This window comes from Mesoplodon bidens (genome assembly GCF_964165515.1).
Source record: "Mesoplodon bidens genome assembly, chromosome: 5".
Lineage (NCBI taxonomy): Eukaryota > Metazoa > Chordata > Mammalia > Artiodactyla > Ziphiidae > Mesoplodon > Mesoplodon bidens.
Genome location: NC_138161.1, coordinates 11,697,235 through 11,769,323, shown reverse-complemented (window position 1 = coordinate 11,769,323; position 72,089 = coordinate 11,697,235).

Below are 72,089 nucleotides of genomic sequence, written 5' to 3'. Positions count from 1 at the left end.
CTCCTCAGCAGATCTTGTCATTGTCACTCATTGAGCCAACATTGTCTCGGTTGAGGATGGCTACCCCGGCCATCAATAATCTACCTTGATTCCACACTGGTCCCCCAAGGTGGGCTTCAGACAGCTTCCCACCTCAACCCCCCTAATTCAAACAAGCCAAGTGGGTCCCAGCTACAGAAAATTCCTGGCAACAGAGATGGTGTTGGTGGCTTTTAAACCAGTGGTGGAGTTTGAGTTAGAGAAACAGGAAGCCTGGCACAGTCGGCGAGGGATGTTAGGTAGGAATATAGGATTAAGTGTTTAGAAAATGCTTGTTTCCTTCTGTTGTCCTTGAGCTGATAAGGGGATTTCAGAGTTTTGGAGGCGGGGAGCCCTGGAAAAGAATGAGAGAGTTTAATCAACTAGAGGGACCTACCCAAGTTACATTTCTCAGTGTTTGTTACATGGTATGTTTGCCAAAGTTAAAGGTGCCAAAAATAGAAATGAAAGCCCCATCACATTAAGCTTTGACATGCTGCCATCTTCTGGCTAGGGGTCTTTGACTTTTATTTTTTCTCTTTAACCCAGGGCATGAAATGTGCTGTGCTCCCTCAGATAATACTGTGGTATCATGTCCAAGTAGTATGTATCTAACCGGACTTCATTTATACATAAACATATAGATTATTAAAGCTAGGTGAGGTCAAAATTTCTGTATCAAAGGGAGTAGGTTGTGGAGAAGCTTTCTTATGTAAAAAAATACTGACTAGCGTAGCAACAGACAGGCTTTCCTGATAAATTGTTTTCTCAGAAGTAGAGACAAGGACAGATACTTGCAGTTCTTCCACCGAGAGCTTCCAGAAAGTCAGAGAAGCTTCCCCCACTCCTTCTAGTGAGCACTGGAGCCATCCTTTCACCTCTCTGGGCCTTGTTAAGTTCAATGAGGTACTTTCTCAGTCTACCGTTCCTGGGTTTTTGGAGGAGCTAAAAATGAAAGAGAAAATTCAACACGTGTCAGGTGAACAGGCCTCAAGGATGGGCTCCGGCACAAAGGTGACCAACGTCTATTCATGATGTGCCTGCCTTCTGATCAACTTCAGGAAAGGCAAACGTTGGAGTTCAAGACCTTCCAAGTGAGAGCCCTCAGTGGTATCCATCCTACTCACATTCTGTTATTTAGCAGGACTCTCAAGGGGGCAGGACCTTTGCTTTCCTGCAAAGCTTTCTTTAAATCCACTGCTGGAGGTGGGCATGTGAGGTAGACAAGATCATCACTTTATACTGCAATACGAAGACTGCAGCGTGATCAGAGAAAACAAAGCATCACTTTGAGCTTAATGACGGCTTTTAAAAATGACTCGTCCTGGTCAAGTTTTTATTTCGTGCTTCTCAATTTTCCATTGGCTATGGTTTGAGGGATGAATGCAGTTCAATGATATGTTCTCTTTCTCATGCTTCTCTCTCCTCCTGCTAATAGCGTGTGTGTGTGTGCGCAGGTGTGTGTGTGCACACATCTGCATACTTACTTAATTTATCTGTTTCCCAATTATTGTATCCCAAACTGCAGCAGTCTCAGAAGCAACGTGGTGTAACAGAAAGAATGTGAGGCTTAGAGTCCAAGGTCAGAGTGTGAATTCTAGCTCCACTTACTTGCTGGGTGGCTTGAAGCGAGTCAGAGTAAACCTCCCTGTTTACTCATTTTATTAGTTTCCTATTGCCACTGTACTATACTACTGCAAACTTGTTGGCTTAAAATAATACTCATTTATTCTTTTAGAATTCTGGAGGTCAGAAGTCTGAAATCAACTTCATTGGGCTAAAGTCATGTGTTGGCTAGGCCACGATCCTTCTGGGGGCTCCAGCGGGGAGTCCATTTCTTTGCATTTTCCAGCTTCTAATGCCATATTCCCTGCATTTTGTGGTTCTTATCTCCCTCCTCCATCTTCAAACAGCAAAACATCTTGCTTCAGTGGTCACACTGCCTTCTTTCCTGTTGAATCTCCCTCTACATCCCTCTTTTTTTTAAAAAAAATATTTATTTATTTATCTATTTACTTTTGGCTGCGTTGGGTCTTCATTGCTGCGTGCAGGCCTTCTCTAGTTGCGGTGAGTGGAGGCTACTCTTCGCTGCGGTGCGCGGGCTTCTCATTGCGGTGGCTTCTCTTGTTGTGGAGTTCGGGCTCTAGGCACACGGGCTTCAGTAGCTGTGGCGTACGGGCTCAGTAGTTGTGGCTCGTGGGCTCTAGAGCACAGGCTCAGTAGTTGTGGCACACGGGCTTAGTTGCTCCGTGGCATGTGGGATCTTCCCAGACCAGGGCTCGAACCCATATCCCCTGCATTGGCAGGCGGATTCTTAACCACTGCGCCACCACGGAAGCCCCTACTTCCCTTTTATAAGAACATTTATGATTGCATTTAGTGCCCATCTGGATAATCCAGAATAATAGCTTCAAGACCTTTAGCTTAATCACGTCTGTAACAACTCTTTTTCCATATAAGGTAATAGTCACAGATTCCAGGGATTAGGGCACGGACATCTTTGGGGGCCATTATTCAGCCTACCACACTCATTTATTAAGTAAAGATAGTAATTGCTATCCTAAAGGACACAAAAATTAAAAGAGGCAACATTCGTGAAAATGTACATAGTGGAATTCAATAAATGTCACTGAGTCTGGAAGAGGGAGGAGTTGCCCTCCCATTGGCCAGTCTCTACCCCAGATGGACACGATAAAGAATGAGAGAGCCGGGACTGATGTGGACTGGGGAATGTTCAGGGTCTGAGTTGGCTATAGGTGCCAGTGCCCTTGGCCATAGAATGACTCCAGGAGCAAAGTTCAGAGGAAGGCAGAAGATGCTTCAAGAAAGAGACCCAGGTTCTCATGACCAGAGAAGTCCAGGCTGTGTGACCTTGCTTGAGCATGATGCCGATTCATTTCTCCCAAGTGGGAAGATGATTGTTTTTTACTGCTTGGAGACCTGGTTACCTTGTAATGCCAGGAGGTGTCAAGTTGAACACTGCCATCAAGAGTCTTAATGCATTTGGGGCCCCAGCTCTAGCCACAGCAGCTAATATCTTCTTCCTTTTTCTTGAGCTGGATAGTCACCAGGCAGTTATAATGTTACTATATAGGAAGAGAAGACACACAAACATCTTTTGTTTCCAGGAAGGCAGTGTGCTCCCTGCCTATGGAACCCTGTGGGCTATTAATCGTTACATAATCCCTCTTCCCCATGAAGCTTTATTATCCCGGGGAATGAGATTACTCCTCAGCATTCTTAGGGCAGGGGGGTTGGGGCCAGTGTGTGCAGCCACTTCCCTGGAATTGTCACCATCCTTCTGGCCTCTGGGGGAGAGCTGCCAGTGCTCAGAGATGGAAGTGTGTTGGGAATCCCATGAGGGCAGCCAGCAAGGATGGGCTCACAGGCCCATGGTCAGGAGAGAGGGCAAGGCCTGGAGAGGGGCTCTCCTAGGGAACACGTGGGTCCCCCAAGTCCAGTCACGGGATGAGGAATTACAGTTGGGCTCCTGCTCGATGCGCCTGTGAATTCTTATCACAGGAGCTTGATGCATTTGTCATTTGCTTAAGTGCCTGAGCCCGTATGATACTCTTTCAGTCCCTGTAAGGGAGGGAGATGAGGCAACCATCACCCCCTGCCCCCATGGCTCTTCTAGCCTTTCCAGGAGCTTTCCAAGAGCCCTTCCTTTGACTCTCCTGGTAACTCAGGGGATGGCTGAGATGTAACATCAGAGGTCTTAGTCTCCACTCCACAGGAACCGGGCTCAGAGAGCTTAAGTGGCTTCTCAGAGACACGCAACACACGTGGCCAAGCCCGAGTCCAGGGCTCTGTTCATGACACCAAGAACCGGGAACTTGCCTGTTTCTAACCCCTCATGGATTTATTCAGTTTGAAGACAGTATTTTATGTTCCTCAGAGCCATCTTGTTGAGGTATAGGGTGACCGGCCATCCCCGTTTGCTCAGCTGTAAGGGGTTTTCTGGTCTGTGGGGTTTTCAGCTCTAAAACTGAGCAAATTGAGATGACTTCGTCACCCTTTTTATGGCCTCCCATAAACACCCAGTCCCCTGTGCAGAGGGGACTGGGGGGAGAGTGCCTGCGTCTGGCCTGCATTCTCCAGGAGCTTCACAGCCCTTGCATCTGTCAAGGTCCGATTGGGAAAATAGGCCTTCTAAGTATTTAAACAAGGGAACATACATAATCCAGGAAATTGGTGGGAAAACTGAGAAGCCAAATAGGGAAGAGTCAAACAACTCAGAGACTAGCAACAACAGATGCCATGACCACCCCTAGGCTGCAGGAAGGAGGAAGGGCTACTGGACCTGGGGGTTAGGGTCTCCCTTGGGCGCTGGAGCCAGGATGGGCCTGACCCGTGGATGCTGGAGTCACCAGAGACCCAGCCACCAGTGCAGACGCTGCTGCCGAGCCAGAGGGGGGTACACGCTGGCTGCTCCCCACCTCTCGCCCTAACCCTCGGTCTCCCAGCAAGAGTTTCTCCTCTTTTGTGGAAGGGCCAGGGGTGGGGATGTTAAGTTAAGCCTGGCTCATTGGCCATGCAGGAGAACTTTCCTCATGCCTGGGTTTCCCGTCCGGGGGAGATGCAGGCTTCTTCACATGTCAGCTTCAGTGCTGACACACGCGTTTGGAATCAATCCCCCGTGACAATCGGCTGCTTTAATCAAAGAAACTCAGAATCATCAAACATTTAAGCTGAAAGGCATCTCCAAGATCATCAGCTCAGATGGGGAACAGAAGCCCGGGCTGCTGATGGAGGGATGGTGGTGCCAGTGTCAGGACCAGAACGGGGTCCATCCGTTGCTCAGGCTGCGGCAACTTCCACCACCGGCTGCCTCGACCCTCAGGACCACGGGGGCAGGAGGCTGTGGTCCCACTGCGCAGGCGCTGATGGAGTGCGCCGGCTCCAGCCCTTCACGGTGACAGTGGGGACATCGGCATGAGACTCCTGCCTCTAGGAGGCTAACGGCTGTAATTGCAAATGCTTACTGCAAGAGAAGGAAAACTTTTTCAGGAAAATAAGTCATGGCTAGATGTTCTGACTCCACCTTTATCCAGAACACAACAGGAGGGGGTACCGAAAAAGTTAATGCTTTGATTTCAGGGGATGATGGGATTTAGATGAGATAAAAACTTTTTTTCTTCTATTTTGTTCTCCAACAATATTATGTTGCTTCAATAAACTCTACATCTCACATATACGATATGTGTGTTTTATTCAACAAATATTTATTGTGTTCCTACCATTCAGTCATTCCACAAACGTTCATTAGATGCTTAATATTGAGTGAAGCATTGTGCCAGTGATGAGCGAAGCGGGCGTGATTGGCGTTCCCTCCAAGCTCACCATCTGTGTCCCAGGTACTGGCGAGGGCTCTCCCTCTGTCTTTGTCTTCTCCCTTCCCTCCTTTCTTTCTTTCCCAGGCCCCACCACCCTGGGGGGTAAGATGCTATGCCGTGAATAGTAACCGATGGTGTTTCTTCCACGTTTGCCTGTGCCTGCTCTTCCAGAATCTCCAACCACTCTGCAAAGCCCACCTCTAAGAGTTTATTGATACATCACAGGAAGTATAACTTTAAAAAATTCTTCCCTAGCTGAATTTTTAAAAAATTACTACTATTTTATTTATTTAATTTTTTCCTGCATTTGAGTTTTCGTTGCTGTGGGAGGACTTTCTCTAGTTGAGGGGAGCGGGGGCTATTCTTTGTTGTGGTGCGCGGACTTCTCATTGCCATGGCTTCTCTTGTTGAGGAGCGCGGGGTCTAGGCACGTGAGCTTCAGTCGTTGTGGCACATGGGCTCAGTAGTTGTGGCTCACGGGCTCTAAAGCACAGGCTCAGCAGTTGTGGCGCATGGGCTTAGTTGCTCCATGGCATGTGGGATCTTCCTGGACCAGGGCTCGAACCAGTGACCCCTGCATTGGCAGATGGATTCCTAACCACTGTGCCACCAGGGAAGTCCTTTCCCTAGCTGAATTTAACTCCTATCTTGAACCCCCACTTTGCCATGTCATGTTAGGGTTCCCATGTTTCCCCTGGGGATATATATGTTCCAGGGGGCTTTGATGTACCAAGATATGGCTGGGGGTCCCTCCGGTCCTTGCTGATGTCCGTGGAGTTGTCCATGGTCGTTACTCTACACAGGTTGCCAGGATCCCTCCCCTGCTGCAAGCTCTGTGCAGTCCATCAGCTCTGTGTTTCCCATCCACACTTGGGTGCACAGTAACCTGCCACTGCTTCTGCCCTACAGTGGGGGCCAAGGTCCTTTTACCTAGCAGTTTTTCCTCCTCTGGGGTCTAGGCCCTGCTTGTTAGGTGCTACCTGAGCAAAGAGGCCCAGGATTCTCCTGCTCTCAGAGTCCACATGGAGGTTGGTCCAGCACTTGGCCTGGGGTGGAGATGGAGGGCTCTTCTCATTGGGACCCATCAGCACCTGAGACCCATTGCTTTCATGTGGTCCTCTTTCTCCTCCCATCCAGGAGAGCTTTACTTAGACTGGAACACGTGTTCACTGGATGCTTTTCCCAACCTGTCACCTAGGGATGATCTTGGTCCTTTCCATGTCCCTTGGAAACTCAAAAACTAGAAGATATTCTATTATCACATCCCTTCGCTGAGGCACTGGGCATCAAATGACTCAGATGCTCCCTCTAAAGTTCGGAGGAAAGAAGGGAGGGCTAAGGGTACAAGGAAATTGTGGCTAAGACCATTATTTATTATTTCAATAATATTATCCTCCTGGTGATACATACACGTATATGTGGATGATATAGAATTCTATAAATTTATAATTAGGTGGTTAGATCATTTATAGATGATATCTGTTCATAGACTACAGATGCTTTTTATTTTCTTTCTAAAACTATGTGTATTTTAAAATTGTACACATTTTTGTTAGATAAATTTCATCCATATCCCAGGCTTTAAATACCATCTATAATGTGCTAATAATTCCAAGATTTATGTCTATAGCTCAAACCCCTCCTCTGGGCTCCAATTGCAGAAGTGATGGCTCCACTTGGAGGTCTCACAGGTGTTATCAAGTTAAAAGTCTACAATGGAAAATTTGAATCTGCTTTCTCCTGACTCCAGTCCCAAAATTTTAAAAAGTGCTCTTTTCTGTGTCTTTCTCCTCTTAGTCAAAGGCACCCCCAGTCTCTCAAGTTAAGTTTTTTTGAGTAATCCTTGATCCCCACCTCAGATTTCCTATCCAGTCTGTTTGTAGGTGAGCTGCATTTCCCTCCAAAATACATGTGTCCACTCCATTCCACCTACACGGCCACCACTCCGCTCCAAGCCAATGTCATCTCCAACTGGCATGATCGTACAGATTTTTACCCCTACTCTAGGTGTAGTTTTCTTCATTGATTACTAGAGAGACAGGGTGATCATTAACCAATGTTGAATAAACAGACCCCTGAGGTTTCTCACCCTGGGGCACACTGAAGAGTGTCATGAGAGAATCAGTGTTGTTGTCAACCAATACCTACCATAGCAAATGTCCTTGTGACTTTCCATTTCTCCCTCCTATTGGGAGACCTGGTTTGCTTTCTCTGAATCTTACTAGAAATGGCATGCCTCTCCTGATCAGTTGCCAGGTGGGTCCCGCTGGCTCAGCTTCAGCTGCCCTGGAGGATGGCTGCTGGCCTGATTTCTTTGAGGTCTGCCCAAGGATCCCCAAAGTCAATGACTCACATGCTATGGAGCCCAAGCTTAGGTCGTTCCAAATACACTTCTGATTTGATGAAAATCTGGTCACGTTTTCCACGTGAAGATATTCATCATTCTTTAATTCTCACTCCTTCTTTTACTTCTAACCTTCCATTTGGGGTTATTTTCCTTTTCGTTTTAGTTGCTGATCTGCTGGTGGTGAATGCTCTTGGGATTTTGCATTTTTTCTTGTCCCAAAATGTCTGTATTTAACCTTTATTCTTGAAGGATGTTTCCCATGCCTAGAGGATCTAGGTTTTTCTTTTGGCAAATTGAAGACATCATTGCATAGTGTTCTGGCTTTCATTGTGGCTTTTGAGAAGTCAGCTTATTGTTTTTCTATGGCTTCTTTAAAGGCAATCTCTTTTTTCTCAGGCTGCTTTAAGATTTTCTTTTCCTCTCCCTCTCTCTCTGTCTCTGTCTCTTTCTCTCTTTTCTGAATGTGAGTGTCGTTTTCATTGTCTTGCTTGGGATTCATTGGTCTTGATTCTGGGGATGAGTGTCAATAATCATCCATCATCAGATATTCAAATATTTTTTTCTGTGTCTTTTCCTCTTTTTACTCCATCTGATACATACATTAAATGTTTATTAGGTTTACTCATTGTATACTCTATTACCCTCTATTCTGTCTTTATAATCTTTTTATCTTCCCATACTATAATCTTGATAGTTTCTTCTGCTTTAGTTTTGGTATACAAATTCTCTCTTCAGCTGTGTATAAAAGTGTGGTTAAAATCATCCACTAGGTCCTTAATTTTAGCTAATGTATTTTTCACACCTAGAAGTTCTTTTTAACATCAATTATGACCCTTTTTATAGTTTCCAGTTCTCTGCTAAAATTTTCAAACTTGCTGATTATTTCTTTGACAGAATTGTTTGAGTCTGTGTCTAGTAATTCAAATATCTGAAATCTTGGTGTTTCTCTTGTCTCTTGGCTCTCACTCATGGTGTCGTGTTTTCTTGTATGTCTGGTTGTCTTTGAATATGACCAGCTCCAGTTTTTTCTGGGCATGCCCAGAGGGCACACATCATAGACATAACGTGTCCACGATTCCCCAGTGTTCTGCTTGGTCTTCCTCTCCTGCCCTGGTAGCCCTCAGTCACGTTCAAGGAGAAGCCTCTGCCATCTGCAGAGCTGTGTGAAGTCACCTCATATTTGCCTTCAGGGAAGTTGCCTCCCACAGGTCATTGCCTCTTCCTCGGACAACCAATGTCACTCTTGCTTATTGTGCCAAAACACTAAGTGACGCTCAGAGGGTCCGAGTGAGTCTGTATCCTCTGAGGTTCTCAGAAAACTGCAGCCACACAGCTATCTGTGCAACAGTGACACGTGCGGGTGGCAGTGGTGGTGGTGGGTCCCTAAGCTGCTTGGGCCAGTTTTTAATATTTTGAGTAAAACAACTCCTTCCATATGCACTTGTAGTTCCTCTGGCTATATCCCACGGGGACAATTCTGGTCACAGGGATCAGAGTAGACTGTAAATATAACAGCCCCTCCCATTTGCTGATAGTGGTTATTTTTTTTTCAGAGGGCAGTCAAGCTTTTCAAGCCTAACTTTCCCTTCCTTTCAGGTACTCACTTGAGCTGCTTGGTGCATGCAGATTAGCTTCTGGGGCGGGGGTGGGGGGCACCTCACATGCTGCCAGACATTCTCAGACACATGGAACCTGGGAGGGGGAGGTGGGGGTGAGGATGGGGGTGAGAGGATTTGAATGGGGAGAGCCACAGAACCTGCTTTTTAAATTACCGAACCTGCCACACACACAGACACACACACACACACACTCATTCACTCACACATACTACTCATCTATTTTTGGCCTAAGTGCCTTGAGCTCTTCTTTGGGAAAGTACATGCACTCTTTCGAGTCCCCAGGTTCCACTTGGTAAATTTCCTACAGCCACACTCTGAAAGTCCCTGCCACCCTCCTCCCAGCCTCAGAGCTGGTGTGCCCGGGCATGCCTGCCTGCCCACTTCCTGTTTCACCTAAGTGGATTGTGAGTCAGCTGTGAGCTTGGGGAGAGGGGCTCAAGCACCCACAGTCCCCCGCCCTCCTAGTCCCGGACACTCTATGTCCAGTCCCAGGGACTGCTCCCAGAACAGTGTCACCCTCTGTGCTTGTCCCTTGAGACTCACTCCTGGACTCCCTAAAAGTGCAGTTTATTCCGTTTTCATTGACAAGAGGGGACTCCACCATCCTAATATCATATGAATGCCTGAGGAGTCACATCTTACACCCTCATGAAAAACACAGCAGCTTGTCACGATGAACGATGTTACCGTGAATAATGCAGTTTTGAGCTGAAGCTCCTTCTTATTCCAAGAATCAGTAAATTTCCCTTTTCTCCTGTATTTCCTCCCCTCCCCCATTACATGTAGGTTTAACAAGTCATGAATCATTGTGGTTTTACTCCTGGGTAAAATTGTTTTTTCTACTCTTATTGCATTGCCAACTGATGGAAGCATGAAAAAGGAATCTGATTAATTAGTAATTTGAGATGAACTTAAAATCTCAACAATCTTGCAGGGAGAATGAACTACCACTAATCAAAGATGCTAGAATCTTCAAGGAGAAAAGGACTCATGGGATACCAGCTTAATCCTTTTACAGGACCAGAAAGAAAACTAAGGTCCAGAGAGGAAACTGGCTTGCCCAAGCTCACAAGGCAGGTATCTGGTGGCACCAGTGCTAGAGTTCAGATGTCCTGACCCCCGACCGGCAGCCTCCTTGTGGTTGGAGAAAATGGGAAAACAGCTTATGTTTAAAATTTTAAATCATGCCAACACAAATATTTGTATTCTACAAACATCAAGCATTGCTGTGTGCCACTTGTTATGCATTTCATAATTATTATCTCTAAGAGCTCACAGTAGTTTTTACATATAGGATTCCATTACTTACCATCTCAGCCTCTGAGGCATTTGAAGGGACCCCACTGTCCAGGGAGGAAATTGGATTTATTGATTAGTAGGTGGGTGGTTTGGGTGCCCGGGGACCCCTACCCTTGTCTTTTGATATAAGACTGCATTGTAGGGCCACATTCATTCTCTCACTAAGCCACTGTATTGAGTGAGCACCTGCTGTGTGCCAGGAGCTGGAGAGAGAGTGGTGAGCAAAGCAGAAAAAGCCCCTGCCCACACAAAGAAGAGAGAAACAATAAAGAAGCAAACAATTGCACTTGTAACGTAACGTCATGTATGGGAAATGCCACAAAGAGAAAAAAAGCGAGGGAGGATGCCATTTTGGAAAGGGTAGTTAGGGGAGGTCTCCCCGAGGGCAGGCCTGCAGTGCTGGGAGGGTAAGTCCTGAGAATGTCTGGAGGAAGAACATTCCAGGTGGAAGGAAGAATGTCAACTGGAAAGCCAGGATGGCTAGAGATGAGGAGGAAGGGGGTGGGTTGGGAAATGAAGTCAGAGGCAGAGGCTGCGCCAGATCACATAAGGGTGCAAAGAACATGGAAGGAGTTGCATTTCAAAAAAAATTGTGGTAAAACACAAATAACATAGCATTTACCATCTTAACCGTTTTAAAGTGTACATTCAGTGGTGTTAAGTGCAGTCACATTGTGCAACCAATCTCCAGAACTCTTTTCTCTTATAAAACTAAAACTCTGTACCCATTAAACAAAAATTTCCATTCCCCCTGCCCCCAGCCCTTGGTCACCACCATTCTACTTTCTGTCTCTATGAATTTGACTACGCTAGGGACCTCATACAAATGGAATCATGCAGAATTTGTCCTTTGTTTCTGGCTTCTTTCATTTAGCATAATGTCCTCAAGCTTCATCCATGTTGTAGCTTGTGTTAGAATTTCTTTCCTCTTTGAGGTTGAATAATATTCCATTGTATGTATATATACCACATTTTGCTTTTTCATTCATCTGTTGTCAGACACCTGGGTTCTTTCTCTTGACTATTGTGAATAAAGCTGTTATGTATGAACATGGGTGTACAAATATCTCTTCCAGATCCTGCTTTCAAATCTTGGGTAGGTACCCAGAATTACCAGATCATATGGTAATTCTGTGTGTGTGTGTGTGTGTTTTTTAAGTGGAACAACCATACTGTTTTCTGTAGTTGCTCGACCATTTTAAGTTCCCGCCAACAGTACCCAAAGGCTCCAATTTCTCTCCAACGTGCTCTCCAACAGTTATTTCCTAATTTTATTTTTTGACAGTAGCCATCCTAAGTGATGTGAGGTGGTATCTCATTGTGGTTTTGGTTTGCAGGTGTTGGATTTTATTCTAAGGGCGGTAGGGAGCATTCAGAGGATGAGAGGCAGGCTTGAGGATAGGAGAACAGGATGCTGGGATTCAAAAGGATCTCACTGGTCACTGTGTGGAGGATAGATGGTAGGAGACCCCGGAGATAAATTGGGAGGTGCTGGTAGCTTGGCTGAGGGTGAGACCAGAGGAGATGGGAAGTTGTCCGATCTGGGTGTGCTGTGAAGGTAGCGTTGACAGATTTTGCAGATGGATTGAATACGGAGTTTGAGAAAAAGAAAGGAGTCAAGGGTGCTGACAGATTTTTGGCCTGATAGGGAATGGTGACACCACTAACTGAGACGGGGACCAGAGGGATGGGATAGGTTTCACGTGGGGAGGGAAATCAAAAGTTGTGCTTAGAATGTTACATTTGGAAAGTCAAATACACATTAGACATCCAAGTGGACATGACTGAGGTCTTTGAAGTTCAGAGAGAAGGCTGGGTAAAAGATAGGAATTTGATGTGTGGGGTTATCATACAGCGTTAGCATTTTGAGCCGCGGGGACCCAGTGAGATTGTCGAGGGTCGGCACACTATATTCCCCACGGGCCAAATCTAGCCTGCTGCTTCTTTTTGTACCAATGGTTTTTACATTTTTGAATGTTAGAAAAAAAATGTTTAGAAGAATAATATTTTGTGACACATGAGAATTATATGAAAGTTAAATTTTGGTGTTCACAATAAAGTTTTATAGGAACCTAACTACGCTCATTTGTTGATGTATATAGTCTTTTTAGTTTTTTGAAATTTTCAAGGAGACTTTGCTTTCTGTATATATTTAAAAGTAGGAACTCAGTTCATCATCATCTGTGGCTGCTTTCTTGGCCTAGGGAATGAGTGAGGGAGGGGAGAAAGAGAAGAGATACAGGGGCTGAGGCCTGGGCAGGGCTTGTCAAGAGTCACCCACTGTCCCTGTGAGGCCAAGGCACCAAGATGGCACCACCTTTATGAGCAACTGCGTCCAGGGGCCCAGCAAGCTGGGCCAGCTTAGCATCTTCTGGACAGCTGAGGTCATAGCGGCTCATGAGGGGCACATCCATTAGCTGGAACCATGTGAAATGGCTGATGTCCAACCTTGTTTCCTCACTGTATTAATTTCCTAAGGCTGCCATAACAAATCACCACAAACTGGGTCACTTTAACATTTGTCCTCTCATAATTTTAGAAGGCGCAAGTCTGAAATCAAGGTGTCAGCAGGGCCATGCTCCTTACAAAGGCTCTGTGGAGGGACCCTTCCTTGCTTCTCCTCACCTTCTGATGCCCAGTCTTCGGCAACCCTCGGCTTATAGTTGGATCACTCCAATCTCTGCCTCTGTCCTCACATGCCTTCTTCCCTCTGTCTCTGTGTCCAAATTTCCCTCTTCTTATAAGGACACCAGTCATTGGGCTGGGGCCCACTCTCATCCAGTGTGACCTCGTCTTAACTTGATCACATCTTCAAAGACCTTATTTGCAAATAAGATCACAGGTACTGGGGTTAGGACTTTAACATATCTTTTGGGGGACACAATTCTACCCACTGTACTTGCAGACACAGATGTCACATGGTTTAATCTAAGAGTGCTTGAGTTCTAGAGATGTTATTTATTTATTTATTTATTTATTTATTTATTTATTTATTTATTTATTTATTTCGGTACGCGGGCCTCTCACTGTTGTGGCCTCTCCCGTTGTGGAGCACAGGCTCCGGACGTGCAGGTTCAGCGGCCATGGCTCACGGGCCCAGCCGCTCCGCGGCATGTGGGATCCTCCTGGACTGGGGCACGAACCCGCGTCTCCTGCATCGGCAGGTGGACTCTCAACCACTGCGCCACCAGGGAAGCCCTAGAGATGTTTTTTATAAGGACACAGCCAGGCGACTGATCTTGGGGAGGAAAAAAGAAAAAAAAATCCCTTTATTGGTTTTAAGATCCTCACCACTCCCCCACTGCCTTAGGGTGGACCGGCTGCCTCCCCATGGGCAGAATTTGGACAGAAGAATGACACAAGCTTCTCTGATGTCATCACTGAAATCAGGCAACCCGCTACGGAGTTCCCTGAGTTTCGGGCAGAGGTTTTCTGCCAGGGATTCCGAGACTCGGGCCTGAGATGCCACGTAAGGAGGCAGCGAGAAGATTGTGGGGGAAGGAGCACTGAACCAGAGTCTAGGGGCTGCCACCCTGAGGCTGTGTGACCTTCAGCAAGTCCCTGTTCCCACGAGCCTCAGTTTCTCCTGCAGGAAGGAAATCACCACGGCTCCATCTCCCTCCTGGTGCTGCCATGAGGATGAGAGGATATCTGAGGACTTGGACCCAGCAAGCGCTCTGCAAACGTGATGCTGTTTCCAGATGAAGCAAACCTGACATCATAGAATGACTAAAAGCTTGACACTTAGCATTTCATCTGTCATGGATCAAGTTTCTTTTCAATGAATCAAATTTTTCAAACTGGAAAAATTTCTGGATAACTCCTCTTTCAGTCTTCTTTTTTTTCCCCTCCAGTTGTAGTGAAATACACACAACTGAAATTTTATCATTTTAACCATTTCAAAGTGTACAACTCAGTGGCATTAAGTGCATTCTACTTCCAGAATATTTTATCATTCCAAACAGAAGCCCTGTTCCTGTCAAGCAGTAACTCACCATTTCTGCTCACCCTCCCCCCTGCCCCTGGCAACCACAAATCTGCTTTCTGTATCTATGGATTTACCTCTTCTGGACATTTCCTTTAAACGGATGCATGAAACGTGGCCTTTTGTGTATGGCTTCTTTCACGTAGCATAATGTTTCCAAGGCTCATCCATGTTGTAGCATGTGTCAGTATTTCATTTTTTTTTTATGGCTGAATAATATTCCATTGCGTAGATATGCTACATTTTGTTTATCTGTTCATGCACTGGATGGACCTTTGTGTTGTTTCCACCTTTTGGCTATTGTGAGTAGTGCTACGATAAACATTCCTGTATGAATTCTTGTTGGAACACCTGCTTTCAAATTCTTTTGGGTACATACCTAAGAGTGGGATTGTTCGGTCATACGGTAACTCTGTGTTTGAATTGTTGAGGAATTGCCTGACTGTTTTCCATGGTGGCTGCACCGTTTTGCATTTCCATCAGCATGCGTGAAGGTTCAGTTTCTCCTGGATAATGTCTGAACACTTGGTTTATTAAATGCAATAACCCCTCCTGGGCCAGCCAGCTGCTTGTTATCTGTCTTTCCTGCTGTAGCCAGAGGCCCTGGGAGCAGCTAGCAGGTCACCCACTCGGGTCCCCTCATTGACCTCTCCTGGTGGGTCACTCATGACCACTCATTTGGGCAGGTCTTCCAGAACCACAGAGCTGACCCTAGAGTGAGGATATGGGTGCAGCTGACCAGAACCTCTGCGGCAGTCCTGGGGGCAGAGGACAGCTCTGTCCAGTGTGGGGATAGTCCCTGTGATCTTGGACTTGATCTGAATCAAGATCCTCTTCCTGGCTGCCTTCTGCCTGGCCCTGCTGGCTGAGGAGTCAAGTCGAGGGGATCTGTTCACCCCCAGCCCACATCTTCCGGCAACTCCTTACTCTGCTGCATTGGTCTGCTGGTCCCTTCGGGCTTTCTCTTGTCCTAGACACTTTCTTCTACTGCCCTCCAGCTCTTTGATCCTCAAAGAACATTCCACAGTCTCTTAGGGGAGACGAAGAGGCATCCCAGGTTACATTCAGATACGCGCCATGAACTCACACAGAACCCACAGTAACCATTTATACACAACCAACCGGGCTGAGTTATGTAAGTACGTGTATTGTTTACGCTCAGTGTTCTAGAGTGATGGAAAGAATATGAGGTCAAAGGATCCCTCCGTCTGGTGGGGTGACCTTGGGCATTCATCTCCCCTTCTTCTTCTCTTATGTGGGGATAAAACCCCCACGGAACGATGCCTCCGGGTCACTGTGAGGAAGGAGATGAGAACACCTCTTTCACGTGGCAGCATTTTTATCCCCTGACAGAATGGAGCCATTTCTTACCATGCTTGCCTTGGATGACCAAAGAGCCCGCCGCATCTTCCTGCTGGGATGTCTTTTGAAGAACATTCTGGAAGTGGAGGTCTGGCCCAAAGCAGCTTTGGGGCTGGGCGCCTGCCTCAGGAGGACATAGAGGAGGTGGTAACATCTGAGGAGAATCTGATGAGAATCATCTCGGTCTGGGGAATGCGGCAGGAGACTGTTTCTGGCGCCTGGATGCATTCCATTTTGGTTTTTAGTTCTTCACAAGCTATTATGGGAAACGATGTTTTCAAAAACAAAGTTGTCCCTGGCCTGGTAGCACCGGGTCACTCCACGCAAACAATCCCCACCGGCCGAGGGAAGGTCCAAAATATGCAGGCACATGAGCGATACCGCTGAGCACATGAGGCCGCATAATTTTCGCGGGCCCCTGCCTCAGAGTTCTGGTGAGAGCCTGGCTGTCTGTTCAGGAATCAGCCTCCAGGTCTGGCTTTTGGCCTTTGCCTCACCTCTGGGGTCTGTGCGGGGCTCAGGATTCCAAAGGCAAAGGACACGTTGCTAGTGCCGCTCACAGCCCCCAAACGTGTGCACTTCACTTCACGTGAAATCTGTTCCCGTCTCCGAAGCTGTGCTGTAGGCCTGGCACAGATTCCGCACAATATTTTATATTTGAAGATACTAATCTGGGGAACGGAAGGGACATTAATAGTGGGAGGGTCCGTGTCATCTTCTGCTTTTATTTTGTGTGTGTGTGTGCTTTTGTCTTGCCAACTTTTTTTTTTTTTCAGCCAAAGAAGACAGATGTCTGCTTTTTGCTGTAGGGCCCTGAACTGAACCGCTTGCTAAGAAAATGTCAGCTCACCTCAATTCTCAAGGTTGACACTTGGCACAGGGTTTTAGGGGCAGGAAGGAGAGGAAAAGGAAATGGAGAGGCATCTTGGAAGGATTAGTATTTCTTTCTTTCTGTCTCTTCCATTCTCTGCTTCTAAGCTGATGGGAAGGTAAATAAAAGTAGTTTGGCTTGACGGGCCCTGGGTGGAAGGCGGGTGGGGTAGAGAAGGGGCTTGAGGGAAGTCTCTTGTCTCTGAGCTTGCCCTGCTACATGGCCTCCTTCCCTGCTCTGGCTTCTGCTTATCCCCCAAATGCACACTCCCTAAACACACACACACACCCCACACACACACCCAGTACCCCCCAACACCAAACACACACACACCCCACACATACCACACCAGACACACACACACACACCACACACACACACACTCACCACACCACACACACACACTCCCCACCACACACATACCCAACACCACACATTCCCTTATTCCACCCACCCCCCTCCACACCACACATATACCCAATACCACACACATACCACCACACCACATGCACAGCACACACATACCCATACACACCACACAGACAGACAGACACACACACACCCCTCACATGTCCTGTGGGGTTGTGTAGGGAGATCCTTAGGAGAGCTTATATTCCTGGAGAAACTAGCTGGATAAGTGTTTCCTAGGGTTCCCGTCACCCAGCCAGTAGTTGCTTCTCTGGGAAATATGGCAAATCATTACTTGACAGGATTGCCAGGTGTATTGGTTTGCTAGGGCTGCAAAACAAAGTACCGCAGACTGAGTGGCTGAAACAACAGAAATTGATTGTCTCACAGTCCTGGAGGCCAGAAGTCTGAGATCAAGGTGTGAGCAGGGTTGGTTCCTTCTGAGGCTGTGAGGGAGAATCTGTCCCTGGCTTTTACTCTAGCTTCTGGTGGTTTGCTGGCCATTTTTGGAGTTCCTTGGCTTGTAAATGTTTCACTCCTTCTCTGCCTTCATTTTCACATGGTGTTTTCCCCGTATGCATATCTGTGTCCAAATTTCTCCTTTTTATAAGGATACTAGTCATTTTGGATTAGGGTTTACCCTACTCCGGTATGATCTTATCCTAATTAATTATATCTGCAATGATCTTATTTCCAAACAAGGTCACATTCTGAGGTCCTGGGGGTTAGGAGGTCAACACATGAATTTTGGGGGACACTTTTCAGTCCATCACACCAGGTACATGAGTGCACAGCTGCTGGGGCTCATAGCCCTCTGGGGCTTTGGACTCTAGAGGCAAGATGTAGGGCTTCTTGACTATATGCCTGGGGACCAAACAAGAGGCCCAGGATTTTGAGCAGGTTAGGTGCTTAGTATTATGAGAAATACAATGGTAAGTAAAGACCTGTGTGTCTCTGGATCCTCAAGAAACATACAGTCTGGTCATAATGAAACTTGACAATTGCCTAACGCATCATAGCTGGGAAGGTATTTCCATGCTTATTATCCATTTGAGCCTCACATCTTAACAACCTTGAGAGGCAGGTCTGGCAAGAACTCTTCTCCTCATATCCAGAGACAAGAAGTAACTTGTGCAAAAATCATGCTGTTGGTTGGAATCAGGACTTGGGTCCTCTGATTCTGCTTGGCCCTCTCAGGAGGTAGAGCCGGGTACACGGGGGTGAGGGTGCTTGGGGAGGTTCACCTTTGGGGGATCCAGAAGGTTTCATGACAGAGGGGACATCTGAGGAAGTCCTTAAGAAAAATCTGAGGAAGAAGGGAGCTTTCTAATTACAGTTATGTGCAAAGGGCTGTCAACTGGAGGTGTCCCTGAGCTGCACAGTCCTTGGGTGACATGGTTTTCTCACCAGATAGGCATCATCCAGCACTATAGTCTGAATGTTTGTGCTGCCCCCACATTCATATGTTGAACTCTTAATGCCCAGTGTGATGGTATTAGGAGGTGGAGTATTTGTAAGGTGATTAGGTCATGAGGGTGGAGCTCTCATGAACGGGATTAGTGCCCTTATAATAGAGAGCACTAGTAGAGTGACCCAGAGAGCTCGCTGCCCCTTCTACCATGTGAGGACACAGTGCGAAGTCTGAAACCCAGAAGAGAGTCCTCACCTGACCATGCTAGCACTCTGAGCTTGGACTTCCATTTCCAAAACTGAGAAAAAAATTTCTGCTGTTTATAAGCTACCCTGTCTGTGGCATTTTGTTACAGCAGTCCAAACAGGCTAAGATACCCACTGTCACCCATGCCTCCCCATTTACCCCATCTATTCAAAACTAGAAACTCTTACAACTTTCCTTCCATGGGGCTCATCCAGTCCTTGAGACCAACAGAACCGATTTTCCTTTAAATATTCCTCTAAATTTTCCTCCTTCAACAAGATTCTCCCAGCGGCCTTGGTGAGTGTCAATTAATGCAAATAAACCCAGAGGATGACACCAAGCTGGATTTGGGGCTCTGTTAGGGCACCCTCTGCTCCCCCATTGCTCAACCCCCTTCTGGATCACAGCACGTCCAAGGCAGGATTCCCACCTACAATCCCTCCAACCTGGGAGGAAAGTGACCTCAACTGTGTCATGCTGGCTCTGGCCTCTAGGGTCCTTCCCGCAGCAGAGCCACGCTCTTCTCTGCACACTACCCAGGGCCCCAGCCCTCCCCACTCCCCCCACCCCACAAGCTAGGATGGGCCTTGGAGGATGGGCAGGACCTTGGCGGGCAGGAATGTGGGGGAGAGGGGAGGCTGCAAATGGTTGAAGAGCTCAGTGCTATTCCCAGGTGCTTTCTGGCGCATTATCTTGTCTGCTCCCTTGAAGAGCTTCCTTGGCAGACTGGGCCAATCCTGTTCTTGCCATGTTTAGAGCTGGGGAAAAGAGCCCTCCATGACTTGCCCAAGGTCCCACAGTCAGCAAGCCTCGAGTGAGACTAAATTCATCTCTTCTGATTCAAGCTCAAGTCTCCTTTCCCAACATGACATGGCCTCTGGGTGGAGGCAGCTTCTTGAGAGAGGACGCATCTGATGTGCCTGCAGAAGAACCCTCCACAGAGGCTGCTTGATTTGCGAAAGGATGGGGGTGGGGTGGGGTGGGTGCTATTAAGAGCCTCAGAGTTCCCAGGAGGGTCTGCAATCCTCCCATTAGTCATTTTTCGGGGGGGAAAATGGTGTCTACCAAGATTGGAGGAGAGGTTTTGTGGATTGCATTTAAAACTAAGAAGAAAGGTAAGGCTTGTGGAAATGGGTAATTGATTCAGTTAAGGACACTTACCAGCTCTCCCCTCAGTCTCTTCTGGAACACATGCACTGTTTCGCCTAAGTTTAAAGCAAAGTGCTTTTGCGCTTCTTCCCATTTAAGCGCAGGCTCCGGTGGCAGGTAAAACACTTCAGGTGGCTGAGGGCCCAGCCTGCTGACAGGTGAGTGTGTATGCTATGTGACATCTACAGGAGAGCAAGATGGAGTCTGGCTCCAAGCAGCTGATGACCTCAAGATGGCCTCGGGCTGAGAGCATGGGGTCTGAGCCCAGAGACCCCAAGTGATCAGTGTGGAGCTGGGGACACACAGGATGACCAGATAGGCAGGCTGGGAAGAAGTGCTGTTCCTCTCTCTGAAGCCTCCTTGTGGCAACAGTCAGCTCAGATTTTGGGCCATCACCCTGGCCAGACACCAGGTCCCAGTTGCTGGGTGTCAGACCCTAGGGAGCTGAGGACGTTGTAAGGGGTTGACCCAGGCTGTGCTGATGAGTTTCCCACTTCCTCAAATGCAAATTTCAAGTACAGGTGATGTTGTGATGAATGAAATACCAATTTCAATGTTTTATTAACATACCCTCATTCAATAGATCCTCACTTAACATATGCCAACGTTTAACATGTATTAAAGTATAATGAGGACAAATTAAATGATTTGATACTGCTATGGGCTGAGTTGTGTCCCCTCTCCAAATCCATATGTTGAAGCCATAACCCCCACTAGCTCAGAATGTGACTGTGTTTGGAGACGGGGGCCTTTCAAAAGATGATTAAGTTAAAATAAGGCCATAAGGGTGGGCCCTAATCCAACTGGACCGGTGTCCTTATGAAAAGAGGAGATTAGGATACAGAAAGGCACAGAGGAATGACCATCTGAGGACACAGCCAGAAGATGGCCATCCACGAGCCAAGGAGAGAGACCTCAGGAGAAACCAACCCTGCAGACACCTTGATCTTGGACTTCCAGCCTCCAGAACTGTGAGACTACAAATGTCTGTTGTTTAAGCTGTCTAGTCTATGGCAGCCCAAGCAGACCATTAAATGGGTTGTCCTGCTCGGAAAGGCTGTCTAGCACTTTCTCACTTTTGGCTACATGTGGAGTTAAGGAGTCACGTGGTGGAGGCTGGAGAGGCTCACTGGCTAGTCAGCTCTCCTCCACACCCAGGCACCCTCAGGACATACTTGACATTGATACTCTCAGTGTGCAGATGCTTGGCCTTGGTGGGTAGACCCACTTTGATCACAAGCCAAGCTCCTAAAGCAAAACAGAAGGCTGTGGACAGGACAGAGGAAGCCAAGACCACAGCCAGGACCCTAGCCGACCACCGCACACCCACCCTGGACACTGGCCCTCGGTTCTGCCCGGCAGTGTGGAGGCCTCTGTGGCTGCACTGGAACAACTTCTTGTGGGCTCTGCTTCTCACCAACACCGTTCCTGAGTCAGACTCTGGATGGGCTGAGCCCTGGCCATATGCTTCAGCCTTAACGGCAACGTTGGCTGGGAAGGGGAGTAGTTTGTGTTTTCAGCTTCTGTTCGAGGACATTCTTGACCTTGTCTCCCACCAGATACATCCATAGGATGAAGCATCCCCCAAATTCAGAGATGCCAGGCAGCCAAAATAATCACAAATGCTCTCTAATGTTGGGATGAGTGTGTGCATGCACGCATGCACAGAACGGGGCTGGTAATGGCCTCAGATGAGTAGTGTAGCTAAGAGGGTGAGCTTTGGTATCACACAGATGTGTCTGAGTATCAGCAACCTCACTTACTAGCTTTTGATCCTGGATTTTTACAACCTAAGCCTCAGTTTTCTCACTTGTAAAAGGGGAATAATAATGTCTACTTCATAAAATGGAAGCCATTATTTTTATCGTTGTTGATGTTATTATTAGAAATATCATGATAGCCATGTTGTGACACATCTGTTGGGGCCTAACTACAAGGTCTGACTAGATCAGTCTTCCAGGTTTTTCACCTGTCTCTCCGGATGCAGAAGGTCAAGTCATCTTTTTCACCTTAAAATGAGAGCCATCAAAATGCATCTTTTTCACCTCAAAATGAGAGCCATCAAAATCCTTCAAAAAGGATTAACTTAAGCTTGAAGCATAAGGTTTTTACTGTTGTTTTATCCTGTGGTGCGTGGCCCTCAAGCACTGTTTTATAAAAATTATGGCTCGTTGGGTATACCAAAGTCCTCTGTAGCTCTAACTTTCAAAAAAATAAATAGAAGGGGAAGGAAATTAAAAGAGTAAGCTAAAGTAAAATAATTGAGTTTCCCAATAGAGTTTGCAAGAAGATGGAGTTTGGGAGTGCAAGAGCTGGAGAGGTAGGTCGGTGGCTGGTTTTATTAGCAAACAGGCCAGTACAAGAAGTCACTGGAGCTTATTGACATGAAAGTGTTATAGGTTGGGCACCGAGGCACAGACAGACCCAGAGCATGTGGAGGGGCAGCATGTACCCAGCTAACGCACGCAGCACCCTTTCAAATGGGTCCTTTAACCACGGGACCTCTGTACCTTTTGTAGAAAGATAATGCCTCTCAGAGTGATCCTGGAGCCATGTAGGGGCCATGTAGATCCAGAACAAAGTAAGTTCAGCTCGCTTTCTGTAGGTTTTTTACTGTGAAGTGTATTTCATTGTGTTCTAATTCTTGGAAACTTAGGGAGAAATGAATGATGTAAACAACAATTCTCTATCCACCACAGTGTTTAACGGAGCGGAATACCCTGTTCTTCCGTCTACTCAAATAGTGACCTGACTAATAATAATAACTAATAGTTACCTATAAAGTTTGCACAGCAGACTCCTTTTCTTTTCTCTCTTTTGTATCTAGGGAGAGATAAGTACATGGTCAATTTCTGGATTGTATCACAGTGGGAGAACTTTACCTAAACTCCAAACCAGTATATTTGCACCAGAATTCCGGATCAAGGCAGAATGGTAGGATGAATAGAGATTTACAGAAGGTGGCTTTTCATTCTGGTACTTACCTTCGTCTTTACTTGAGTGGTAATCGAATGGATTATCAGATCATATCTGCTTTTGTGCAGGAAGCTCCTGAAATGATTGATTTATCCAAGCATGGGTTTGCTTCTGTCACGTTTGACTTAGTCACGCCATGGAGATGTGGAAGCAACAGGAGAGCACTATTGGGGATAGTGCTGGGAGGGGATGGAGAGAACTGGTAGAGAAGGTGGATTTTGAGCAACAGGTTTAAAGGGTTGATCCATATAGTTAACAGATAGCTCTTGAGCATCTACCATGTGCCAAGTACGGTCCTAGGTACTAGGGATACAACAGAGAACAGAATGGACACCATCCCTGCCCTCATGGTAGGTGTGTGGCTTTCAGGTTATTCTAAGCCAAAGGAATGAAAGTTGAGAAAGTTGGAGGAGAGAGTGAGTGTTGTGTAAGTGAGCTGCCCGTGGGCTTTTTTCATTTGTACTTTATTTCCACTCCTCCAGCATTTATTGACCACCTACTATAGACAGGTTTTGTGCAAGACACTGGGGATACAGTGATGAACCAAGCCCCATTTCCAGCACTTGAAGAGTTCAAAGTCTGGGAGGGTGGAGGTGTAGATATTCCAGGACAATATATCTGAGCTCTGGTCAAGGCAGGCTTGGAGAAAGAAGATGCAAACCCTGCTGGAGAGTGTGTAGAAGGCTTCCTAGAGAGGGAAGGGGGGTGTAGGTCTCCATCCTAAAGGAAGAAGGAGAGCTTGCCAGATAGCATAGGGAGGAGAAGATTCCAGGAAGAGGGAATGGAAGACATCCATTGGGGGAGGGGGACACAAGAAGGTTCTTAGGTAGGAGAAGGCTGATGGTGGAGAGCCTTGATGGGAAACCTGGTGGTTTTAATTTAATTTGAGACATGATGGGGACAACAGCCAAGTCCAACGAGTAACTCAAAGTAAATGACATTTGAGGTTGAAGACGTATGTGTGCTTGTTCAGGATCATGTCCTTAAACAGGGAATGCCTATTAACAAGCTAATTAAGGCCCTTAATAAGTAAGACCATAATTGGTTGGGTTTTAGAAGACTTAGAGGCTGGGGAACAAATAATAAAAATACTGATTGAATTTTGGTTTGTCAAGAAATTCAAGAGTCTACACCTCACTAATAAAAATGAAGCAAAAATAATTTTTTTGTGAAGACTAACACTAAGGCAGTGAAGACTATAATAAATCAGAAATCCTTTGTCCACAGACCAGTTTGGTTGACAATAAGAGATTAAACATTACCCTAATAGTAAGGAAATTATTAATAGCTGCTACTTATTTATAGCCATTTATTACCAGTCTCTGGGGAGGGGGAGGAAGCAGAAAGGTACAGGTGCAGGTGGCTTTGAAGGGGGTCGGTAATGCCTGGCCCTTCTCCTTTCTCTTCACCCTGCTCCCTTTTCCGAATGAAAAAGCTGGACACCATGCCCAGGCGGGCTGGAAGATGAGTGAGGAAGGCAAGAACAACAGTGTGAATTCTTTCTGTAGTTCTCGGTATACCTTTACTCTCATTTTAACTTTTTACACCTGTGAGTTAGTGGAGCTGGAGCTCCAAAGTATCATCATCTCTCTGGACATGGCCTCCAGCCCTGGTTGTCAGCCTTGGCAGGCATCAGAATCCCTTAAACAAAAGGTTGGAAACTGCACGTTGCCACCTCACCCCCTTTCCTGGGTGTTCTGTTTACCTAGATGAGCAGTGGAAATCCAAAATCTGTATTTTGTAAAGTTCCACGGGGATTCAGGTATCTCACCTGGGTTAAGGTATTGACTTGGAGGCTCCTGAGTGCTCTTTGGCGTTCTCTTTTAAGTTGTAAATAGCCCTGGGGAGGTGGCGCTGCTCTGGACTTTACCCAGCTGCCTTCCCAGACACGCAGCAGGGTTCGAGTGGCTTTGGGGTGTGGGGTGTTGGGGGTTCAGTGGAGGGCTCCGAAAGAACGTTCTGGAAGGAGTTTGGAGCATGGCAGCATTGGGCATATTGGGGCAAGGAAGAAAGGGACAAGGTAGAGAAGGACTAGGTGGTAGGAAAGGCTTCCAGAAGGAAGGAGAGAAGACACCAAAGACGCCTCCAGCTGCTGGGGATTTGCTGGGCACGCCCCGCCCCTGGACCTCCGAGTGGGCTTATTTCCAGCTTCGCCCCTTCCCTGTGGTGGGTGGAGCATGTCAGCCTGCTAAGGAAATTCCTGGAAGGAAACCCTGGCGCAACCACCTAAGACCGGTACTTTTCCACTTCATGTGTTGATCTGTGCTTCTAGAACTCCTGGCACGTCCTCCCCTACGATGGCATAGAGGGCTGGGGCTCCGCGCAGGGACTTTAAGCTTCGGCTGCCCCCTGTTCTGGGGGTGCGATGCGTCTGTCGACGTCACCACAGAAAGTTTTCCTCCTCTGAGTCATTCTCCATCGTTGGTTCTCCTCAGTCTTGTGTCCGCCCAGCTTCAGCAATTTGTGATGAAAGGATGTGTTTTTCCACTGTGGCCTGCGCTTGCCACCTGCCTCCCAGTTTTCCTGTTGCCTTCAGAAACTAGTTAGTTTTTACAAAGGAGCACTCCTCCCTCCAACCCAATCTCAAATCAAGTATGGTTGTGGCATACCGAGCCTGACTACTCTAAGGTAACGGCCGCTCTCCTGTACCAGCTGCTGTTGCTTCCTTCACGGGAGCGAAGCATGTGTTTCCTCCCTTGGTTCCTCTTTATTTCTCTGCCTTTCCCCCTCTGTGGGAATGAGGGTGGGCGGGACCCCCCTCCCATCAGGCCCTGCATATCTGATCGGTGTCCCAGAACTGACTGGTGGAAGATTCTGATCATGTTGAGCTCTTCCTTCAAAATCTCCACCGGCATCTAAGATTTTTGCTGCAAGACAAAGGCTGGTTTCCTGTCTATCATCCTTATTAATGTCTTCTCTATCTGGGGTGAGTCTGGTGTGCATTTCTTTAGTTTTGTCAATTCCAATACGTACTCTGTGCTAGGGGTCCTGAGGGAGACAAAACGGAAGGGGACTCATCCCACTTCAAGAAGAGATTTCAGCATGGTACAATTTTCTTTCTCATGAAATATCCTGAGCGTAAGCAGTGAGCAACCCTCAGGGTCGGGACGGGAAACGCAGGCTCTTTCTGTCTTAATGCTCTGCCCCCTTTGCATGATCTAAGATACCTATCAACGGTTTCTTGATCCAGGCAGTAGGAGGCCCGTTCAGGGCCTGAGGGAGGAGTTAAATATACCACTTCTGTCATATCCCAGGTGCGAGCTGTTAGTCACATGACCATACCTAGAGGCAAGTGAAGCTGGGAAATGTAGTCTTTTTCTGAGTGTCTGTGAACTCAACTAAAACCTCTATTAATTACTAGAAGATTAAAAAAGATAAATGTTTCATGCATGTGTGAGAAGGCTGTGCATTTTCTAGTTATTGGTTGCAGAATTCTGTATATGGTCATTAGGTCAAGCTTGTTGTGTTGCTGGTTTTTGTCTGACCAGCTTTTCAGTAATTGAGACCTACCAATAATTGAAATCTCCCTCTGTGTTGGTGGATTTGTCAATTTTCCTATGAACTTCTATCTTTTTTTTTTTTTTTTTGTATTTTGAGGCTAGTTAATTAGATGATTCATATTATGAATTGCTATGTCTTCTTGGAGAACTAACCCTGTCACCACTATTGAGTGATCCTCTCAAGCCCTAAGTATGCTTTTTCTCTTGAAGTATGTTTTATCTAATATTGACATATGTCTGCTATCTTCTTTCATTTTTTAATTTTTAACTTTCTCATGTTTTTAGTGCTTTTGATCTATCTTACAAATAGTACATAGATGGATTTTGTTTTTAAAATCTAATCTGAAAACTTTGTTTTTTTAATTGGAAAATTTAGATCATTTATATTTATTTAATTTTTGATGTATTTAAATTCTGTCTTCTTAATTTGAATTTCAGTAAAAGATTAAAAATTAAACATTCCTGTTTCTGTTATTTAGAAATTTCATACCAATATCTTTTATATAGCTTTAGCAGCCCTAATTATGCTTTTTCTCTTGAAGTATGTTTTATCTAATATTGACATATGTCTGCTATCTTTTTTCATTTTTTAATTTTTAACTTTCTCATGTTTTTAGTGCTTTTGATCTATCTTACAAATAGTACATAGATGGATTTTGTTTTTAAAATCTAATCTGAAAACTTTGTTTTTTTAATTGGAAAATTTAGATCATTTATATTTATTTAATTTTTGATGTATTTAAATTCTGTCTTCTTAATTTGAATTTCAGTAAAAGATTAAAAATTTAAAATTCCTGTTTCTGTTATTTAGAAAATTTCATACCAATATCTTTTATATAGCTTTAGCATGCTTTCATATCCTCTGAACATATCTTCCCCATGTTAATATCCACAACAACAGAAATTCCAACATGGGTGATCCCTTTCATTTTGTGTATTTCCTGCAGTTTCTTTTGGATTTGTTTTTTTCTTTTTTTTGAGTATCACATCTTCAAAAAGTTTTAATGTGAGTCTTAGCATGGCTGATTTCCTCAAGCCTTGTATGCTGGAGAATATTTTTATTACATTCTCTTATTTGAATGACAACCTTAACGGGAAAGGAATTCTAGGTTCAAAGCACTTTTTCCAGCACTTTAAAACTAATACTCTGTTATCTTTTTGCATTCAGCATTGTGGTTAAAAAATGTGATTCTTTTTCCTTTGTGTGATGTGCTCTTTTGGACTGTTCTCAGAATTTTCTCTTTGAGTTTGGTGTTCTTAAATTTCATTCAAATGTGTATAAGTGTTGGATTTTCCTTATCTCTGCTTTTGGAATGCTATACACCCTTTCAGTCTGAAGTTATATGTCTTCTTTAATTTGGGGGAATTTGTCTCCATTAATTCTTAGAATATTTCCTTCTCTCCCTTTCTATTTTATTTTATTTTATTTTTTCTATTCCATTACTCCTATTTTCTGGATGCTTCTACAAATTATATTTTTCATTTCTGAATCTTTCCCTATATTCTTTCTGGAGATATATATATCCTCATCTGGTTTTCCAACTCACTAATTTATTCTTCAGCTGTATTCATTTAACCATGTAGCAGAGTTACTGTGTTATTTATTCCCATTATATAATTTTCATACCTTGTATTTCTCCCTATCTTTTTTTTATATATACCTTTGTTGTCATGAACAAGGAGAGAAACAAGGGAAGCCCAGGGAAAAGCCCCAAATAGGACACTCCCATTTGGTATCATCCAGCAAGCAACTCTTGAGACCAAGTCTCCCCCTTCAGATTGTGAGGGGGAAGCAGCTCTGGGAAGAGGAACTCACAGATTATCATTGACCAACTCTGGGTTGGGAGAGCAGGGAATGCAGAGGCTACTCAGCCTTCACTTGTGTTCAGAAACATTTTACTGGAACATGACTTCTGAGCTCCTCCAGTTTTGTTCCTAAACCAGCAGTCTGGGCTATTACTATTACTTTCTAAAGGGGAGGAGGCAACTATTGATAGTCCCAAGGCAATGGTAGGGAAGAAGAGCAGAACTGAAGCTGCTTTTTCTACTTTATCCTCCTAGAGTGGCACCAGCTGCTGTCCCTGTCCCAGGCTGCAACATCCCTCTCCCACCTAACACTCATATATATAGCAGTCGTTTTCCAGAGTTCTCATAGTTTTTCCTTTGTTTCCTGGATTTTGGGTTTCCTATCTCAATTGAGTTGACTCTGAAGGAGACAGGTGTGAATTCACCACTGTGGCATGTGTGGTATGTGTGAATTCTCCATTGTGGCAGGAATTGGAACTTCAACAGAGAACTCTGCAACCATGCTCTATTAATCAGGCCAGAGAAAGGATATATGTATCCTTAAGATTTATAGGTATATATAGAATAAGGAATTGTAAGATACAGGGTATGTAAGGATATATGTTATATTAATATTTTATACATATAATAAGGAATTATAAGACTTATATAAGTTAAAATAAAGTATAAATATGTATTATTTTATAGGGTACATTTACATATCTTATATAATGTTAGATTTATTTAAATCTTATATAAAATATACATATATATGTATATATTTATATTTATTATAAGGAACTTTTATAAGATTTATTATAAAGAATTGGCTCATGTGATTATGGAGACTGGGAAGTCCAAAATCTTCAGGGTGTGTTGGTAAGCTGGAGATCCAGGGGACTCAGGAGAGCCAGTGTTCCAGTTTGAGTCCAAAGGCAGTCTGCTGGGGAATTCTCTCTTGATTGGGGGAGGTTGGTCTTTGTTCAATTCAGGCCTTCAACTGATTGGGTGAGGCTCACCCATATTATGGAGGGAAATCTGCTTATTCAAAGTCCACCAATTTAAATGTTAATCCCACCCAAAAACACTCTCACATCCAGAATACTTTTTTTTTTTTTTTTTTTTTTTTTTTTTTTCTGCGGTATGTGGGCCTCTCACTGTTGTGGCCTCTCCCGTTGCAGAGCACAGGCTCCGGATGCGCAGGCTCAGCGGCCATGGCTCACGGGCCCAGCCGCTCCGCGGCATATGGGATCCTCCCGGACCGGGGCACGAACCCGTATCCCCTGCATCGGCAGGCGGACTCTCAACCACTGCGCCACCAGGGAGGCCCCCAGAATACTTTTTTGGCCAAACATCTGGGCACCCCATGGCCCAGCCAAATAGATACATAAAATCAAGCATTATACCTGTTATTTAAAGTATAGTCCAAGGAGCAGTGTTGGCCTCCCCCAGGAACTTGTTAGAAATCCAGAGTCTTGGGGCCCACCACAGAACCTACATTTAAAAAAAATACTTGCATTTTAGCAAGACATAAAGCCCAATTTATTGATCCTGATCTTCACATCTGTAAGATAAGGACTTTGGATTACATCAGAGATTCTCCTGGATATGCAAGTGCCTTTAAAAAAATATGAACACTATCTGGGCTCACCCCAGACCAGTTGAAACTGAATCTTTGGAGCATGCCACAAGCATCTGTATAGTATTTTTAAAAACTGTGTTGGTGATTTTGCTACCCATTGAAGGTTGAGAATGTCTAGAGCAGTGTTTTGTAAAGTGAAATATGCACACAAATCACCTGGTGACCTTATGAAAATGCAGATTGTGGTTCATGGGATCATGAGGCTGGAGATTACATTTCCAGCATGCTCCTGTCATACTGATGTTGCTGCTCTAGGACCACTCTTTGAGTCTGGAGATGTGAGACTGGATGGTGAGTGAGGTCCTGTGCAGTTCTGAACTGCTCTGATCCCTGCAGGTTGGGAGGGCTTCATAGTTTCACCAAAGTGAGCTCCATCCAGGATGTGTCTTAGTATCTAACCAGCAAATAAGGCCTTGCCCTTTGTGGTTCCAGCATCTTCTGAATTCCCCATGTCAAAAAATCAGATGTCTTCCTGTTGCTATTACCCACATGGAAGTGACTGTACTTTTCCTATGGAAAGGTTGGCTGTATACCCCATGACCAGGGTATAAGTCTCTAGAAGACAGCAATTATGCTCTCCACGGGGCTGGGGAGATTGAGAATGGTTATTTGGTATCAGACTAACCTCATGCGGAGACTGAGAAGTTCAAGTCAATGCGAGACCAAACTCAAGATGTGTTCTGGACTTCCCTGGTGGTTCAGTGGGTAAGACTCAGTGCTCCCAGTGCAGGGGGCCCAGGTTTGATCCCTGGGCAGGGAACTGGATCCCACATGCTGCAACTAAGGAGTCTGCATGCCACAACTAAGAGTTTGCATGCCACAACGAAGATCCCATGTGCTGCAACTAAAGACCTGGTGCAGCCTAAATAAATAAATAAAATACATATTAAAAAAAAAAAAAAAGATGTGTTCTACCTGCAGCCTCAGGCTTGGCCCCTGCTGCAGTCCCATTGAATCCTCCCATTTCCTCAGCTGGAATAGCTTTTTCTCACTGGCTGTTTTCTCAGCCTTTAATTTAAAGCTCTGTTGTAAAACTTAACTAGAGCACTCTGACCTGAGTTCTAGGTATTTTGTGTTTACTCCTTCTCTAAATTGAGATGTCCTTCAGGGAAGCCACCACAGCCCTTTGCTGTCCTTCTGGCCCCTTCCACCACCCATCCCCAGTGGCAGCTGAGGTGGACCTCAGAAAGCCCAAATGAGCTCATATCACTCCCGTGCTTGGTGCCCTCCAATGGCTTTGCTTGATGCTTTGAGTAGAATCCATACTCATCACCATGGGGCCCTAATGACCTCCCAATGTCATTCATTACCACTTTCCCCCTTGTTTGCCACACTCTGGTCATGTTGGCCTCTCCCAGCACTCCAAGATCACTCCTGCCTTCGCTGTTCCTTCTGCTCAACACACCCTTCCCCAGATCTTCATGTGGCTGGCTGCCCCTTGTCATTCATTCCACAGCCCCTGTGTCACCTCTTCTGAAAAGCTGTCCCAGACCACCCTTCTAAGTGGCCTTCCCCATCCCAGTATGTTTCTGTGCCCCATTACCCTGTTTTGGTGTTTTCATAGCATGTATGACCATTAGAATGATCTTATTTATGGATTTGTTTTCTTATCTACTGTCTGCCCCATCCCCACTAGATTGTAAACTTCACAAGGGACTCTATGGTTTAATCACCTTGTTCTCTCTAGTGCCTGAAACTTTGACATTCAGGAACAGGAGGTATTCAATTATTAACGGAATGAATCGTGACTCTTTCACTGCACTTAGCTCAGTTTGTTCATTTAACAAAGCTTTTAAAAATTATTATTTCAACCAAAATGTGGATATGATTTTGGGTGTTTTCCAGAAAAACTAGTTCATGGAGAAATGTTGCAAAGATAAGGCACATTTGACAGGAATAGTATGGGACTCAGTTGGATCCCATTTTACATTTGTAGGGGCACATGTGGGGTCCTGAGTTATGGCATGTTTGCCTGTCTGATTTAAGGAACTCATGCAAAGTTCAGAATAAGCTTTTGCTTGTACCCCACACTCTAAATTCCTCTTTTGTGCCCAGTGGCAAGCTGGCAAGAAGCAGCTGATGAGGATGTGGGACAGACAGGGTCAGACATGGAGCTCTGCCTTGCTCTGACACCCCAACACCTCTGGCAAGATAGCAGCTCTCAGCACCTGGCCCGGGGTCTCAGGGAAACCCTGGCACAGTAACTCAAAATGCCAGGCTGCTGCACAGGCAGGAAAGGCACCTTCAGCGAAGGAGGCTGGTGCTGACAGGGACATCAAAGTGAGCCAGGGGCCAGCTGGAGATTGTGCCGGGAGTGGCTGGGAACAGGCTTATGTCTCCACCAAGGTTTCAAGCCGCCCTCTGACATCGCTTGTCAGGGGTTTTACCAATCTCCCAGGTCTGCATGATTCAACCCAGCCCGCCTGGCAAGGTGGAAGGACAATGAGGTGTTTCTCTGGTGCTGTAGCTTCACCAGGCTCATGTGGTGGTCCCTGGGCTTCTCCAGGTGCTCTTGGGTAGGTGGAAATTGGCATCCAAATCACAAGTCAGACTGAATCTACTTTCTTTGTTATTTTTATTTTATATTGGAGTATACTTGATTTACAATGTTGTGTTAGTTTCAGGTATACAGCAAAGTGATTTAGTTATACATATACATATATCTATTCTTTTTCAGATCTTTTTCCCATATACGTTATTATGGAGTATTGAGTAGAGTTCCCTGTGCTATACAGTAGGTCCTTGTTGATTATTTATTTTATATTTATTAGTGTGTATATATTAATCCCAACCTCCTAATTTATCCCTCCCCAGCACCTTTCCCCTTTGGAAACCATAAATTTGTTTTTGAAGTCTCTGAGTCTGTTTCTGTTTTGTAAATAAGTTCATTTGTATCTTTTTTTAGATTCCACATATAAGTGATATCATATGATATTTGTCTTTCTCTGACTTACTTCATTTAGTATGATAATCTCTAGTTGCATCCATGTTGCTGCCAATGGCATTATTTCATTCTTTTTTATGGCTGAGTAGTAGTATTCCACTGTATATATATATATATATATATATATATATATATATATATATACAACATCTTTATCCATTCGTCTGTCAGTGGACATTTAGGTTGGTTCCCTGTCTTGGCTATTTTACATAGTGGTGCAATGAACATTGGGGTGCATGTATCTTTTTAAAATAAATTTATTTATATACTTATTATTTATTTTTGGCTGCATTGGGTCTTTGTTGCTGCACGCGGGCTTTCTCTAGTTGTGGCGAGCGGGGGCTGTTCTTCGTTGCAGTACGCAAGCTTCTCATTGCGGTGGCTTCTCTTGGTGCAGAGCACAGGCTCTAGGTGCACAGGCTTCAGTAGTTGTGGCACACGGGCTCAGTAGTTGTGGCTCATGGGCTCTAGAGAGCAGGCTCAGTTGTTGTGGTGTGCAGGCTTAGTTGCTCTGGGGATCTTCCTGGACCAGGGCTCGAACCCATGTCCCCTGCATTGGCAGGTGGATTCTTAACCACTGCGCCACCAGGGAAACCTGCATGTATCTTTTCAAGTATGGTTTTTCTCTGGATACATACTCAGGAGTGGGATTTTTGGATCGTATGGTAGGTATATTTTTAGTTTTTTAAGGAACTTTGAAACTACTTTCAAGGTGTTTTTCCCATTAGAGATGTAAATTTCCATTAAAAAGTGCAATGTGAGCATGAAAACAGAGTCACAATGAAGGTTATTTGTCCAGAAAAAAATCCCTAAGCTATATTTTGTGTGTCGGGGAATAAAGGGGCATCAAAGGGTGAACAAAGGCAATTCAGGACTTCAGCATGTGGGTGGTTTCTGTGGTTTTGGCTTCACCAAAAGGTCCCAGAGATGGAGTGGATTGGGTGATAACTATGAGGGGTCTGGTGTGGATGACTCTTTTGGTTCAGCTGAATTTAATTCAAGTAAGAACCACGTGCCCACTCTGTGCCAGGTACTGTGGACAGGAGGCCTATCAGTTCCCGCCCTCTTGAACCTTATTATGCCACGGGAGATGCAAACAAACATTACTCCCATAGCAGTGTGATGGCAGACAGAGGCAGCTGCCACTTCCTCAGCGAGGCCCAGGGATTTAGAATCCCAAGCCTCAGTTCAAGGTCCTAACTCACCAACCTCTAGTTCTTTGACTTTGGGCCAATTATTTAATATTTTTAAGCTATAATATGAGGAAATTACATCTGCCCTGTCCATGTCATGGGTTTTTATGAGGATCTGATGAGATCATTTATTTGAAAGCCCTTTTGAACTCATAAGGAGAAATTTGAGTTGTTATTGAGACTACCAAGAACTCAGTTTTGGAGTTTTCAATGATAATCTCTTGCTGTTCACTGCCACATTGTGACACTCTCTGTTAGCAATGGGATGTGAAAATCTGAAGAAAGGTATAGAGATGCCCTGTCCAGTATGGGAGCCACTAGCCACAGGTGGCTGTTGAACACCTGAAATAGAGCTAGTCTGAACTGAGATGCACACTAGGATGTGACCTTTGTAAAAAAAAAATTAAAAACAAAGAAAGAAAGAAAAGTTGTAAAATATTTCACTAATGATTTTTAAAAATATTGGTGACATGTTCCAATGATAAAATTTTGGATATATTGGGTTAAATAACATATATTAGAATTTATTTTAAACATGGCCATTAGAAAATTTTAAATTACGTGTATGGCTCACATTATATTTTCATTGGAAGTACAGCTATAGAGATTCTCTTTGGAAATTTTCTTTTGTACACAGTACACATAAACATTCATATAATTTCAGAGGTATTGCAGACCCCTTGAAATCCCAGCTATGGAACTCTAAAATGACTATTCTAAAGGTCGTTTTCCATTTACACTCAAAATACGCACAAAATGTGTTCCTGTGAAATTAGATCACTTTAGTGAGCAGCATTACTGTGTTCCTCTAGGCAGGAAATGGCTTCATCATCATGATCATCAAAGAGGCTGCACGGAAGGCCCCCTGTAGAGCGTGTGCAGTGCACTTAGATCTAGATGGACAGAACTCTGCAGAGAGGCGGCTGAAGCATCACTACCGTTGTGTGGTTAGAGTGAAGACACGCCAAAGCTTCAGTAAGGAAGAGATTTTCCACGTACCAAGTGAACAACCTCAGTTTCCTCCCACCTTCGAATCTTTTCCCCTCTCATGGAAAAAAGACAAAACAAAAAAGAAAGACCCATCCTTTAGTTCTCTTTTATATTCCCTAGCTCACGGAATTCACCCCCAAATCTTTTGAGGTATTATCCATGGTGATTTTATCAGTTGAGGAAAGGAGGCTCAGAACAGCTCAGAAACTTGCCAGCGGTCATGTGGGTAGAAGGAGAACTGGAATGCAAACGCTTTCCAGGGTCAGTCTGTTTCTGCCACTAGCTGCTGCCAGAGGAAGAGGGAGGAAAGTAGAAAGGGGGGAGTCAGAGGCAGACATTGGCCACCCCCACCCCCTGACCTTTATTCTGAGAAGGAAACCATGACGTTTGATGGTAAGAGAGGATCAACCACGGACCAGGTCTAGGGGATTCCTTGTAGTTCTTGGGGAGCCATCTTTTCTTTTTTTGGCTTTATATTCATTTTGTTCTGTTTGTTCTTGTTTTTCTATTTTTTATTTTTTAAATTGAAGTACAGTTGATTTACAATGTTGTGTTCATGTCTGAGGTACAGGAAAGAGATTCAGTTATACATATATATACATTCTTTTTTTTATATTCTTTTCCATTATGGTTTATCATAGGATACTGAATATAGTTCTCTGTGCCGTACAGGGGAGCCATCTTTTCATGGCTTCCTCTCAGAGGAAAACTCCTGTTAGATGCAAAACAGCAAAAACAAAGCCACAAACAAAAGACCAGTCTATAGAATTTACACAGCTTGGGTTAGTTGTGGTTCCCTGTCTAGAGAAGCCAGGGACACAACCCATGTCCATCCACCAAAGATGGGCTTGGAATGCTGTCAACCCTTAAACACGACACTACTGAGGGCTTCTGAGTTGACTGTGATCTAATGAAACGCTGGTGTCAGTCAACTCCTGGAAGAGTTTGCTGGCTGGCCTGGTCCCCAAGCAGAAGCAGCAGATCACTGCCCAAGTTCTACGAGTGGGATGGCCAGTGGCAATATAAAGGGCAAAAAGACAAGAGAGTCTTTCTTTCTGAGAATGTTTCCACTGCAGTTAGGTTAGAAAATGATCCAGGGAAGATATAAACCAGCCCTTTCATTTAGCAAAATAAAATGCCTATCCATTTGGTAATCTGCGCAGTAGACGTCCCGGCCAGAATCTTGTTTTTAAAGGTTTCATTTAATTTGCACCACCTCCCCCCACTGCCCAGCATCAGGCTGGACAGGAAGAAAGGGGACAGTGGCCTGGCAGATGCTTCCACGTGGTATGTCCTTGTAGAATAGCTTCCATGGCATTTGTATTAAATAACCACCGGAAAAAGGTGAAGTGTTTGATGATAGGAGGTGTCTGCGTTTCCTGGGGTTTCGTTCCAGTTTTAATGAATATGGATAATGCATGGAACGTCTCAATTTTCAGAGCTGTGTTTTTTCATTAAACATTGTCCCTCTTCACGGGGAAGGAACTAGACATTCCTGACACATGATTTGGCCGGTCTCAATCACAAATGCTCCAAAATTGGCTTTCAGAAACCCATTCCAGATTTGGCCCAGACTGTCAAACCTTGTCCAAGCACCAGTTAGGGGAGGACTGGCCAGAGGGGCCTGATCAGAAGGCCATGCTCTAAAAAATACTTGCTGAGTCTCCCCAGGGAGTTCGGTTGAGGAGGGCAAAGCAAGTGATTTGCTCTTCAAATGACCTTTTCTTCCTTGGAAAAGAACACATGAAATGAAAGTGCACAAGCTGTTTCTGGTGTCCCCACAGGAGTTTCACACAACTGAAGGCATCAAGGACCCTCCATGCATGGACCAAGTGAAGAATGTTTTGTCCCATCTCTAGGATACCTGTCCTCATCAGCTGATTTAACTACAGTACAGGTGGTGGCACTTGTCAAATGAAGATTGAAATTGCCTTTAAGGTAAAAATGCATTATGTTCAAGGTTGGGGCTGTCTCTTCTTCTGAGTTGTGCCTCATCCAGCATATCTCAAAACATGATCTTGAGACATTCCTGCATCAGAGCCAGGGGATCTGTTTCAACAGCAGATTTGGAGGCTCCTAATCACCAAATATGTGAGAGCGGGAGCCCAAATTTTGCATTGTACCAACCCCCAGGCAATCCTGATATACCCCAAAGTGTGTGAGCCACTGGATGTGAAAAGAATGAGATTGGTTTCTTTTGGAACCTGTTTAATTGTATGTCTGTTGGAAGGAAAGTTTGAACCACAAAAGACAGGGATCACTCTAAGCCTGTTTTTGCTGACTGATCCATGTACCTTGTCCCTTCCCAGTTATGGGTCAGCATCTGCCCAAGAACAGTGTTTCTAAGAGGTTGTTTCTGTGTATCTTCTGGAAAGAATTTGTCCTTCAATATATGTGATTGCAACATGTTGATAAAAGCAAGAGAAAAACAATAAAACTGTTTTGTTGAGTTTCTCATTTTTCTGAAGCAAACAATTTTTAAGTGATAAAAAAGCAATTCAGTGAAACTTACTGTTGACAAGTTTACACGACAGAATGGAAATGTACTTGTGTATTCATATACTGATCCTTGCACACATTATCACCCAAGAGTCTGAGTTGCCTGGTCCTCAAAAAACATGCTTCTTCAAATTTACACCATACTCAAATCTAGAATGATGTTTGTTGCTTAAAGGACACTGATGTCAGATCAACGTGGCAAGAAGTCAAAAAGTACATTGACCATTTCTGGATAAATTTCGGTGGATCTGAATTGCTTATGTTAGGACAAATTTAGTTTTAATTTTAAACTATCTGGTTACCTTAGGCAAAGTCTATTACGTTAGACAGCAATGAAAACGAATGGCAACCCCTTCCCCGCAAAGTAACAAGTGGATCTTCAACCAAATAGTCCTTAATTACTGCAAAACCTCTGTAGTTCTCTAAAATACCCCAAGCCATGGCACCTAGGGACCGGCCACATGAAGTCAATAAGACAAAATGAAGACGCCAACATTAAACCAAAGGTACGACATTTCTTCTTACGAACCGAGGACTCTTTTAATCATCAAGGAAGCTCTTTGTAGTTTGTCTAGTTAACCTAGAAATACCAGGGTGGTGCCCTGAGACTTCCTAGTGAGAAAGAAGAATGTTGCCTCCTTCACTGTGTGACCATGGAGAGTCTTGCAAGTGTGTAGCCAATAAATTTGTTAGTTTCAGATGAGATACACTGAATGATTTTGCTGGGGTTGTTGATCCAGAAGGTCCTGTAAAGTCCAGCCATGCTTCTCCAGACCATTCTCTCAGGTCCTCTTATTACTAGATCATAGTTATGGGGATACACCTTGTTCAGCTCCCGTATTCCAGTATACTCTCACAGTTATGATATAAAATGAGGAGGACAGATGAAAAGTGATTTCAAAATATATGTGTTTCCTTTTCTCCATCTGGATGAAAATGAAAAAAATCAGGTCTTAAGGCATTGCAGAGTTTAATCAGGAAGTGAGAATCCACTCAGTATTTTAAATAGAGGATATTTAATACAGGGAATTGGTTAAGCAGGTGATGAAAGTTCTGAGAAGCCAAACAAAGGGCCAGTGAAGGAATTCAAAAGCAGGAGGCCCACCAGTCCCCTAGTCTGGGGAATCAGAGGAAGGAGGGGTGTTAGCAGAGCTAGGAGCTGGGTCATCCAGCACCCATGGTGGGCATGTCTGGTGGGAGCTGGAGCCATGCCAGAGATTGCAGCAGCTGCTGAGACATCCCATGAGGCAAAGAGAAGGAGAGTGACTCCCTGGCTTCTCCCTTCTTTCTATTCCTCAATCTTTTTCCATTGCTGTCCTTCAGTCAGACAGGAAGCCTGGAAAACACAATCGGCAGCGGTTAGTTTCCATGTGATCAGCTCATGGGAAGGAGGAGCGATGGATTTAACCAGCACATCACCCCATTGGGAATACGGCAGGACTCACTCCTTGCTGTCAAACATGGAATTCATTGAACTATGGAACTCTGGCCCAGCATCTTGACCATGCCCTGTAGGGCAACTTTTCTTCTGAACTATTTATTTGCTTGAGTGTGATATGCCATGATCATCAATACAGATAAGGCAAATGCAGACCTTTATCCTTGCACTGGATAACCGCTATACTTGGTATCTACCTGCTGTGGCTGGCTGGGCCAGTGTGGTGGTTCTGATAAAGGTTAGAAATGGAACTAGAAGTCCTTCGAGGGCCACTAAGGAGAGGACCACAACTTTCAGAGATCCTTCTCAGGAATGGGCTATGAATCTGGGATGGAGTCTCTTTATTAAGCCAAACTGGTTCTTTCCAAGGAAAAGTATATGCCTTTGGATAGTTGTACTGACTTAAACTATTTAACTAAAATATAGCAATTATTAGAACAACAATCCACCTATAAAATGCATCCTTCATGGGAAAACATTCATGTTGAGAACTGTAAATGCTTTCCAGTTTCTGTACTGATCCCCTCCTCCCCATGTCACCCCAAAACCGGGTTCACCTCTTAGTGGGTGTTGAGCCAAAAGACATAACCAAGCCAAAGATCAGGAGAGGGAAGGATTTACTACTTGCAGCAAGTAAGGAGAACACTGGGGATCTTTCCCAAATCAGTGTCTCCCTAAACAGCAAAACTGGGGAAGTTTTAAGCTAAGGGCATATGCATGAACAGGCTTGGGCTGGTGACAGAGTCCAAGCTTTAGTTGATTGAAGTCACGAGGGTCAGAAAAGGTCAACATCATCCTCCCTTAGTTTCCAGTTGATCTGGTGGTTGAGCTTCAGGCTAATCTTCACCATTGAAACAGAACTGGGAGTCTTTACAACTGATACTTTATCTTTGCTCTTGTTAGTTCTCTTGTCTGAAACCAGTCGTTTGTTTCTGTATTCTTTTGTTCCTTTAGGATCAGTAATTACTCAGACCTGTTCAAGGACAAGCACTGTGGCCAGGCTCAGATCACAGAATGTCTTAAGCCAAAACGGCTTCTCTTCTGTCAAGAAAGCCATGCTTGGTTCTCTTTCTCTGGGGACACCCTACCCTATCTGCTTACACTTCCTTTCTGGTACTACATCCTGTATCAGGCTCATCTTGTATATTTCCTGCTCCAGACCTAGAATCAACCATTTCTCTAAGGAGACCTGGATCCTTATATTGGAGAACAGTTTTAGAAACCAAGATCTAGCTGCTAGATGTGCTCAGTTTGGCCCACTTATTCTATCCAGCCATTTCCTAAACATACACCTTTCCCAGTGTCAACTTTGGGCAAGACTCTGGAGCAAACGAGACAAATGAAGTGCAGGTAATTCTATTACTCCATGGTCCAAGAGAAGCACTGCCCACAGGGTATGAATAGAGCTCCATGATAACTGGAACCTGAAAGGAGATTTCCAATTGGAGATCCATATCACAGAAGTCTTTGTTCTTGATTCTAGACTTTACCTCCTCTCTTCCAGGGCCATATCTTAGTAGCTTAGCTCATAACTACCCTTCCACATCAGAGTCTATAATATCAGCCTGACCTGAGTTTAAATTCTGGTTCTGCCACTTATTAGCTATGTGACCTGGAGCCAGTGTCTTAACTGCACTGTACCTTGGTCTCTTCATCTGTAAATTGGGGATGGTGATGCCAAAAGGACGCACCTTTAGAGGGCTTTGGGAAGATTAAGCCGAAGGCCCATGGAATGCCTGGCACAGTGTCTGGAGCAGGTTCAGTCAGGCACAACAAATGCTGGCAAGCAGAATGGCAATGAAAGCTGGTGTCCTTCTTGGAGCAACGTGTCTTGAGTGTCATCTGATTCTTAGGACAGGGATGCAGAAGAGGCTGTAATTAACACAGTTTGTAAAGGCAGAGCCAAAAGAAGTGGCTGTGGAACAGGCTGACTCCTGGGGTCACAGTCAGGTCTGTCCTGCAGATGACATTGTTTTTGAGAAGTAAACCGTAAACAATAGAGGTCTTGGGGTCACCTGGCATTTGGTGGCTCAGCACAAAATTTAGCACCAGGAGGTGAGGCATCTGCTGCCCGCCCCCCCCCCACCTGTGATTCATGCTTATCAAAATGCATTAGCATAGCCTCCAATGTCAACATATGCTTGACATTCCAGAAGGGAGCTTCATGCTAGGGTTCTCCACCCCAGAGCTGCTCCCCGCAGATGGTGATGATGAGCCTAACAAATGTTTCCTGTTCCGGAAGGAAAACAGTATTTAAACTAAGCTGTTTCAGAGAGTCTTAAGACCTTTTAGGAGCAGGTGAAGCATAGATGTCATGAACTTTCCCTGGAGTTAAGTGTGTCCCCAAAGTCTTAAAATCGAGTTTAATATAGAGGTTGTGGTTGTCCCATGTGGTGTTTTTCTTTAACCTGAGAAGCATCTAGAACAGTGATGCTCAAGGTGTGGCTCCTAGACCAGCAGTATCATCAGCCTCTAGGAACTTGTTAGAAATATACATTCTTGGTTCCCATCCCAGACCTACTGAATCAGAAATTCTGGAGGTGAGCCCTGCCTCTCTCCCCTGCCTATTACAATATACATTTTAACACGTCCTCCAAGTGATTCAGATGCCAGATATAGTTTAGGAACCATTGATGAAAAGGATGCAGGACTTTCCCAAACTTTCAACCTTAAAACTAAAGGCGTTTTGAACTCTAAGCACCTTAAGAGACTGACTCTCTCTAATGTATGACACTAAATAGGTACACATTAAATATTTATTGAATGGATGAATTAAAAACTACTGAAGTGGTTAAAATTCAAGACACTGACAGCAGCAAGGGCTGGTGAGGATATGGAACAAAGGACCTCTCATTCATTGTTAATGGGAATGCAAAATGGTACAGCCACTTTGGAAGTCACTTTGACGGTTTCTTACAAAACTAAACATACTCTTACCATACAATCCAGCAATCCCACTTTTTGATACTTATGCAAAGGAGTTGAAAACTTATGTCCACACAAAAACCTGCACAGGTATGTTTATAGCAGCTTTATTCATAATTGCCAAAAAGTGGAATCAACCATGAAATCCGTCAGTAGGTGAATGGATAAATAATGTGGTACATCCAGACAATAGAACATTCTTCAGCAATTAGAAGAAATGAGCTATCAAACCATGAAAAGACATAGAGGAAACTTAAATGCGTATCGCTAAGTGAAAGAAGCCAATCTGAAAAGGCTACATACTGTATGATTCCAATGGTATGACGTTCTGGAAAAGGCAAAACTATGGAGACAGTAAAAAGGTCCGTGGTGTTCAGGGGCTGGGGGAAGGGAGGAATAAAAGGGTGGAGAACAGAGGATTTTTAGGGCAGTGAAATTTCTCTGTATGATACTACAATGGGCAATATGTATCATTATACATTTGTTCAAACCCATAGAATGTACACACAAAGAATGAGCCCTAATGTAAACTATGAAATTCAGTTAATAATGACGTATCAATATTGGCTCATCAATTGAAATAAATGGACCACACGAATGCAAGATGCTATCATTAAACCTTAAACACATTGGGGTCAACCCATCAGATACATATGTAACTGATTTAAGGGCATCCTGTTTCCTTGGAAGCATAAATTCTTCTCAGTCTCTTATCCAAAGAGGAGGGGTCTTCTTTCCAAGAAAGAGAAAGAAGAGGGGTCTTTCTAGCTGCTACGGGTAGTGGTGCAGTGAGCCCTGGATGAATTATGCCTGTCCGCTTTTTGAAACCCAAGATCCTTAGGAAATGCTTTGGGAAATTGGTGCATGAATTTTGATAGTTGGGCTGTTCTGGTGGATAAACATCTTGGATTCTGCTCCTCATGGGGAGAATCAGTCATTCTGAAGAAGTTCAGTATTTCCTTAAGATGATAAGTGGGAGCTTCTCTGTGACATGACCACACTCCACATGCGTAGAAATGTTCCAGTAATACCGTGTGGCTCTTTTAATCTTAAAGAATGATATTGCCTCAGCAATGCTGGCAAAGGGGTTTGCTAGACAAACAATGGAAGCTGCAGCAGAACATCATTTTTCTTTAAGGTTGGACCCAGCAAACATTCTATACTTTTAGCCAGAGAGGGCCCTATGGCAGCTCCAGCCACTGAGATATAAGCAGATGTTGTGTGGATGGGGCTTCCAGGTGAACTCTTTAAAAGAGGACAGAAAAAAAGGTGGAGTGGTGGGGGTGAAATAAATTGACATGCACCTTTTGTCCTCTGTCTTTTTCTTTCTTCTGCCTGGCATGCTGATGCATTGTTGGAGGTAGAGTTGCCACCTTGTAGCCATGGGGTGGCCATGAGTGCAACGTCCACAAACTAAGGATAGGTATGCAGAAAGATAGAAGAAACATCACTTCTAGAGGGTGTTGTGCAGCTGCCATACCAGTCCTGAACTACTTACCACTGAATTTTTTTACATGAGAAAAAAACCCAACAACCCTAATTTGTTTAAGTTGATATTTTGGGAGTTTCTGTAACTTGCGGTCAAATCCAATGTCTAACTGCATGAGAGGTATTTTTAGTCTATGCTCACGGATGAGAGTACAGACTTTGAGGTCTGACAGGCCTAGTGATGTGTTCTGCTACATGACTTTGAACATACTCAACTTTGGATACTTCGTCTATAAAATGGACTCAATAGTAGTTCTGACCACTGTATCGTTTTAAGGAGGACTTGAACAAACATATTTTCAGTGCTATTAGCACAGTGCCTTGCACATATTAAGGACAGAATAGGTGGTACAAAACTGGAGTTGCCTCCCACTACAGATATAGGGTGTGCCATCATTTGCAAGAACTTAAAAAACAGAGCAGGATCTGGCAACATTGTGTCTTGGATACTCTGAATATTATATAATGTCTGGATTTCGTTGTCATGTGCTAAATCAAGGTCTGATCCACTGATGCCAAGTGGATCTTCCCAGGCTTAACCCCAGACTGTTATTCACTCCCTCACCCACTTCTAGGGCTTGATGCCTACAGATCCCTCTAGGGAAATGACCCCTCCCCCCCCCCAACACACAGCCACTTATGGAGCGAGACAGTTATGCAGAGAGAAGAGACCGTGATTCATGCCCCAAGGCCGTTGCCTCAGACTCAGCTGACTGCACCAGAAGTAGACTTCTAACTGGAAGGGGCACACTCTGTAGGCTGGCCAGAGGTCTAGCAAGGGTCCTAGTGGGACATTTCTTCCCACAAGGGACAATAGTTAGAGAAAAACAGAGCTCTGTTGGCTAGTCACACCCCATGAGGGACTTCAGTGCTGCCTGGCAAGCTGGTTCCATGTCATGGATCCATACACTCTCCTACCCTCTGAGATGGCCATTTTGAATGTTTTTATCTCCCCTCAGAACTTCTTCCCCTCCTCATTCTCATCTGATGCTTTTAGTGAAAAAAGAGAAGCAATCGGAAGAGAACTGTTTCTGAGTCCTTTGCACTGCCTTCTCTCCTATTACCTGGGATGAGCTGTGCCTGCCCCTCGCAGAGGTCAGCCCTCACCTGGGCTCTGGGGCCTGTGTCCTCTCACCACCCTAGAACATCACTCCAGAACAACACTCTTTTCTCTCTCCTGTGTCATAATGTTCAACTGTCTCTCTGTCCTGGATCATGCTCTATGCAAACGTGTGCTAAGATTCTCATCTTGAAACAATGACAAAATCCTCCTCGAGCCTGAACCCTCTCTACCCTCCACCTCACTCCTGTGCTCCCCTTTTACAGCCCACTTCTGCCCTGTCCTCACGGTTTCCATTTCCTCACCTCTTGATTTCACTCGAGTCAGGTTTCTGTTCCTACCATTCCAGGGAAACTGCTCTTGTCACTCAATGGCTTCTTCCTTGTCAGATATAATGGCCAATTCTCAGTCCTCAGCTTACTCAAGCTTTTAGTAGCATCTCCCACAAATGATTATTCCTTTTTGGAAAAAGTGTCTTCACTTGGTCTCTTTGGTGTGGGAAATAGACAATAACAAATGCCTTTATGATATGATGAGAGCTCTGTTAGGGCAAGGACTTTATTTCATTTACAGCAATATCCCCAGTACCTGGGATGGTGCCTGTCACGTATGAGACACAGAGTATCTGTTTGTTGACTGGATGAGTCTAGATCAGGGGTAGCAAAGTACAGCTCACAGGCCAAATCCGGCCCACTGCCTGTTTTTGTAAATAAAGTTTTATTAGAATACAACCATGCTCATTTGTTTACAGATTGTCTAAGGCTACTTTCACACACTTCACAAGTTGAGTAGTTGTGACAGAGACCGTATGTCTGACAAAGCCAAAAATATCTATTATTTGACCCTTTACAGAAAAAGTCTGTGGACTCCTGATTTAAATAATTATTTCAATTTCCACTATGTGCTGTGTGTGTAAGACCCTGACCACAGTTGATCAAAGAGAGAAAGTTCACGTAAAGAAATCACAGTGCCCTTTCTCATCCAAAGGTATCATCAGGGTTTGTCTGTGGCTCGGGGCTGAGAAGGACTCTCCGTGGTGAGTAATTCAGTGGTGATGGGAGAGTGGGGGAGGTGGAAGTGAAAGAAAAAAGAATATTAACCTTATTTTTTAAATTAATTTTTATTGGAGTGTAGTTGCTTTACAATGTTGTTAGTTTCTGCTGTACAGCAAAGTGAGTCAGCTATACGTATACATATATCCCCTCTTTTTTGGATTTCCTTCCAATATTAACCTTATTAATCGGAAAACATTCCCTGAGCAATCATTTTATAACATGCACTTTGCATATTTTATTTCATTTCATCCTCATATAATCCCGTGAGGCAGGCACTACCATCTCCATTTTATAGATGAGAAAACCGAAGCACTTGAGGCTAAATGTTTTGTGAAAAGTCACACAGAGCTGTGAAGTATCAGGAAGGGGATACTGATGCCAGTACCTGAGGTGGACCCTGGCCCAGATGACAGTGATGATAACAACAACAGACACACATGGGGCCTCTGATGATGTACAGGTACTGTTCTCAGTCCATCCCATCAACCTCAGGACACTAAGGCATGAGAAGAGTGACTGACTTGCCCAAGGTCACCTGGCCCTGGTCAAGGGCAGGGCCAGGACTTGACCTGGTAGTTCGGCTTTGTCTCTGTTCCCTTCCACTTTACTATAAAGTGTAATAGGTCCTCGATGAATAGTCATCGAGCTAATGGATTTGAACTGGAATTTTCTGAATCCCAGCCCAGTGTCTTTGCCACTGTCTGGCAGCATCTACCCTCTTAAGGTTCAAAGGGCTGTGCAACATTTTGCTTAGAGTAGAGCTGGAGGCCATTTAACTTGTTTCTGCAGAAATTACTAGAACGTTTCAGAATTTACTCATCCTCTATCTACATTCTTATCTCTCTTGGGGCACTGCCCACTCCCTTGGGAAAACTACAATTTCAAGAACTGGTGATAACATCTGTCTTCAGAAATCGTCTGCAGAAATGTACATCAGCAGAGAACTAAGCCTCCTAGTTTTAAGGAGGTTTCTTACAAAAGTCATCAGGAGCAGCTTTCTTATTCAGTCCTGCTGAGAGGTTTGAATCGGGCAGCAAAATATATTCTCCAGTTGACGGTTGTGCACATTATGGCTCTCCAGTGGGAGGTCAACTTCTTCCCCCCATGTGAAAGTTACTTAACCTAAAAAATGGGATTTGATGTATTTATCTTCCAAAATCAGATAAAACAGTTATGAATTTTATGCACATTTGGCCATCCCTCAAGACTAAGACAGGGTTATTCAAGAAAGGAGGCATTCTGTGTTCATTAAGGCACATTTTCAATTTTTTGCTGGCGGGGAAAGAAAAGTGACATCTTTCCTTCTGTCTTAGTCATTTCAAATTCCCATAAAAAAGTACCACAGTCTGGGTGCCTTAAACAATAGATATTTATTATCAGTTCTGGAGGCTGGGAAGTCCAAGAGTAAGGCGCTGGCCAATTTGGATCCTGGTGAGAGTTGTCTTCCTTGCTTGCACATGGTCGCCTTCTTGCTTTGTCCTCAAATGGCCTTTCCTCAGTGCCTGCATTTGGGGAAAGAGATCTCCCTCTCTTCTTCTTAGAAGGCCACCAATCCTGTGAGATTAGGACCCCACCTTTATGACCTCACGTAACCTTAATTAGCTCCTAAAAGCTCTGACTCCAAATACAATCACTTGGGGGTTAGGACTTCAGCATATGAGCTTTGAGAGCACAAAATTCAGTCTATAGCACTTTCTTCCCATCTCTGAGAACCTCTCCATGTGACCTGACATGACGAAAGTTTGCTAGTTGATTTTACAAATATGATTTAGTCTGGTTTTGAGTCCACGCTAAACATGCTTCCATATGAGAATACCTCCAACAATTTGCTTCAGCTTCAAGTCCTGTACACATGAGGAAAATCATGTGTGCCAGTGGCAGTTAATCATTTTTCTGGCTATTCCATATGGAAGTAATAATGGTGGTTTTCTTTGAACAATTGCTTAAAAGATACCAGGTGCCATCCTACGCAGTTAGCATCTCTAAGCATTTTGTCGTATCGTTTCATCTTCTTGACAACCTGTGATGGATGGGGCTGTATTATTTTTACTTCCATTTTATAGATGAGGACACTCAGGTTAGAGAAGCCAAGTAACTTGCTCAAGAGGACACAGTTAGGAAATGACTCAGGCCGGATTTGAACCGAGTACAAACTCCAAGGCATTCTCCTAACCATACTCCCTGTTTCCCAGAGCACTTATACTTCCAGAGACTTCAGTCCACAGTCACCAAGAATGCTGGTTCAGCACAACCCTTTAGACCAATCTCTAGCTGAGAAGGAAGCTGATTCCTTTTGATTGAGTTCTTGCTTTCATTCAGACTTATCTTATTCGTTTTTGTGAGTCATAATTGAGGCAAAGGGACACCTTTCTGAAAAGCCACTCATGGCTTAAAAACGTTTGGCTTTTTATTAGACGTTTAGAAATTTCTGGAAAAAGCCACTTCTGAAAAGAAGCAGTAGAGGATGATAATGGTGCCGTTTCTCATTCTGTAATTTCTTTTCATAGCTGTCTTCTCTCATCTATGTGGAGTGCATCCTGAGACAGTTTTATGGCTTTTTTTTTTTTAATGAAAATTTCCCTCACTTTTCAGAAGCGCAAAGGAAAAACCACCACAGAAATGTTTTTCTTTTCCCTCTCAGTTCTGGGCTGCAAGTAATGTGTTTTTGTCATTTATTAAAGGAGTGATTTTTTTCAGAGGAGTCCAGCTGTTTGAACGCTCTGAGTCGGAAGCGTGGAGAGGAATGGAAGAGTTGCTTCTTCCTTCTTGAAAGCTAACGCGGGCAGAATTTGGGCTGCACAGACCTTAGAGATGAACTGTGATGGCGGTGAGAACATATGAGCCAATAGGTTATCCTTAGTTACTGGAATTAGGGAGCTTATCTCTTTTTTTCCCCCTAAATGTTTATACTCATGGGAGAATTTTTCAGCTCCCTAAGAAAACACATTTTTTTCCAAGAAAGATAAGAGTGCTTAGTCTTTGCAGTGTCTACTCAACTGTAAAGAAGTCTTGCAGGTGGGAATAAGCCCTTCGATTACAAAGCACCCCACTTCAAAGCATCCACGCTTGCTTTGTAGTCTGTGCCCACTCATCCTATAAACTGGTCATCAAAGAGTTAACTCTCCCCTGCTGCCCACCAGCCTGGAGGATGGGAGGATGGAAGGAAACCACCAGTACCAAATCCTGTGGCAACAACGACAACCATTTGGCCTGTTTAGAGGTGCTTAAGCAAAAAGAAGCACGACAAAACAAAGGGGGAAGCGTGTGTGAACTTCTAACCCTCTCCCCCGCATGCCAGTGGGGTAGTGGGTGGCATGAGCAAGTGTTCAAGTTCCCTGAAGTGGGCGTTTTTATGGGGCCAAGTGACAAAGAACCAAAGAGGGTAAGGACTTTTGAGCAGCAAGTGGAAAACTACCAAGACCTGGTCAACCCTGCCTGCAGCTTAAGTCACTTCACTGAAGTGAGTGTAGCTCGGGTTCACTTCCCCACTCTGCGGTCCTTCGAGGCCCGACTGCTCTAAGGGGCAGAGATTTTGCTAAACACTGAGTTTTCTTGCCCAGCCCCCTTCTCAGTTCCTCTTGTCCAAATGGAGTAACAGTTTGTCAGCTGGTGGGCAGACAGGGGAGGGAGGGTAGTAATTATTGCTAAATGACGCCTGTTTGCGATTCTGCCTGTAGCTTTTTATGAACCCCACATGTTTTAATTAACACATTGCAAAGGCAACATCAGCTCAAAAGAGCCAGTGATGACAGTACTTCAATTGATCCCCACTCTGTGGTTGTTTGAATGGATCCACTGAAAGTGTACTCAGAGGAAGGCAGTAAGCATTCGGGAAAATAGTGTGAAAAGTTAGGCAGGCCATGCAGTGGCTACATCAAGGAATCCCAGAAGGCGTAACTCTGGGTTTGCACATTGGCTTTAGCATTTGGAGATGGGAATATGGGAACCCGGCAGAAAGTGGGGGTCTTTTCATGATAAAAATTGAATAGACCTTGGCTGCGGATGGCGAATGCACTTGAGTTGGTGGTTTGTGTTTTTACGGAACATGATTCAGGAAGGCAGTGGGATTTTTCTGGAAAGCATGTTGGTTCTGGAGACATGAGAGGTGGGATTGAGCTGGAATTTCCTCTTACTGTGACACTCTGGGCAAGAAACGTAACCTTTCTGAGAGTGCTAAAACAGGATAATGCTACCTGTCTCTCTCACATGAGGCAGAGGGTGCGAGAGTGCCTTGTAAAACACAGCATTACCATAAACGTTATATAAATTATCTGTAGGACTTGTAAATAATGTAAGCTGTTGCTTCATTTGTTGGTTCAACAAACATAACGAACATCTACAAGGAGTTGGTGATATACAATAAATAACTGACTCATTCCCTGTCCCCCAAAGTTTACAGTTGACACAAGTAAACAGAAAAATACTCTATAGCATGTAAAGTGCTGTGATGGGGAGACAGAGACTGCCTGGAAGTTCATAAATATGGCACTTAACCTGGACTTGGAAGATTTCCAGAAGGCTTCTAGGAGGAAGTAATGTCCAAGCTGAGCTTAAATGTTATCTTTTTGGTGGGGACTCTCATGCTCACCTTATTTAAAAACTTAGACCAGCCTCTTGTACACCCTATCCCGCTTCCAGCTTTACTTCCCTTTATAGCACTTATTGCCATCTAACACACTCTACGTGTCTACTTGTTTATGCTTTGTGTCTATCTCCCTCATCCAGTATATAAGTTCATAAATTTAGATATTTTTCTTTTGTTCCCTACTGTATCCTCAGTGCCTAGAATAGTTCATAGCACATAGTAGGCACTCAGAAGATACTTGTTGAATGAATGAATGGGAAATGTACATGTTACATGAACAGGAAAGAATATTCCAGGTGAGGAATAAGCATAGCAAGGACCAAGAGGCAGAGTGCAGGTGGTTTTGTGTCTTGGTCTGTATGAGCTACTGTAACAGGATATCATAAACTGGGGGGCTTATAAACAACATTCATCTCTCATGGTTCTGGTGGCTGGGAGTCCAAGGCCAAGTTGTTAGCACATTTGGTGTGTGGTTAAGGCCCTCTTCCTGGTTCACAGCTGGCCATCTTCTTGCTTTGTCCTCACATGGTAGAAGGGGCAGTGAGCTCTCTGGGGTCTCTATTATAAGGGCACTAATCCCGTTCACGAGGACCCCACCCTCATGACCTAATCACCTTACAAAGACTCCGCCTCCTAATACCATCACACTGGGCATTAAGAGTTCAACATATGAATGTGGGGGCAGCACAAACATTCAGACTATAGTGATGGATGATGCCTATCCAGTGAGAAAACCACATCGCCCAAGGACTGTGCAGCTCAGGGACGCCTCCAATTGACAGCCCTTTGCACATAACTGTAATTACAAAGCTCCTGTCTTCCTCAGATTTTTCTTAAGGACTTCCTCAGATGTCCCCTCTGTCATGAAACCTTCTGGATCCCCCAAAGGTGAACCTCCCCAAGCACCCTCACCCCCGTGTACCCGGCTCTACCTCCTGAGAGGGCCAAGCAGAATCTGAGAACCCAAGTCCTGATTCCAATCAACAGCATGATTTTTGCACAAGTTACTTCTTGTCTCTGGATACGAGGAGAAGAGTTCTGGCCACACCTGCCTCTCAAGGTTGTTAGGGCCCAACCTCCAAACACCATCACATTGGGGATTAGGTTTAAACATAAGAATTGGGTGAGGTGTGGCGGGGGACAAAGTCATTCAGCCTATAGCATTTGGTTTAGCTGGAGTATTAACATACAAGGGTGGAAGATGGAGAGATGAGACTAGAGGGTACATAGGGCCAGATTATGAAGGGCCCTGTAAACCAAGTTAAAGAGTTTGGATTTTCTTCTGAGGGTAATAAAGACAATCAAAGCATGAAGTGTGAAAGAGATGCTAAGATTTGGGTTTCCACAGCTGGGAACTATGAGAAACTCCTACAATGTCCTGGGAGCAAGATGGTGACGATGTGAACTAGGACCATTGCAGTTTAGGGAGAGGTATTTGGGAGGTAGAGTTAAAAAACCTTGATGCTCAGATGGCAGGGAATGAGGGAGAGGGAAGACCCAGTAATCAGGAGTGGAGGCAGGAGATTTGTGCAGGGCTGGGGGTGGGGTGCCGCTCACTGAGATGGAGGAGATAATGGGAGAGCAGGTTTGGGGTGAAGATGATGAATTTTCCACGTGGGCGTTTCAGTGGAATATGTTGTGATGTTTTGAGCATTTTCTACACAAAGGTCAGTCAATAAATAGTAACTGAAGCCATAAGAGTGGTTGGAATTTTCCAGATAAGTGAGAAAAGGAGGCGGCCTGCCCAAAACGCTGGGAGACACTAACCATATAAGGATGGACAGAGGGACTGAAGGCCAAGGAGGAAAGTGAGAAAAAGATTTCAGAGAGGCCCAGAGAAGACCAGAATAGATGGTGTCCCAAGGAGGGAAGGAATGTTGCCATGTCAAGTTTAGATAGGAAAGTGTTATGGGTTTGAACTCTGTCTACCCCACCTCCCCATCCCCACAAAATATGTTGAAGCCCTAACCCCAGTATCCGTGCACGTGACCTTATTTGGAAGTAGATACAATCTACGTTGCAGATACAATCAGGTTAAGATGAGGTCATACCAGATTTTAGGGTGGGCCCTCATCCAATGACTCGTGTCCTTAAAAGAAGAGTTAAGTTTGTACACAGAGACACACAGGGAAGAAGGCCATGTGAAGATGAAGGCAAAGATTGGAGTGATGCAGCTCTAAGCCAAAAGCCAAGGATTCACAGAAGCCACAAGAAGCTAGAAGAGACAAGGACCGTTCATGGTCCTGCCCACACCTTGATTTCAGACTTTTAGCCTCCAGCACTGAGAGAGAAGAAGTTCCTACTGTTTTAAGCCACCTGTATTTGTGGTAATTTGTTACAGCAGGCCTAAGAAACTAATACAGGAAGGGAAAGTGTCCATCAGATTTCACAATGAGGAAGGTATAAGAAACCTCGGTGAGAGCAGCATGAGTGTAGCAGTGAGGGGCCCTTGACTTCAGAGGACAGTGGAGCTAATGACAGGGGAGAAATGGAGACCACGCACAGGTGACTCTCAGAAAATTGGGCTGTATAAGGAAAAAGAGGGCAATAGCTAGAAGGTGTTGAGATTTTATTTTTAATATGAGGATCTGATCATATTTAAATGCTAATGGAAAGAGCCATTCCAAGAGGAAAACATTTTCTGAAAATACAAGAAAGGGAAGAATTTGTCACAAGCAAAGTCTCTTAAAGGGTAGGGATGTGCTCCAGAGTGGAGACTTGTGAGCTCAGTGAAGACACTGGTAGGTCTGGAGGTTTGGCTGCAGGAAGTCAAGTGAGTTGACCGGACAGCTCTCCGGGACCTGCAATACAAGGCTGTCCTGAGGGCAGGCAGGGTAGGGCCACTCGGAGGTTTGAGAAGTGAGAACAAGGTTGGCCACAGCCAATGGGCAGAGCGAGAGGGCTAACAGGGGACATGGTGGGTTGCTAGGCAGCATGGAAAGTGGGCTCAAGCAGAGGTGTGGTTGCCTCTCCCACTCACCCCCCTTATCCTTGTTGACTGAGCCCCTGTGTCAGGGAAGATGCCCTAAATAAGCATTTGTTGAATAAAATTTGATCTGATTTCTCTGGTAGAGTTGAAAACATGTGGGTTTCAGCTTCAGACAGTGCTGGAATGGAATCTTGACTTTGATACTGTAATTGGGTGACCTTGGGAAAGTTACTTAATCTAACCGAGCCTCAGATTCCTACTTATTGGGGATAAAAATCCCTGAAGGAGCACATATAAATTGTCTGGTTTATTGCCTGGCACCAAACAGGCACATTGTAAATAGCTGTTCTCTTCTACGTTCTAGCATGGTATAGAACAAGCCACGCGCTAAGCTCCAATTGATGAATATTCTAGAAACTCAAGTTTTGTGGTAAACATAATCAAGAATGTGAATCTGCTGCCGGGAAATTATGTAAAGCACTTGCAAATTAATTTTGCATTTGTTTCTACTTTGTATGATCTACGACAGGGTTTCCTGCTATTGTCCAGTGAATTGAGAGCCAGCAATCTTTCATGTTAACACCCACGTGCTCAGAGGATCTCCCAGACACACAAAGGCAAAGAAAAGTATCTTCTCTCCATTTTTCAGATGAAGTATTTCCCTTTCAAGCTGAGCTAAAGGATAGCTTAAATTCTAATCTTATGCTAACATTATAGGCTCTGATCAACTGTTCTTTTTTTAATTAATTAACTAAAATATTTTTTTTTGGCCATGCCATGCAGCATGCAGAATCTTAGTTCCCCGACCAGGGATCGAACCCATGCTCCCTGCAGTGGAAATGTGGAATCTTAACCACTGGACCACCAGGGAAGTCCCTAATTAATTAATTTTTAATTGAAGTATAGTTGATTTACAATGTTTCAGATGTACAGCAAAGTGATTCAGTTTTACATATATATATATATATATATTTCCATTCTTATTACAAGATACTGAACGTAGTTCCTTGTATTATACAGTAGATCCTTGTTGTTTATCTATTTTATATATAGTAGTGTGTATCTGTTAACCAACTGTTCTTTTTAGTTGTTATTTCTCTCACAATTGACCTGGCAGACAGAAGTGTAAGACAAGGTTAGATGGGAGAAATTCGTCCCTGCTGGTGCTTGCTGTGCAGGCAAAGCAGAGAGCATAGCTTGTCCTTATATTGTTTGAATTAAACTTAGGGCTTCTGAGCTTGGGTCTCAGCTCTGTGACTTAGCTGAGACCCAAGCTAAGTCTCACTTCAAATATGCCTTGGCCTTGGTTTCTGCTTCTGTAAAATTAGGGTTTTAGACCAGATAATTCTGGAGGTTCCTCAAGCTCTGAATTCTGTGCCACAGGTTTCTTTGCTGCTTCCTTCTCCTCTTCTTGATTTCTTATTTCAATATTCATGTCTTAAATAATTCAAAAGGAGAACAAAGTCAACCAGAGCTCCCTTATTTTTCCATAGGGGGGAAAGAAAAAAGAAATAGCATAATGTCCAATAAAAAGGAAAAGGCTAAGTGAATTATGATGTCAATCACCTCACTGAAATATTACCCAATGATCAAAGGGGGTGTGTATGAAGACTCTCTAGTAAAACAGGAACATGTTTTTGTATGATGTTAAATGAAAAAGGCAGACGATAAATGATCCCTCTATCACGATAACAACAATCTAGAAAATATACAGGAATATGTAAAAAGTCTAGAAGGGAGTACCAAAAGTACAAACAGTTGATATATAAAAAATATGGTTATTCTCTCACTTCTTGTGAGAGGAGGGAGGTTTCCAATATATTAAAGGCTTTGCATTGGGTGTCTTGTAAGTTTACCTGAGGTAGACCAATGGCTTCAGGTGCCTGAAATGCTAGAAGCTGCTGGAGGATGACTGACCTCAAATGGGTGAGATTCCAGGCCCTCCCACCTCTGTGTCCATGCTCCTTCCATGCCAGGGAGCTTGTCTTGGTGATAGGGAGGAAAATGTGTCCTAAATACATTGGGCTTTGCTTTACTCTGCCTTCCCTCTTTCTTCTTTTTTCCCTGGTTGTCATTTACTCCCCACCCCCCCATACCCTTTTTTCTATTAAGGAACAATTTAGACACAATTTAATACACAGATATGGAGTGTATAGTTCCATGAGTTCTGAAAAATGCACACATTCACGTATACTCACCAGTCAAGATACAGAACATTTTTATCCCCAAGAAAGTTCTCTGTGTCCCTTTCCAGTAAATTCCCTTACTCTAGGCAATCACTGTTCCGATTTCTATCAGCATAGATTAGTATTGCCTGTTCTAGAGCTTCATATAAATGCAATCGTACAGATGTTCTCTTTTTTTGGCCCGCCCTCCTTTGCTCAATATACTGTCTGCAAGATTCATTCACTTTGCATGTATTAGCAGCTCTTTCTCTTCTTCCTCTGGGTAGTACATTCTTGCGGTTGACTGAATAATGGCCTCAAAGATATCCAGGTCCTAATCCTTGGAACCTTTGAATCATATTTTACGTTGCAAAAGGGACTTTGCTGGTGTGATTAAGCAAAGGAATTTGAGATGGGAAGATTAGCTTGGATTATCCAGGTTGGTCCTAAAGGTAATCACAAATACATAGGAGGAAGAAGGAGGTTTGACTACAAATGAGGAGAAGGCAATGTGAAGTGACCAGAGTCACAGATTAAATTGATGCACTTTGAAAGGGCCATAAGCCAAGAAACACAGGAGGCTACTAGATGCTGGAAAAGGCAAGGAAACAAGATCCTCTCCTGGAGGCTCCTGAAAGAACCAGCCGTGCCAACATCTTGATTTTTAACCTAGTGAAAGTGATTCCAGATTTCTGACCTCCAGAACTATTGGCGAATAAATTTCTGTTGTTTTAAGCCTCTCAGTTTGTGGGAATTTGTTACAACAGCAACAGGAAATCATTATTTTTCCATTGTATGGATATACCACAATTGGTTGATCCATTCACTTCTTGATACATTTGAATTGTTTGCTGTTTGAGGCTACTCTGAATTAAGCTGCCAGGAATATTCTTATATAGCTCCTTGTGTGGACCTATGTTTTCATTTCTCTTGAGTACATATACCTTGGAATGGAATTGCTGGGGCATAGAGAAAGTGTGTGTTTAACTTTATAAAAAACTTCCGGTTTTCACAGTGATTATACCATTTTACTTGTCCACCAGCAAAACATGTTACCTGGTCCTCTTTTTAAAAACCAACACAAATAAGAAGGCTGAGATCGTTCACCCCAAAAAGTAAGGGATTGGTGGGAGTCAATTCTTGGGTCCTTTCTGGATGATTCCAGAGTCCTCAGCATGAGCTCCAGGACAGATTTATGCCTGGATTTTTTCCCCCCTCTATTTTCTTTTCTTGAAAAAGAAATAATTCACCTGCCTAATTGCTCCCACCCTCTTTTCTCTTCCCTCTGTCCCTGTGGGCACTCCATTAGCAATGCACTGTACTTTCTCTGTAGATGAGAGTCACACCCCCAGAGGCCTGGACAACCCAGGGAATAGGAGCCAGCAAGTCTAGACCTCAGGGTCCTGACAGTGACACAGAAAGCATGAATGCAGCACTCTGAATGCCTTTCCTGTTGGGGCAGTCAACCATATTATTCTTCAGTTAATGGAATTTTCTTGCTCCTCTAAGTAGAAAAACACCAGTAGCCCAGATGCCTCCCACTAACAATAGTTGATAAAACACTCAAAGAAAAGGGACCAGGGAAAGAGGGGAAAATCCTGCCAGATCTGTTGGTGTTTTTTCTTATTGTTGTTATTGTTATTATTGCTTTGGTTTTTTTCACCTAAAGAAAATGTTTCAGGGCCACTTCCAATCCTGATCCCTCTAGATTCCAGAAGTCTTCTGAGGTTAAGCTCAAGAACAAAGAGGCAGTTGTTTTCCAGATGCAACCTTGGTGAGCCAAGTTTTGACACCTGAAAGAGGATCTGGAATTTGGGGGTCAGCTGGTTTATTCCCCCATGATTCTCAGACCTGCTCAGATCACTGATCTTTAAAAAATGGCCCATCAGCTTGCTAAAACACTTCTCCCATCCCTTCCCATTTATCATATCCACGTAGTAGTAGCTGCATAGCATGTAACCTTCCAAGCACGCGCCTTCTGTGTGAGCACGTGTTAAATTCTGGTACATCATTTGACACTTTTGAGTTTACATCTGTATACACCCTGGTATATTTCCATGGTCTGCTGGCCATACTGATAACCTTGGGAACTCAAGATCCTGGCTGTCATTCGGGACCCTTTGGGCCCAAGGAGAGTCTTGTACAATATCAGGGGGGCTGGACCCGTCCTGATTGTTAGTCCTGGAACTCAGGGATGGTCCCTTGGCAGTGACTGAATGGGGCTCCGCTGCTGGGGCTGGCCGGATGTCCATCTGGGAGACCTCTTTGCACATGGTGGGACAAGTCCTCTCCCTGCTGTGCAGTCATAAAAGCTGTGGAATGTGAGCACAGCATGTGGTACGAGCATGAGCTTGCACAAAAGTGGAAGCCTCCTGGGAGGCATGGTACATGGCCTTGCAAAGGAAGGTATTTGGACAGAGGCCCCAGGCTTGACCCTGAGTGAGAAGTGCAACTGCTCGGATAACTCTCCTTGGCATGGAAAGTGCTGTGCAGGGTTTACATGAGACTTTCCTCCCAGAGCATATTCTAGGTTGAACTCGTAACAATGCCAGCCATTTGTTGTACCAGGCTTGACAATACACGCTTGACCTACCATCATCTCTTTGTCTTCTCACCTTATCTGGAAGGGAGGTAGGCAAACAGTAGGGCAACTCCTTTCAGGCACACACACCTCCCCATCTCTTCCCAAGCCAGGCACCCTGAGAGCTGGCACCCTGTGGTTCTGGGACGTGAGAGCAGCGTGGGGTATGGGCACATGCCTGTCCTCTTCAGGTGGAGCTAATGAGCACAAAAGTCTACACTCCGTGGGAGCCATGATGTCGCCGAGCACCGTGAAAAGAACGGGAGACCAGGGTCCGGAGATGAGGATGTGAACGGAATTTTACTCTTGCTGAGTTCTCACGTCCTCACCTGTAAAAGGGAGGACACTACTCTCACTTCCTCCCGAGGCGATGGAGGAGGGTCAAAGGAGACCTTGTGAATGAACGTACTTGGTCAACTGTCAAGGCCACATAGAGGTGGGTGATTTTTGTTCTTGGTTGGGAGGCAATACGCATTCAGGCAGCATGAGAGAGTTCTTGTCCTTGGCGGGAAATGGCACCCAGTGAGATTAGCACCCAGAGAAGGGGTGGGAGCCAGGGAGGAGGTTAGTACTCAGGGGAGAGTGTGTGTTGGTCAGAAGGATGGTACCCAACGAGACGGCTTTTACTTGGAGAGGAGGATGATAGCTGGTGAGGAGATTTGGACTCAGTGTGGAGGTGGGACCTTGGCGAGGCTCGTCAGGTGATTGGACCCATAAAGGGGTCTAATAACCAAGGTCGGATGAGACGGAAAGAGACGGCTGGTGCAGTTCTTCAATTTAAATAAAAAGCAGCAGTACGTCCTAAACCTTTAGTACTCTGCCCACGGTGAGGTGTTGTAGAACATCCATTTGTCCACAATGGTTTTAGATTTCTGCCCAAGGAACACTAGTTAAAATTAAAGTCAACATCACTGCGATCAAACTGATCTCATATTTCTCCCGCCTGGAAATACCTACAATTCCTGAAAACAATGTTTCAATTTACCACAAGTCCGGAGGAATTTTAAAGTGTAATAACCGCCCTCCCCTTTCCTTTTCCTGCCTCCCACTCCTGGTCTTTTGGAGACGGCAGTGCACACGCGGACTTTCCATCAAGGGGAGACTGTTCATCCTTTATTTGGGCACCTCTATCTTTGCTGAAGTGCATGACAAACCTACAGATGCTGGTGACTCAGGTTGGATCATGGGGAGCAAGTGGGCGAGTCATAAGTGAACGACGTGCGTGTGCTTTTCTATCCATCTGACATGTTCCAGAGCTTAAGTCAGAAGGATCATTAAGCCACTTTGGATTTGGGGCCACTCATTCACCCAGTAAGCTTAATCGACCTGCCCTCCCCATCATGTGCCTGCATTTGCACCTGTGGTCAGGGCTGATATTTGGCACGTACAGCTCAGTCTATTAAAATATTGAGCTACTTTCACGTTTGTTGCCAAATAACCATTGACTGGACACTTTCCAACATCCCCAAGGGTCTGTGTCCATGCTAATTGATCAATGCCTGTTACCACACTGATTGTTAAATAGTTGTCATCCCAGCTTATGGGCAATTAAAACAAATTTCCATCCACATAGGTGGTGGGAGGTGCCATGCATTCCCTTGCTTGGAAAAGTCTCCATGGTTCTTTCAGGATGAAAGGAGCCCCTAACCATTATCTTTGTTTAGGTGATTGAGAAAACTCAGTTGAGAGATGACCCTTCATTGACAAGGACCAGAATTAATGTTGGCTATTTTTTTCCTTTGGTAGTAAGAAAGTCACTGAAATAATTCAATCAGATAAAATAAGCAGACATGTGGTCTAAAAAAGATGAGGTTTGTACAGTGAGGCAGATGCCATCTGGCCCAGTAGGAATTCAATGAAAATGGGATCATTTTCTTTAATGTCATAACTATCCAGATCATTGTCTATTTGTAGAGCCTTGGGTCACGTTGGAGGCAAAATTCAGAAAGCAATTCTAAGTTGAAGCATTTTAATCCTGAACCACAGTTGATCACCATAGGGTATGCCTGTACTGGAAACCTCTCATTAATTTCCATATGTTCACCCATAATATATGATCATTGTAAAAAAAAATTAGAATAGCTGAAAGCGCATATTTTTCCCCATGCCAGCCACTGCCAACAGTTTCTTTAGCCCTCCCCAAAGAGTCTCTGCTAGTGATTTGCCTGTATACAAACATATATTTTAATACTTAACACATGAACCACAGTATCTAAAATCTGCTTCTTTTCACTTAATGTATAGTAGACAACTTCCATAGTGGAAGTATGGTGTGCTCTCTAGATCCTGCTTCCGAGTCGAGACACTCATTTCCCCAGCTGTCTGGAAGTTGATTGGTGACAGATCACAGCTAAGTCCTTCCCCTGGAATTGCCCTTGGCCAAAATAACACCTTCTCCTAGGGGACAGCTCATATCCAGGGGCTGGTCAGTGCAGGGTATAAAGGCTCAGCCTTCACTCTGAAAAGCCTTCCCAGTCAGCTCCAGAGTCTCCTGTGGGATCAGCTGAGACCCCTGTTCCAATTGCATCTCAGTTTAACTCCTCCTTTTGTGCCCTCCTACTGCTTTCACTCCTGCACAGGTGTTGTCCCTGAGGGCATTTCCCAGTAAAAGTCTGGCCTGCAAACTTCCATCTCAGAGTCTATGTCCCAGGAGCCAGTCACGACAATGCCCGTTTTTTTCAATATCTGCAGAGTATTCCATCATACAGAATCTAACAAATATGTTTAGTCTCATTCCTACAATCATGTTTTACATTTTCTGTTTAGTATTCTTTCTTGCTGTTTCCTTCTAATTTTTAATAAATTTTATTTTGTTTTATTTTACCAGATTAGTAGTTTCCTTTGTACTTTCTTCATTCTGGACAAACACTAATAGAAATATAATTAGAGCCACATATGCAATTTAAAATTTTCTAGCAGTCACAAAGGCATGACTCATTGGGGATCATCTTAGAATTCTGACTACCACACACATTATAAAAGGTTTTCAAAAAATGAAATCAATTTTAATAATATGTGTTATTTAATCCAAGATAATCAAATATTATCATTTCAACATATATTCAAAGTAAAAATTATTAAGAAGAATTTAAAATTCTTTTTTTATTGTGTTGGCTTTGAAATCCAGTATGTATTTTATCTTTACAACACATCTCAATTTGCACTAGCCACATTCAAGCGTTCACTAGCCTCATGTAGCTAATGGCTACCTAGACAGCACACTTCTAGAGGTTTGAAAGTCTCCATCAAAGTTATATTCTAGGATGTCAGCAAAAATGATGAAGTAAGGACCTCCCAAAATTCTCTCCTCCATAAAAGCAACAAGAACACTGGCAAAAGTGTTAGAATCAACATTTTTGGAACTCTGGAAATTAACCAAAAGCTTGCAGCAATCTGGGAGCATTTATTCAAGAAAAATAGCTGAATCCTGGTAAGAACAATGAGCTTTGTGTCATTTTCTCTTGCTCTATTCCATTACTCCCTCCCCAGCACCACAGCAGCCCAGCAGCCTCTGGAGGGGGCAGAATGGCGTTGGAGCTCCTTCAAAGCCCCATCCTTAGAGAACTGTCATAGTTTGACCTGGCTGATGGTTCTTTGGAAGACCCCCCTTGCAATGCTGTCTTTATTTTATTCCACTCAGAGCTCATCTAGTGCAAGCAGCCTTTTCCCCAGGGGTGTGTGTTGAAAATATCAGAAGCAATTATTGAACATCATGGCAGCCTGAGATAGTGGAATAAGAGTTGGGACAAACAATAGGCTAACCAAAAAGCTTAAAAGGAAAATCTGGGGAATGGATACCCATAGGGGACTTTGGAAATCTCCACCATATTCCTGGGAGTCTAGAAGGTCATGCAGATATGTAGGGTTGTGCGCATGCCCGGGGCTGTGTGTGTGTGTGTGTGTGTGTGTGTGTTTAGGAAAGACCTGAGGAGGTCCTAGTTCTCACCCCTGCTTAAGATGGAGTTGTAAAGTGCTTGACTGAATGTTGATGGTGTCCCCCAAGACACCCACAGAACTTCTTGGCAAAAACTGGGAGCTTTGTTGGTTCCAATCATCTAAGGAATTGTCTGTTGAATAATTAACTGATCACTAATCAGAGACTTCAGTGTTCTCATACAACAAACAATATACACTTTACAGAATTACTTCAGAAAATTCAACAAACAAACAAACATACAACAAACAACAACAACAAAACCTGGGATGGAATCTGATTTCCAGAGTTGCTACATTATATTATTTTAAATGTCTGGTCTTCAACAAAAAATTATGAGACATACAAAGAAGCAAGGAAGTATGTCCCACACGCAGGAAAGAAAAGCAGTCAATAGAAACATTCTCTGAGGAAGCACAGACATTGGATTTACTATGCAAAGTAAATCAGCTATGTTAAATATGTTTTTAAAAACTGAAGGAAACCATGGCTAAAGAACTAAAGGGAAAAAAGTCCTGTATATAGAAAATCCTAAAGAATCCACAAAAAATACAAGATCAGTATACAAAAATCAATTGTATTTCTATACAATAGCAATGAACATTCCAAAAATGAAATTAAGAAAACAATTTCAATTATAATAGCATCCCTAAAATACTTAAAAATAGATTTAACAAAAGAAGTACCAAACTTGTACACTGAAAACTACAAAACATTGGTGAAAGAAACTGAGGAAGATCCATATAAATAGAAAGACACCTATGTTTATGGATTGGAAGATGGTACTACTTCCCAAATAGATTTTCATGTTCAATACAATCTCTATCACAATTCCAGATGCTGCTTTTTGAAGAAATTGACAAGATGATCCTAAAATTCGTATGAAAATGCAAGGGATCCATAATAGCCAAAACAATCTTGAGAAAGAAGAAAAAAGTAGGAGAACTCATAATTTTCCAATTTCAAAACTTAAGCTGCAGTGGTCAAGATTGTGTGATACTGGCATTAAGGAGAGACACATAGACAATGGAATAGAATTGAGAGTCCAGAAATAAACCCATACATTTGTGGTCAATTGATTTTCAACAGCACTGCAGAGACAATTCACTGGGGGAAAATAATCTTTTCAACAAATGGTGCTGGGACAACTGAGTATCCACATGTGTAAAAGAATGAAATTGTACCTCTTACATCACACCATCTTCAAAATTTAACTCAAGATGGATCAAAGACTTAAGTGTGAGAGCTAAAACTATAGAACTCTTAGAAAAAAACATAGGTGTAAATCTTCATGACTTGGAATAGGCAACTTTTCCTTAGATATGACACAAAAACCACAAGCAATTAAAGGAAAAATAGATAAGTTGGATTTCATCAAAAATTTAAAAATCTATGCTTCAAAGTACACTATCAAGAAAGTGAAAAGGCAAGCCACAATATGGGAGAAAATATTTGAAAATCATTTACTTGATAAAAGTCTAGCACCCAGAATATAAAATGACTATTACAATTCAACAATAGAAAAGGCAAATAACCTAATTTAAAATGGGAAAGGAATTGAGTAGACATTTCTCCAGTGAAGATGTACAAATGGCTAATAAGCACATGGAAATATGCTCAATATCTTTAATCATTAGGGAAATGCAAATAAAAACCACAATGAGATACTACTTCATACCCATTAGTATAGCTATAATCAAAGACAGACAATAACAAGTGTTGACAGGGATGTGGAGAAACTGAACTCTTCATACTTTACTGATAGGAATATAAAATTTGGCAGTTGCTCTGGAAGAGTTTAACATTTCCCCAAAGAGTTAAACATATTTTCCATATGACCCAGAAATTCCTCTCTCAGATACATAATCAAGAGAAATGACAACACAAGTTCACACAAAACCTTGTACGTGAACTTCATAGCAGCATTATTCATAGTATCCAGAAAGTGAAAACAACCCAAATGCCCATCAACAGATGAACAAACAAAATGTGTTATATCCATATAATGGAATATTATTCAGCTATTAAAAACAATGAAGTACTGATTCATGATACAACATGGATGAATCTTAAACACATCACGCTAAATGAAAGAAATCAGACATCAAAGAACACAAGTTGAATGATTCCATTAATATAAAACATCCAGAATAAACAAATCCATACAGACAAAAAGTAGATTTGTGGTTGCCAGGGGCAGTGGGGGGAGGGAAAATGGGGCATGATTGCTAATGGGTATGGAGTTTCCTTTTAGTGGTGATTAAAATACAATAATGGTAATGTTTGCACAACTTTGTGAATATACTAAAATAAACTAAATTGTACACTTTAAAAAGATGAATTTTATGGTACCTAAATTATATCTCAATTTAAAATTTTAAAAGGAATTTTAAAAAAGAGATTGGAGAAAATTTTTTACTATTAGATACTCTTAAATTTTTAACAAATCTATTTTAACCTACATTTATCTATCAACATCAAGAATGAAATAGCCTTTATAAATCACCTTCCTTTCTATTATCTCCACAGTCTGAGAATTAAACATATTCTTACTCTCCCTACTCGCCTCTCTACAACCTAAATTTTTTTGGTTAATGATAGTGGAAATAATAATACACTTATTACTTGTTGAGTGCTAACTGCCAAGTACCTTGTTTGTTTTATACACATTGTCTCATTTTCCCCTAGCTCTTAACTGCCATCTCAAACTACTCCTCAGACTGTTTAGGGATTTTTGAAAAACACTGTCTTCTATTTTAAGCCTCCATCAAACAATTTAAAATTAAGTCATGTAATAACACTATTGATGATTTTTTCTATTGATTTCTCAAAGCCACTTTCCTTCTGTGGCTTCTTTGACCCCACAGAATCCCAGTGTTCTCTCACTTCTAGGAGACTTCCTCTCATTCTCTTTTGCTTGATTCTCCTCTTCTTCCTAACTTCTAAATATTGCAGTGCCCCAAGACTGAGTCTTGAGACCTCTCCTGTCTTCATTTACCTCACATTTTAGGTGATCTCACCTAGTCCCATGGCTTTAAACACCATCTTTCACAGATAATTCTCAAGTTTGTATCTCCAATTCTGACCTTTTTCCTAAACTCTACCTGCCAATTTGACATCTCCACTTGGATGTTCAAAAAGCATCTCAAACTTAGCATGTCCAAAACCATACCTAGACTTGGTCTTCCTCTGATATTCTCCATCTCTGTGAATGGCACCGTATTAATCCAGTTATGCAGGTCAAAAACTTAAGAATCAAACTTGAATTCTCTCTTTCTCTCATACTCTAAAAATTCAATCCAATAGTAAATTCTGTTTTTTCTATCTCCAATGTAAATCTCCACTTCCTCTACTAATATCATCCTGGTCCAAAACAATGTCACATATCTTCTGGATTATCACAATAGACTCTTATCTATCTTGATTCGTTTCCTCTTGCCTCCCTACACTTTTGTCCCCAAACCCAAGACAGAGTGATCCTTTCTATTGTTTCCCATTACACTAAAGTATAATCCAAAGTCCTTCTTATGGTCTGAAGACCTTAGGTGATCTGCTTTCTTAATACTTCTCTCCTTCCCCTCCCACTGTTCTCCTTGACTTCACTTGACCCCAGCCACACTCACCTCCTTATTGTTTCTTCAGTTTTCTGAGACCATCTGTGCCTTATCATGCTTGGAACACTTGCTCCCCATAGCCTCATTGTAGCCTCCCTCACCTCATTTGGGTCTTTGCTTCAGTGTCAACTCAGAGAAGCCCTCTCTGACCAACCCCCCGTCTATAACAGCAGCTCCATCCACTCACTGTCTTTACCCTACATTATTTTTCTTTATAGAACATGTATGTTTGTTGACTTTATGTCCAGAAGCATGCAGATATGATACATATTTTGTTTTATTTCCTCCTGTAACTCTATCACCTAGAAAAATCAAACAAATGGTTTCCATCCATGTTTATCAAGAGTAAAGAGATGGGTAAGAACATTGGTTGTGTAGCCAACTTCTTGGCTCCAAAGAACCAGCTCTACCACCCTTCTGGCTGTTTAATCTTGGACAAATTATTCTTATTCCTTGATCTGTGTAATGGGGAAAATAATAGTTCATACCCATGGTGATACTGGGAAAATTAAATGAGATATTAAATGTAAAGTTGTTTAGAATAGTGGTGCTTTCATCAGTGTAAGCCTTCAATAAATGTTGACTATCATTATTATTACTATTACATACTAGACATTTTTCTTGATTCAGATTCTTTTTTATTATTTGGGTACAGTATATTCTTAAGTAATTTTCTCAGAAAGGGTAAGGGCATGTGAATGCTCTATTTTCCTGCATTCCAAAAGTCTCTCCCTTTGATTATCATGTTTGATCTATAGTCAGTGCTCAATAAATGTTACCTATTATATTTAGTATATACAAAATCTTCCCTTTCTTGTCATCTTTATTCTGATCTGTTTTCATTGGTTTAGAGAACTTCTTCAAGTAAAACCTTCAGAAAGTACATGGGGTGGTACGTAACTTGAATCTTTGTATGCCCAAGCCCATCTTCCTTTTATTATCACACATGAATCATGGTTTGGCTCTAGAATTCCCTCAGAATTCTGTCAATGTTGTTTCACTCTCTTAGCATCTGAAAACTGCAGATGAGAATTTCAATGTCAGTCCTCAATACACAGTCTTCTATTTTTGTTTGGAAGTGTGTAAGATTCTCTCTTCATGTGACATTTCTCTTCATGTCTCTTTTGTGACAATGTGGATGAACCTGGAGGACATTATGCTAAGTGAAATGAGCCAGATACATAAAGACAAATACTGTGTGATCTCACATATATGTGGAATTTTTAAAAAGTTGAACTCATAGAAACAGAGAATAGAGTGGTGGTTGATGGGCTGAGAGGTGGGGGAAATGGGGGATGTTGGTTAAAGGGTACAAACTTTCAGTTATAAGATGACTAAAGTTCTAGGGATCTAATACACAGCATGTTGACTATACTGTTAATAGCAGTTAATACAGTTAACAGTACTCTATTGTATACGTGTAATTTGCTTAGGGAATAGATCTTGTGTTCTCACCAAAAACAAACAAGAAAAGGTAACTATGTGAGGTGATGGATGTGTTAATTAGGTTGATTGTGGTAACCATTTCACAATGTACACATCTATCAAACCATTACTTTATATACCTTACATATGTATAATTTTTATTTGTTAATTATACCTCAATAAAACTGGGGAAAATAAAAGACATTTCACCATGGCCGTTTTAGTTGACTGTCTTCTATTTAGTATTCCTGCCTAGTGTTTGTTGGTTTCTTTTGATGTGAAGCTCCAAGTCTTTCTTTAGCATAGGGGAATTTTCTTTTATTTCTAATTGGATTATGGGTTCTCTTCCAAGTGAATTATTGTCTATTGGAATTGATTTAAGTGGCTGACTCTCTTAGATCTTTCCTCATATTTCATATCTTAGTCTTAAAATGTCTATTTCTTTGGTCTTTGTTTTTTGAAAAATTTTTTAGTTATTCATGCATTGAATTTCACAATTTTTACTATTCAGCATCCCCATTAGTTTTTTTGATGTATTTTTTTTTAAACTTCCAAGATATCTTTTCTATTTTTGTGGTAGATTGATTTGTGAATGTAAAATTTTCCATAGACTGAATATTTGTGTCCCCCCAAAATTCATATGTTGAAACCTAATCCTCAATGTGATATACTGGGAGATGGGGCCTTTGGGAGAGGATTAGGTCCTGATGGTGGAACCCTTGTGAATATGGTTAGTGTTTTATAAAAAAGACCCTAGAGAACTTGCATGATGATTCAACAAGAAGACAGCTTTATGATCCAGAAAGAGTGCACTCTTCAGACACTGACTCTCCTGATGCCTTGATTTTGAATTTCTCAACCTCCAGTGTTATGAGAAATAAATTCCTTTTGTTATGAGCCACCTAGTCAATGGTATTTTTTTTATAGCAGCCTGAACAGACTAAGACAAGGATGAAAACAAGATGGTTTTTGGAAGTTTCTTCATGTTTTCTGTAGTATTTCCAATGACTTCATGTTTTTCCTTCTCCAATGGCTCTCCAAACGGGTTTACCTGTCCCAGTGCACTAGGCCCATACACTGTGGAACTGTGTAGTGACTCCTGGAGTACTCTTTCAATTTAATCCACATTGCATCATATCTGGATAATATTCTTCAGAGTTCGTAATAAAACGTTGGGGTTTTTCTTAGTTCCAGTTAGAATTATTCTTCTCTATTTTGGTTTCATTTTGCTTATTTCCTCCTCTACAGTTTTTTTAAATGAACTGTAAAGTTAACCTTTTACTACATAAGCTTACTCAATTCATACCTTAATTTTTATGTCAATAGAGACTACAATGGAGGCTAGTGTAAAAGGATGATGCTCCTTTATTATACAAGAGTTGACATATGAACAGTGTCTGTTGTGCTTTAATTTTTCCTATCTTAGGATGTTATTTTACTGTTTTATCAACAAAATATCTTCTTAAGTTATTTTTGTGGCGTTTCTATAGTTGTGAGTTTATATAGACTATAGGATTAATCTATTATCTCTCAATCAGTAGTTTTTAAAATGAGCCCTTCTGTATAATCATCAACATCTGAGTTCTATGGGAAGTTTGACAAGTCTTTGTCATTACCTGCAGAATGTATAGTTTGATTAGAGGGCAGAAAATAATAAAACAGAAAAAGCATATAATTAAGGACAAATTGAGATATAAAGATAAAAATATATAGATATCTGGAGAAGAAAGAAATTAGTGTAGAATGAGATAATCATCAAACAAGACCAAGAAACTTGTATGGAAGCTTAATGGATGAGTGTCATTTGAAAAGGAGAGAAGTGAACTCTGGCTTTTCAGATGAGAGAAACAACAATGGAAATGGTGTTTGTGAGACAGTAAAGATTCAGGCCTGATTATATTTAAAGTACACCAGAGTCAGAAATTAAAAGAGAGACATCACTACAGATCCTATAGGCATCAAAAAAAATCCAAATATCAAAATAGATTCAAGAAAACATTACCTGAATAACTGTTAGAGAAACTGAATCTGTTGTTTAACACTTTTTCCCACAGTCAAACTCTGTTCCCTGAAGTCTTCAATGGTGAATTTAAACAAACATTTAGAGAAGAAATAACATCAGTCTTATACCTATGGTCCCAGAAAATAGAAAAGGAGGAATTTTCCAAAACTTGTTATATGAGGAAAGCATAACTTTGATGTCAAAACTTGACAAGGACATTACAAGAAAAGAAAATTCAAGTCAATCATACTCTAGAACTCACAAGCAAAAATCCCAAACACTGACCAACCAAATCCAGCATTATGAAAAGATAATATCATGATTAAATTTGTTCTGAGAATAACATTAGAAAATAATCAATGTAATTTGCCACATTAACAATAAACTATGACTATCCCAGAGATTCGGAAAAATCTTTTGATAAAATTTATCATCCATAAAATTTTTTTTTAGAAAATTGCGAATGGAAGAGAACTTAATGTGGTAAAAGTTATCTAGAAAAAAACCTGTAGCAATAGCAAACATCATACTTATTGGATGAAGTGTTGCAAGGTTACCCTTTGAAAATGGGAATAAAACACAGTGTCCACTCTTATTCCCATTCAACGTTGTGCTGGAACTTCTAGCCAATGTAGAAAAACAAGATAAGGAAATGAAAGATATACGAATTAGAAAGGAAAATATAAAACTCTCATTATTCATAAACAGTATCATAGTATGTGTCAAAAAGAGCCTACTGGTATTGAAATGCAAAGGGCCAAGAACTGCAAAGCACTCTTAAGAAGAGTAATAAGGCAGAAGGATTTGCTCTACTGGATATCAAGTTATAAAATCACACTAATTAAAATAATGTGTATTAGTGGATGGATAGACAGATGTTTCAATGGTATAAAATAGAGAAATCTAGAAACAGACTCATGCATATTTGGACCCTGGGTATTTGACACAGCTCTCTTCAATAAATGATACAGGACAATGGATATCTACATGGAAAAAAAAAAGAAAGAAAATCAACATATATCTCACACCATACATACATAAAATTCAATTTCAGATGGATTCTAGATCTAAATGTGAAAGGTAAAACCAACCTTCTACCTTTGATAATATAGTATACTCTTTTCCTACTTTGATAATAAGTATACTCTTTTCCTACTTTGCAGTAGAAAAAGCCTTCTTAAACAGGACACATAATGCATTAACCATTAAAATAAAGATTGATAAATTGTACTTTATTAAAATTAAGAATTTTTGTTCAACAAAAGATACCATTAACATAGTGAAAGGGCAACAACCATTCAGAATTTTTGTAAAAAGCAACTCTTACAAACCAACAAGAAAAAGACACTAGAAGAAAAAGAGGCAAGCAACTTGAATGGGCAACTTACAAAAAACGTTATCCAAGTGGCCAATATACCTATAAATCAGAAAAGTGCAAATCAAAACCACAGTGAGAATCAACAGATTCATCAGAATCGCTACAGTTAAAAAGACTGATAATACTAAGTTTGATGAGGATATAAAGCAAAAAGAACTCTCATACACAGCTAGTTAGAGAATAAATGTTGCAACCATTTTGAAAAACAGTTTAGCATTACCTATTAGCTTTGAAAACACACACACATTATGCTCCTACAATTCCACTCCTATATCTATGCCCAATAGAAATGCATGTACATGTGTATGCACAAGAATGTCCAGTGAAACTTCCCAGGAGCCTCAAACTTTAAACAGTCAAAATGTCCTATAACAGTAGGATGGATAAATTAATGGTAACATATTCATAAAATAAAATAAGGTAAGCATAAAAATGAATGAACTTCAGCTGTATGGAACAACATGGATTAATCTTGTAAACATAACTTTGAAGGAAAGAAACCAAATGCAAAAGAATGTATACTGCAAGATTCCATTTATACGAAATTCAAAAATTCAGTAAAACTAAACTATAATGTTTAGGGATATAAGATTAGGAGGTAAAACAATTTGTTTTTAATTCGAAGTGACTTCCATAAAAATCAGGATAATGGCCACTTTTATCAGAAAAGAATGACGATTGGGATATTGAGGAGACTTCTAGGCTGCTGGTAATATTCTATTTTTTTGAACTTGTTATATAGATGTTCACTCAAACGATTAAACTATACATGTTTGTTTTCTCCCTTTTCTGTATTTGGGTTCTCTCTCTCTCCTCTCTCTCTGTCTCTCTCTCTCTTACACACACACACACACACACACACACACACTCACACACACAATTACAAAAAGAAAAAAGAATGATTATATACATTAAGATACATGTAAATTATGGTGTGCTGAGATGCTGAGTAGCAGTTTAACAAAATGAGGTAGATTTATACATAGCAACATTGGAGAGTTTTTGAAGACATATTATTACCATGATTAAATTGCAGAATGATGCACACAATGTAATACATTTATATCAAAACAAACAATACTATATATTTTTGTATATACCTTCATACATGTGCTTCTATAGTACATACATACAAATATACCTACATATACTTCTTCAGTACATAGAAATAATTGCAGAAGCATCTATGCAAATCTAAAAACAGTGGTTACTTCTAGGGAGAGGCCTGTGTGCATGCCGGGGGTGGGCGGGGCTGTATGTATGACTTGCATAACCAAAAATAAACAAACAAAGAAGGAAGGGAGGGAGGGAGGAAGGAAGAACCAAGCCCAGAATTTTGAGCCAAGCCACCCAAGATCACAATGGAGGTAGTCTAGAGCAACTTCACTTAGAATATTCCCTAGATGTTTCTTTCTTCCATCCACGCTTGGGGGTGCCATTAGTCAAGAATTAGTTCATTCATTCACTCAACAAACATACATATTATTCTGTTCCCTGAAGTAGACCTGTCTGTAATTTTCACGTTTCAGTCCAGCCATTGAATGGACAAGTATTTGACAATAGCAAGACAATCTCACCTTGAGGACATTCAAAAACTTCCCCATCAACAGGTGGCAGGTAGATCAGGTTTATAAGAAACACGTGCATTTCTGAGTGTTTAGTTACCTAATCTAAGAATTGCACACATTCTTCTTTATTCGGTTCATCAAATCTTTAAAAGTCTTAAAAGTGTAACAGTGGCAGAGGAGCTTGTAGGAACTCTGGGAAACTCTAGGGGGGATGTTGAAACTTTAAGTGTTCAAATACGTAGACACAGTGATGAGTGTGAAACCCCAAGGAGACAGGAAAGGAATTAGAGACACAATCACACCGGAGAGCCAGATGTGAACGTCTGCTTAGGTGTGATCCCCACAGAACTTGACACAGGACA